Source organism: Rhincodon typus, chromosome 28, assembly GCF_021869965.1.
Source record: "Rhincodon typus isolate 14 chromosome 28, sRhiTyp1.1, whole genome shotgun sequence".
Taxonomy (NCBI): domain Eukaryota; kingdom Metazoa; phylum Chordata; class Chondrichthyes; order Orectolobiformes; family Rhincodontidae; genus Rhincodon; species Rhincodon typus.
In genome coordinates this window covers 20,428,449-20,500,537 of record NC_063359.1, presented here as the reverse complement: position 1 = coordinate 20,500,537, position 72,089 = coordinate 20,428,449, and the positions used below count along the sequence as shown (strand labels likewise).

Genomic DNA, 72,089 nt, shown 5'->3' with positions numbered 1-72,089 from the left:
CTGTCTTTTGCCTATATGACAATAATAGTTACGGGAACTGTGTGCGTTTCGATATGAGGCAGTTTTATGAACACATTAAATTAAATTAAGTTTTGCCCATTAACTTAGCAAATTATCTCATAATTCATTACTTTTAAGTTCAAATTTTCAGCTAATTGACACTAATTTTTCACTTTTCTGTGCTATTTTCTTTGCGTGGTTCAAATTATGTACAAGTCAAGTTTTCTTTACAACAAAAAAACTTCCAATTATCAGGAATCAAAGCACAAATGAAAAATGCATGAATATGATACTATGCATCTTACCACGTCAGTCTATTTGCTAAAAATAATCATTTCTCTTTACCCCTTCTTAGACAGTACTATTTTTTTTACCCAAACATAAACATTTCAATGATTTTATGCAGTTCTTTACCATCAGTCATTCTAATCTTAATATTCAGGACAAATTTTTTTCCAAAAAACCTTCCAGATGTCTTTGACAAAGGAAACACTTTTTTTAATCTGCAAAGGAGATTTATTGCTGCAAAGAATCATTCTATTAATACAATCTTACATGTCAGGCAGATATTGAAGCAAGTATAACAAAATGTTTCTAATGAAATGGTGCTTTGCTGTGGTTATTTTTCACTTGAATTGCCAGACTTGTTTCTATCCACTAGCCCATATACACACCCTTTCCTTTAGAAATTGTTCCCTTTCAGCTCAGACCTGCACACATGGGTTCTGGTCGACTTCTACAGAATAGTGATGTTTAGTGTCAGGTTTAGACAAGTAGCCGTCTGTTACCACTTTCTTTATGATGAACGCATTTAGACACTTCCCAAAATAAGGGCAAGGAGCAACCAGTTGGGGCAAAAGATATTCTGATTATTACCCAGTAATTAGAAACTTTGGAAATTAACTAAAGAATAGATGACTCAACAAAGTTCAGAGTGTATTTAATCTTGGAAGTTATAGAAGCACATAGGTAGTACATTTGCATTTGTATATCATCCTAGTTCTAATATACCCGGCAAGCTCAGAACAAAATGTCTCCTGGATGACACCAAGCCTCTTCTACAGTGTCTTGTTTTGTTTTAAACCTTCCAATGGCACAGTAAGGATCAATGTAATATAATGCATATTGGAACAGGAAGCAGCAAACATGTGTACATGATGAAAGAGGGTCTCTTTATGAAAGGATAAGAAAGGAAAGGATCTGGGTGTGATTATTGATCATTCACTGTGACTTCCAATTAATGTGAATCTGGTACCAACAAAGTTAATCAAGGACCAGACTACATCTTGATGACATTTGGTTAATTTAAAGCAAGTTATTCTAACCTTGTGCAAAACACTGGAGAGGTTATGCTCAGAATGCTTTTGGTTAATTTTGGGCACCCTATCATCAAAAAGATATTAATGCTGTGGATGGAATAAAGAGAAAAGCAAAATAAAAGGGGAGTGTGGCACTCTGGATTTTAATATATGATGATGGACTTGCAGGGAGGAACCTGCCAACAATTGCTGGAAAGGACACTGAAGAGAGAGACATTCGAGTTCTTTGAAATCCTTAGAAGCACAGGTTTTGTAGATAAGCTGGCAATTCACCTTGGATAGACTACAAAATAATTCACATGGGGTTAAAATGAACCAGGCCATGAAACAGACATGAGGAGGAAAAATGTGAGCAGATCTCTTCTCTTCCGATCATGTCAGTTTGGGTGAACTGCAGCTTTGTGGGAACTCAGGAGACAGGCATACATGAAAGTCTATCCTCCAAATTACCAATCATTTTAATTCTGAGTAAATTGGCAATTGTAAGTAAAATCCACACTCTTAAAAGAAAAAGTTGAGACCTTGATTTAATTTATATTATTGTTTTCCCCCTCCAGTTAGTTTAAATTCTTCAATTTAATTATTTTATACATTCCACTGAAATACAGTATAGTCGTTGCCAGTTATGGTTGAGATACTTTACCAAAGTGAAGTTAACTTGATTCCCATTCCATTGGGATTATGGTTTGAACTCATAATGTTACTTGTAATGATTTCTTACGCTGAGTACTGAATTGTCCATCTTAGAGTCTCCTCTCAGTGACAACTAAAATAATTCCATAATTTGCCAATGCATGAAGAACCTTTGCAAGGTACAAAGTTGTTTTTAATTTTTAAAATGAATGTGTGAATCTGGGGAAATATATACTTCGTAATAATAACGTTAATCTCTGCACCCTGGCCTGCAAGATTGTGGACAGCATCTTTTGAAAGGAAGTGAATGGTTAGACACTTAATGAAAAATGGTTATTTGATTTTGAGACCACAGAGACTGATGCATGCCACTTATCGTTCGTACCACAGGGTGGCATCTTGTATTATCCAACACGTCACTGTCAAATGCACAATTCATTGAGACAGTCAAATCCCTAAATATCCTCAGGTTACCAGTCTTCAACTAAATCAGATGTCAACATGAATTCAAAGTAAAACTAGTGTTCATTTTATCATCCCTTCAGCTGGTTGAGTTGGTCTCAATGTGTAATTTGTAACAAAAATATGAGAATGAAATTGTACATCTTAAATATCCCTGTCAGAAATATAAAGCACTTACTTAACCATTGCTAGGAATTTTATGCTGTTAAACTGCCACGCAAATATTTTGATATGTCATAAATTAGATTTATTTTAATCACAATGTGGAATACAGATGTTGATTTTTTTTATGAATAGACATTTCATTTGTAGGTTTAATCAGTAGCAGGGAGTGGAGGTACTTGTGTATTCCATAGTCCTTATAGTACTTTGATCACACATCTGAAAAGCAGAATCATTTAAATAATTCATCATTGGACTTGTTTAAGCCTGGAATTCATTGACACTTTAAATATTGCAAAACTATACCTAGATTTGAAAATTGACAGGAGGTTGGGAAATTTATTGCTCTCATTAGCGTTCAGGAGAAACATTGCCATTGGTGGAAAAATAGATTTATCTTCTTTTAACAGTGCTATTGTGAATAATGAAGCTCGAAATATAAAGTGGACTCCATGGCAAATTATTAATGTAGGAAATGGGGAAAATGTGTGCTCTGAGGCGGTAATTTAGCCTGTAATGATCATGTGAAGAGAGGTGAATTGTGTCTTCTATTTATAATGATCTCGATTGGCTGTGACAAAGATTTTTATTCTTTCTGGCATACAGCTATCACATAGTTGATTGGTCCAAAATTAAGGAAACAATTACAAGGTTTTCTTAAATAATGAAATCTATTACTTATTAACCCCAAGGAAAATTGTAAAATATTACATCAATGACACAAACACAAACAACAGATATGAACTTCTTCAAAAAAATTTAAAAATTAAAAAGTGGAGGTTATCTAATACAAAAAAGGACATGAAGAATATGCAGTTTTATAGTCCTTAGAGTTTTTCAGGAATTAGGCTTAACCTGAGACCACAGTTGTTTAACTGATGACTTGGATCCTCAGCAAGAACAAAATGTCTAGATAGCATTGCATTCTTGGTGATGGTTACTTCTCTGATTTGCTTTATCACAACATGCTTACCTTCAAGAGAGTCTGAGAAAAACAGGGAGGACGAGAAAGCCTTCTGGTTCTGCCAATTTGAATCCATCAGTCTTCTCTCTTAGCTATGCCTAAAAGCTGTAGTGCGAAATGCAGTTCCTCTGTGTATTCCCATGTCTGGCTTCTTTTTTGCCAACTGGAAAATCTGCAGATGACTTTTTTCCCAAAATGCACAGCTGAGAGAGAAGACATAGAATATAGAACATAGAACACTACAGCACAGTACAGGCCCTTCAGCCCACAATGTTATGCCGAACTTTTACACTAATCTTAAGGTCTATCTAACCTCCACCCCTACCTTATACTAGCATCCATATGCCTATCTAATAGCAGCTTAAATGCCCCTAGTGAGGCCAACTCCACTACCCTCTCTGGCAATGCATTCCATGCCCCGACCACTCTCTGAGTAAAGAACCTACCTCTGACGTCTTCCCTATATCTACCTCCACTCACTTTAAAACTATGCCCCCTCGTAATAGCTACCTCCACCCTAGGAAAAAGTCTCTGACTGTCCACTCTATCTATACCTCTGATCATTTTGTACACCATTATCAAGTCACCTCTCATCCTTCGTCGTCCTAAAGAGAAAAGCCCTAGCTCTCTCAACCTTTCCTCATAAGACCTTCCCTCCATTCCAGGCAACATCCTGGTAAATCTCCTCTGCACCTTTTCCAACACTTCCACATCTTTCCTGTAATGAGGCAACCAGAACTGGACACAATACTCCATATGTGGCTGAACCAGGCTTTTGTATAGCTGGAGCATAACTTCACGGCTCTTGAGCTCAATCCCTCTGTTAATGAAAGCTAACACACCACACACCTTCTTAACAACTCTATCCACCTGGGTGGCAGCTTTCAGGGAACTGTGGACATGAACCCCAAGATCCCTCTGCTCCTCCACACTGCCAAGAAAATCTTTCCATTAACCCTTTATTCTGCTTTCAAGTTTGTCCTTCCAAAATGAATCACCTCACACTTTTCAGGGGTTAAACTCCATCTGCCACTTCTCAGCTCAGCTCTGCATCTTATCAATGTCCCTTTGTAACCACAATTCGACCCACCTTTGTATCGTCCGCGAACTTACTAATCCACCCTTCCACTCCTTCATCCAAATCATCTACAAAAATCACAAATAGAAGAGGACCCAGAACAGATCATTGTGGTACACCACTTGTAACTGAGCACCATGTTGAATATTTTCCATCCACTACCACCCTTTGTCTTCAAAGGGTCAGCCAATTCTGAATCCAATCTGCCACATTTCCCCTATCCCATGTCTCCTTACCTTCTGCATGAGCCTAGCATGGGGAACCTTATCAAATGCCTTACTTAAATCCATGTATACCACATCCACTGCTCTACCTTCATCCACGTGTTTGGTCACCTCTTCAAAGAATTCAATAAGGTTTGTGAGGCATGATCTACCCCTCACAAATCCATGCTAACTATCACGAATCAAACTGTGTCTTTCCAAGTGATCATAAATCCTATCTCTCAGAGCTCTTTCCAATAATTTCCCCACCACTGACGTAAGACTAACTGGCCTGTAATTTCCAGGGTTATCCCTATTTCCTTTTTTGAACAAGGGAATGATGTTTGCCTCTCTCCAATCTTCCAGCACTATACCCGTGGACAGTGTGGACGAAAAGATCATCACCAAAGGCCCTGCGATCTCTTCCCTCGCTTCCCAGAGAATCCTTGGATAAATCCCATCAGGCCCAGGGGACTTATCTATCTTCAAGTTCCTCAAAATTCCTAGTACATCTTCCTTACTAACATTGACCTCCTCTAGCCTACCAGCCTGTTTCACACTGTCCTCTACAACTAGGTCCCTCTCAGTTATGAATAACAAAGAAAAGTATTCATTAAGGACCATTCATCTGCAGATTTTCCATTTGGCAAAAAAAGAAGCCAGACATGGGGATGCACAGAGAAACTGAATTGCACACTACTGCTTTTAGGCACAGCTGAGAGAAAGATGTAAATCAAACAAGAAATGCAAGGCCGAGTGAATATTTTCAGTCCTTTTGAAGATATGTGAATTTTGTTCCATCGCAGAGTTGTTTAATGATAGTTTCATATACTGGCTCAACCTGTAATCGCTGTGGCCATCTTAAGTTCAATGTTGTTCCCTTTTTCACAATCATTTTAGGCCATGAAAGGACCCATTAATTAAAATTCACATGATGGTAGTTATTCTATTTTTGTCACCATCATAACAAATTTCTGAAAACACAGACTTCAAGATTGTGGGCAGCATCCTTTGAAAGAAAATGAATAGCTTGTCACATGAAAGCACAAGAAGTACTGAAGATTTATTTGCATTGGATAGAAACACAATTCACAAAACTGTTCTTATTTGCATTGGATAGAAACACAATTCACAAAACTGTTCTTCAATGTTCGTATCATTTTAATCAATAGTCTTGGTTGGATTACAAATCCATTCAGAAACAGTCTGGGCATCAGATACATTAGAGCGGAAGGAGGTAATAAGCTGGTTAGGAAAAATAAAACTATCAGATGTTAAAACATCAGACATCAAAAAAGATGAAGCCTAGGCCCTTTCAATAGCGACAGGGAGTTTAGAGAACAAATATCTTTTCCCTCACCTGATTTTCAACGAAAGATCCAATTTTGTTTTTGTTGGCCTGATCAGAAAATCTTTAAGGCACTCGAATTTCTTAAATAATTGACAGGACATGCCATAATTTCCCATTTGTGAACTCTGCCCACGTTTCCAGTGCTTTATCAAACTGAGGAGAGAAAGGAGGTGAATGCGCATTGTGGGTTTTGTGGTCTATCAGAACTAAAGATGAGAAAACTGGTGTTTTAGTGGAATTTTGATCTAAAAGTCACATGAACACAGTGACATTAGTGCAATTGTGCGAGTCTACTTGATTGACATTCTTCCACACGAACCGGACAGAATGCAGCAGAACATGAGATCCGGGCCTTTTAAGGGGAAACCTTTTGGGAACCCAACTCTAACATGTGGGAAGTCTCGGCTGCTTGAAGAATTGTGAAATTTTCTGTGCCTATGATTTAGCTGTTATTCATATGGATGTATATAAATGTTGTGGGCAAGATAACTGGGACAGAATTTTACTATAAGAAACTGAATGCAGTGGGGAGGCCAGGAGCAGGTCAGGGACACATTAGTTATGTTAGTGTGCTTTGCTATAGCTCTTCATTAGGGTGTCAAAGGAAGCATTTCGAGGTCCTGGCTTTGGTTAGTATGGATAAAGCATACATTGATTCCTAAAATTCTGGAACTCCTGAAATGGGCGAGCCAGCTTCTCCCTGAGTTTCACAATCTTATCTGGAGATCCTGTTAGGGGGTGTGAGGGGCTGGGTGAAGTGATCATTCCAAGGGTTGTGAGGGTGTGGGCAGCTCCTCAAACTAAGTAGCTGTAGACGGAAGTGGCCAAGGAAGTAAGCAGCAGAAAGTGGGACCCCTTAACCTGGAGACTGTGCATGAAGAAGTTCAAGGACTTCAGGAAGGCAGAAAAAGATTGTCATCAGATCTTCAGGTACTCACACTCTGACTTTCCCACCATTCTCCTCCACAACATTCCTCAGAACAACACAGCTTGCTGTCTTGCTCATTCTTCCCTCGCCAGACCCCTCCCCATCTGAAAATACCAAGATTCTCACCCTCCCTCATCCTTGTGCCATCTTACACCTATTCTTCAAAATCAGCCACCTCAAATGTCCTTTCCTCTTCTCCTCACAATCCACTATTCACACTTGGAACTTTCTACTTTCTCTCCTTGCAGGAAGTGAAGGACAACAATGAGGATTGGAAGGGATCATGGGGAAAGGGAAACTTTTTAGTGACAACTACATTGATGATCACTGGTAATGCAGTCCCACCTAGCCTAGTGGGAAGAATGTCTTATGCCAGGAGGTTATAAATGTCAGCAGTGGCTTGCCATGAAATAATGAGTTCTGGAGGGACTTGTGCTCACACATACATAGGGAGTTAATCCTCTGCCTTGCCTTGTTTCCTACCAACTGGAGCTCTGTATTCGTTACTACTATCCTGTGGAGTGACATATCGTTGAGAAGAAAGTAGTTGGTATTGTTGGTGTTATTGTTCCTCTTGTTCCTTATCAGAGGTCCAAAGTAGAGCAGCATAAGCTCCTCCCGCTCTGTAGTGAAGACTTGAGAGCAGGGTTTGTGTATCAACTCCATGTGAACTCTAAGGTGGGGCTAGACTGACTTCCAAGAAGTCATAAATCACCTGTTAAGAACACACACTCGGAATAAGTACAGTGACCAATAACCTCCTACCTGGTCATGTATGGAACTCTTCAGTATCACTGTTTGTAACCTTCCCACCTTGTCAGTTTCACTAGATAAGTACTCCTCTCTGTGCTCTCATCTGATTGCCCCTGGTATGTTTCACATACATTGGAAGACCATCTGTTGAATTGCCAAAAACATGACGTTGGGTTAAATCCTGAGCTGATTGTCTCTTTGAATATTTTAATACAATTATGTGACAGCTTCACAGTGGGTTCCTCCCTCACCTGAAACTCACTTGGATTAAACACTGCAAGTGGAGTATTATTTATGGTGTATATTTTTAACCAGAAACCAATCTAATCACACCTCACCTTGGTAATTGAAATTTTGCCAATTCAGAAAAGTTATTTGTGAAAATTGTATTCTTTCAAGCTATTGCTATTCTCTGAGTTTCTGTGAGAATCTTTCCTTATGTCCAGCTCAATAAGTCTGATTAGTGAAGTTGTTTATCTCATGCAGTGAGTAAGGGGTTGTGCTTAAATCTATTTCTCCCAGTCAGATTTTATGTGCCTCACAAATTACTTGTGGGGTGTACAAAATGGATGTCTGTAATTAAAGCCTTTTACCATTTCTGTAATACAACTGAGTTGCTTGCTAGGCCATTTCAGAGAGCAACCACCTTACTGTGAATCTGGAATGACTTACAGGCCAGAAGAGGTGAAGATGACAGAGTTCCTTCCCTAGAGAACCAGATGCATGCTTAAAACAATCCTGTAGTTTTATGTAGTTTCATTACTCAAACTAGTTTTTTTTAATTCTGGGTTTTTAATTAATACATATCACCCTGACTTGGACATACATTACCATTCCTTTACTGCTGCCAGTTTGAAATCTTGGAACTCGCTCTCTACCAGCACTATATGGAAATACCTGCACTGCAAGGACAGCAGGAGGTCAAGTTTGGGAAGGTGCCTCAACACCACCTTCCAATGGGCATTATGGAGCAAGCGACAAATGTTGGCTTTGTTAACAATGCTCTCATCCCGTAAGTAAAAATAAATCATTTGTAACAAATGATTGAATGGTAAGCAATGAAATAAAACACTTACACAATTTGCTCATGGCTGGAAGGCATTGCAATAATCTGTATTATGGCATAACTTCCATTTTATAGCTTCATTGAGTAGCGTCCAGTTACTAGTCATTTTATTTTTTGAAAGATAACTAAAGAAGTCAATGCAAAGATTCACAGCCTGCCTCTGATTGTAAGCAGCAACTGCCAATAAACTAGCTTCAAGAGCAGGTGTTGCAAACAAAAATCAATAAAATTCACCATAAATGACGATTTATTCCTTTTCCATTGAAGCAAAATGTTATCAAATGTCTTTCTCCGTTACTCTCAGTGCACTTGTGTATTGTGTAATGTGGTAGGTGAACAGAAAACTTCACTTCTGCCCACAGCCTTTAATAGTCTGAGCTGCCTCTGAGCGTTTAAAGTCAAAGTTCCAGTTTCCATTTATTCATCTTGTCAGAGAGTCAGTTTGGCCAAGTTAAAACATTTGCTAAAGGGATGAAACCTTATTTTTGTTACTGGAAACAAAATAATAAATATTTATAACTGAAATGCAAATTAGAAAATGTATCTCACCATTCTTCCCGTCTCAAAGAAATACTGTATTTTTGTTCTAATGCTTTGTGTCTCTTTCGTTTGCCAAAATCTGCTTCCTGCAATCGTCAGCAATAATTGAGGGTGACCTCTACCTTCCTCTGTGAACCTCAAAGCACAGACTGCCACGAGCCCCTGCAGCCACACCTCAAGCTGACCACAATTCCCTGCTGTGTGCACATTGCCAGGGTCAGGCTTATCTGTCAGCAGCTTCCTAAACCAAAGACCACACCTGGAAAAATCACTATGGAAACCACTTATCTCCAGTGCAGTCAGTTTCAGCACTATGATTTTGTGTTGCCATTTATTGTCAGCAATTGTCAATGTGTTTTACACTCTTCCATGAAATTGTGAGTTTTCTAAAATACTTGCAGCCTGGAAACAAAATAACATGCTAACCTGAAACTTTTAATTTTCAGTTATGCTGGCTTGTTGTACAGCTAATTCCAATTAAATGGCATTCAATGGCAAAGGTTATTAAAGCAGTTTCCAGTGTAGAGATCTGTGGAATCACACAGGCAACTGTCGAGCACTTAGGAACACAGGAGCAGGAGGCCATTCGGCCCTCCAGCCTCCTCACTTAATGACTGAACTTCCAGGGCCCTCTGGGCTAAGAGTCCCAGAGACTGTGTGAGTAAAGGAGTTCCTACTCGTCTCAGTCTTAATGGCTTGCCTTGTTTTTCTGAGATTGTGTCCCCTGGCTTTTAATTCCACAGCCAGGGCAAAGATACTTTCTGCATCTACTCTGTCTATCCCTTCAAAAATGTTTCAATGAGATAACTTGTCAGTCTTCTAAGCTCCATGGAATACAGGCCCAGTTTCCTCAATTTCTCAACATTGGACAGTCTACCATTTCAAAATCACTCGGGTGTACTCTCTCAATGGCAAGGATATCCTTCATTTGGCATGGGGAACACAATTCTCCAAGTGCAATTTCACCAGTGTAATTGAAGCAAGACTTCTTTGCTCCTGAACTCAAATCCCCTTACAAGACAAGCTAACATACTGTTTGTCTTCCAAATTGCTCTTTGCACCTGTATGAGAGCTTTCGGTGATTTAGGAATAAGGACACCTAGGTCCATTCAGACAACAACACTTTTCAAACTCTCACCATTTAAGAAATACACTGCATCTTCCTTCCTCGAACTAAAATGGACAACCTCACACTGATCATCATTAAATTTCATCTGTCATATTCTTAATCACTCACTCATACCCCTTTGAAGCCTCTTTGCATTCTCCTCATAACTCAACCAAGTTTGGTGCAATCTGCAAATGTGGAAATACTACATTTGGCCCACATCCAACACATCCAATTTATTGATATAGATTGTGAACAAAGGGACCATAGCACTGAACTCCCACTGTGATTCCCCACTGGTTAAAGCCTGCCTACCTGAATATGGCTCTTTTACTCCGACTCTTTGCTTTCTGCCTGGTGACCAGTTCTCAATCCATGTTCTTGTATTACCCCAACACTGTCATTTCATGCACTTCAACTTTATTTACCAACTTCCTGCATGGGACCTTATCAAAAGCCTTTTGATAATCTAAATGTATCACATCCACTGATTCACCCTTATCCACTCTGCTTTAACATATTCAACAAAATCTATCAGATTTGCAAACATGATTTCTCCTTCATAAATCCATGTTTGCTCTGTTTAGGCAGATACTTGTTTTCTAAATATCCAGTAATTATATCTTTTATACTAGATTCTTATATTTTCCCTACTACTTAAAACAAGTTAACAGGTCTGTAGTTCCCTGTTTTCTCTGCTTGTCTTTTCTTAAATAATTCTGTTACATCTGCTTAAGTGACTTCGAACCAGATGTCTGGCACATGTTTTGACTAAATTACTCCAAGTCCACATGCACTTCCAGTTTTTAAAATCTCATTTCCTGTTGTTATCTTTTTGTCACCTTATAGTGTCAACTTTTTCCATTATAAATTATGTTTGTTATCATTGTTAATTGTTCTACACATCTATAATGGAACTTGCTGATGTAAACTTAGAAAGTGTATTTACACTTTTCTGCCAGTGGTGGTCCTGTAACACCATAGTTTTGGCACTGTCTCTTCCAGTTCCTCAAGCAAGCTACTATGCTTCACATCATCCTGAACCCAGTGACTTCAACTTACTGCTGCCTGAGAACAGCCTCCATGTTGGTCATCACCAGCCACATACACACCTCGTCCATGGGTAGTGGCATCTGAAAATTGCCAACAATTCCTCATGGCACCTCACCAATCCATGTACAGGATACTCGAGAAATACAGACTTGCACTTCAGATTGCATTGGCAACTACCATTGAGAAAGGCAGCTGTAAGGACAATTTGCACAGGCACCCAATTCACATATTGGACCAGGCTGTATCTCAGGGCTGACTGCTTGTCTCCCTTAGTGCTCACTCTCTTAGCATCTACCTGGATGTTCACAGCATTCCTGCCTTGTCTATGAACATAAAGACACAGCCTGGCAGCTTGCCTGTCGGTCAGCAGTCCTCAGGTTAAGGGGGTGCACGTCTTGCTAGATGCCAATCTCACATCTCCACCAAAGGCCAGCAGCTTACACATCAAACACACTGCATGTTCAGCAAGCAAGCAGCCATATCTCAAAGTGTTAGTAATCCTCAAAGAAGTCCATGGAGGCACCCATCTGTCAGGGGCTCCCAGGACAGTAAGTCAAGGCAGTCTCCGATGCTAGACGAGGCAATTGGCCACAGTCAGGCATCAGGGCGGGGTGATCTCACTCAGAGGGTCCATGCTTCTGCAGTCCTGGGAGTGGGTTATGTTCAGGCCCGTGGCTCCATAGCGTCCAGACCAGAGGTAGAGAGCAGGATCTCAACACAAACACCGATCCATGGTACGGATATGGATATGGCATTAGGCATCATCCTAGCACAGTTATATCTGGAACCAGACTCAATCAAAGAGACCTATGCAAAACCATTGACATTTTTTGCAAATGTGAGACTTTATATACATTGAACAGACATGCTTACCATCAATGTGCCCTTAAAAGGGCTTAGTTTTCTTTCTTGCACAATGTATAAGTGCTATCTCTGATTCCATAGCTTGGGTGGAGGAAACTTGCTCAGCAGTCTACTGACCTGAGAGGTTTGTCCATCTGACCCCAGTGCTGTTTGTGCCTGGATGGCCCACACATTCTTGTCAGAGGCAAGTGGACCCTCGCTGGCTTCAACCTCCAAGGGGAACAGGCAGGGTGGGTGGGTGGATGGCCCAGATGGAGTGAGTGCCAGGCTCCGTCTCCCCCTTCACTGTCTCTTTGGTCCTGGGGATCATGGCTAGATTGATGAAGTACAGGACTATGCACACATCCAGCAGTCCTTGAGGGGGCTGAATGTGGCTCTCTATGACATCTGTCAATCTATCCATGGAGGTGGCAGATGATCACATGCATCAGGTGGTTGGGTCTCCATGGCGTCTCTGCACACCTGCAGCCTCTGGGCTATGAGGGCCATTGCATCCCACCTAACACTCTGCTACTCCTGGTCATTTGGACAAAGTCCCTGGTTGACAATGCCACAGAATGCACTCCTACCTGGGGCTGAGCTAATCTCTGGCAGTGTTTCTTAGTCAGTTGCAGAGGTGGAGGGTGGGTGTGTGGAGAAGGAGCCAATCTTGTTGATGCTTCCTCTGAGTTGTCTGAACATTCTTCCTCAGAGATTGAGGAAGTACCTTCACACACAAATGCCCATTTCTCTGCAGGGTCTATGGCCACTCCACTGACACCTGTAAGACACTGGGGAGGGTAGATGTCACAGTCAGTGATTAGAATTTGTTTGCAATGAATGACACTGACAGTTGAGTTAATATGAGAGTTGCAGTGGAATGGAGAGTGGTAATTACACATTTGGCGGGACATAGATATCCCGGCATCCCCCCAGGAGTAGTCCAGGGAATTCTCCTGCAAGGGACAGGATCATATCCTCCTAGTGGGTGAGGAGTCTGATGTCATACTGATGTCCTGGCTCTTTCTGCCCAGTTATGGGCTGTTTTCTCCTGTAATGGGAAAGACGGAGGGATTAGTGAGATGAAAGTGGGTGGCACAAATGTTAGTCTTAGTGCATGTGGTTGAAACATGGTGAGGAGTCCCAAGCAAGTGAGTAGGCAGCACAGACGCCTTGGTGGGTTGGTGCTCTGGGGGTTTGGGGGAGATCGAGAATGAGGGATGATGTTGCACGAAATAATGACAGCATTGATGGGAGGTGAGTGCAGAAGCCGAGATTAACTGAAGGTGAGGTAGCTGAGAGAAGAATGTGGCACTTACCCTGGCACAGCTAAGAAGGTTATTGATTTCTTGCAGCATAGCAGGTCATTCCTCTGTACTCTAGATACTGCACTGACCCAGCTGGCAACCTTGGACCAGTCTGCCAGGGTCTGGTGGCATGACCTCTTCTCTTTGTCCTCCAGAAAGAGGATAGCTCTCCTTTGGACTACCCCTGTTAACTAGGACCTCCAGATCCCTGTCAGAAAATCGCAGACCATTTTCCCCTTCTCAGAAATCTTCGGAAAGACTGCCCTTCAATTAGCAGGACAGCCTTAGAATGCCAGTCCCCATCCGGGTGCAGAGTGGTATTTTAAAGCTGGCGTGGGCACCAGGCATGCTGATCTTTTGGCAGATATTTGGTGAATTCTTCTGGGAATGGCAGTTGGTAGAATGGGGCTAGTATTATGCAAAAGGAGATGATATAAAGGCAGGGTGGGTAGTTAATGAGGCCAGTTGGGTAAGAGATGAGATGAAAGATCTCGCTAGGCCTCACTGAGAGAAACCCTCCATGAAACTTGAAAAAACTGATTAGCCACTTAGATAGTTCAAACTGAGTTTCAAGAAAGCAATTCTTCCATTTTTCTTCTCCCAGAAACATGAACATACAGGGTTCTAAATAAAACATAAAAAGTTCATTTTGGGTAAATGTAACTATAAAATTGTCTTTCGGCACTTCATTAAAATTTTTACTGAGCACCCTCAGGCTCCTCCAAAAGCTCTTATCTTGGTGTTGATGTGTTTTCCAGAAAGGATCACTCTGTCTGTGAAGGCTGAAGCCTGTGCTATTGTTTCACAATGTCACGGTGTGCAGAACTTTCCAGAAGCCATTATGCTACAATGAGAATTCTTTTTGGCTTCTTTGTTCCTTTTCAAAAAAATTGAAAACAAGTTGATGAATGAATTTCAAAAACACAAATTCAGGTGTAGTATTTAAGCTACTATTGAATATTTAGTTTTTAACTTAAGAGAAATGGCCAAGCTCAGAGAATTAAAGACAGCAATTTAATGCCGATTGTTTATGCTTGAAATAATTTTTAAAATACTCATGATTATTACAGAATGTGTATTTTTCTTGGTACATATGTGAATGTGTCTCTTTAAGACTATGGTACGTTGTTTATTACCAATTAATTTCTAAACAGTCTGCAAAATTAATTTAAACCATATTTTTTGATAAAGAAGAGGTCAGATGAAAATTATCAGTTGTTTATTAATAACATCTTGAGGTTTCTTCAGTCTTTTATAACTATAATTATTTTTGTGTTACATTTTTAAATGTGAGCCATCAGTGACTTTGGCCCAGGGAAGACTTCATTTACCCAGATAGTCAGTATACACCCGGGAAGCAAATAGTGAAGTTTCTCAATTAAATACAATCACTTGTTGTATTTCAATGCCTTGTGTGATCTTTCTTGTCTTCAGACATTAGCATTAATAGGAAGAGAACAAGTGAATGGTAAACCACAAATTAGATTTTCACATGAGCCTTTGGCAGGTCCTCGAGTTGTACAAAATTGATCCAGTGCTAAACCATGGCATTCTCTTACACTGTAACTGTTCTATCCTTTATCTGGCCATCAGTGGGAGCTACATCTCTCTAAAGGTTTCAGGCTTACTCGCAAAATTGAAAAAAGTATACACTGGTGAATGCATTCAAAGAAACAGTACATACCTTTTCAATTCAAAAAACTTTAGGTCAACAGTTATGTGAACAAATTGTACGGTTTATACCCGAATGTAATGAATCTGACATTTGCCTTTAGATTAACTGTAATGAAATGAGCTGAAATAAATTTCTGTGAATAAAATTGCATTTCATTCCTTTTACTCTGGTACTTATAAGGACAGAAGTTGTGCTCACTTCTAATATGGCTGAATTTTGACACTTCTGTTTATGACAGTCTTGATTGTGTTTTATACCTGCAAGTTCATGCTCCATTACAATATGTTGCTGTTTTTGTTATGTGTTTCCATTAAGCATAACTGAAGAATTGTGTTCAGAGTACGTGATAAATACTGCTCCATGTAAATACAGATGTGGCTTCTGCAGCACCAGGTACGTTTAAACATTTTACTATATCTGATTATTTAACCATTTCCACTGCAGTACCTTATGACACTTCATCCTCAGCCCAAAGGTTTATCATCTCACCCAGCAAAGCATCAATACTCTGTTCCAATGTGTCAGTGGGGACCAAGATACTTTGAAATTTCTGGACTAACTAGTATGAGGTCCACATAAAAGACATATTTCTAACTTGCAAAAGCATCCTCCACATGCACCATTCCGGCTAGAGGGATACACTATCCTGAATTCAAGCTTATTTTATCTTCATTCTTTTCTGGGACGTGGGTGTCACTGGCAAGGCCAAGACTTCTAATTCATCCCTAAGTTCCCTTGAAATAAGTGACTATCTGAGACGTTAGTGCAGAGAAAATTTAAGGGTCAACAACACTCCTATGGGTCTGGAGTCATGTGAAGGACAGACCAGCTAAGAATGGCAGTTTTCCTCCCGTGAGTGACCAAGGTGGGATTTGTTATTTGAATTTAAGTTCCATTAGCTGCAGTGCAGGATTTGAACCCATGTTCCCAGAGTGTTAGCCTGAATTGCTTATCCAGTGAAATGACAACTACAACATCATCTCCCTCACAGATACCAAACTTTTTGGTGTGTCCACTGCACCTCTCTTTTCTGATCTCTTTCAGTTCCTCCCTCATGATTTGTTTGGATTTGCCATAACAGAATAAAAACTGATTCTCATATCTTATGGTGCAGACAATGAGTCCCTGAGTGACCAGACCTCCCACAACTTTCACGTACAATCAGTCCCAAGAGCCTCTATGTCTTTATTATGCCCAGGACCATCACAGTTGCTTACTTGCAAGATATCACACAGGACACCCTCTGACATTTCTTACCACCATAGAAAGATTAGGGTCCTCCTCGACACGGAATCTAACCATGACTTCATGCTTCACGTGGGCTGTACTATCTCTACTTCGATCTGACTTGTCTTCAGGGCCTTTGTCAGTCATTGAGCAGTACCAAGCCTTTCCCTCTTTAACCATATTTTCCATAATATTCCCATAATCCATATTGTCTATAATATTCCCATAATCCATACTGTTCTCAACATAGTCTTGAACACTGTATTTAATGGCCCTACTTACTTAACCCTGACTGCAAGTGATATACCAGCTAGCCTTCGTGACTACATCAACCTTTCTAGCTGGATCACCAGAATAAGCAGTCTGTCTATCCCGAGAACTCTGGCATAATATTGTTGCTGGCTTAGCCTGTAGTGTGCTTTCATCTCTGAGAGCTGTGGATCCACACCTATTTATGTGGATCTTCCCCATGCTGACTGGAAAATCTACCTGCCCATTTCATCACTAGCTAAACACTCAACTATGTCAATATAAGTTTGCATATCCTCACCGGCTTTTTCATTACTGTTTTCTTTTGGGCCATTCCTCTTAATCAAATGTCAACGGTGCACACTTCTGTGACCTGAACATCATTCTTTGTACTTGCAAGGGATAATCATTCAACAAGTTCCACAAATAGAGCAGTTAGTGGCCTGTGGCCCAATGTGACATGAAGAATATAAACTGATAGAGCCTTTCACAAGTAAGAATTGCAGTTCCTCCCTGATCTGTGCATATCTTGTCCCTGCATCAGTCAATGAATATGATGATTACACAATGCATTTGCAGCAGTCATCTTATGCTTCCACCAGCAGGACTCCTAAACCGGTCTATGATACAGGATTATAGACATTCAGAGCTAGTTAGAATGAACAATTTTTGTAATATATCTTCACAACTTTCTTTTTTTGAGTACATTTCAATTCAGCTACCTTTTCTAATAGATTTAGTAAGAGGTGATTTGTTAACCATATCAAGACATCTCCGAGTTTCTTTTCCTCTGTATGTGGCAGTGGCATGTGTTCAATAGCTGAAACCTGCATTTTTTTTTCAAATATAAAGACCTTTAATAACGATGATATTGTCAACAAATATCTGCTCATTGATTCCAAATCCATTTTTTTTTTAATTTTAGGATTTTATTCTTGCAACTTTGAGAAATTTCCAAAATTGGGCATTATATCCCTCTTTGGGTGAGTGCCGTATTATTATGTAATCAACCTTCAGTGCGAACATGGATTGTACAGATAGTTTTGTGATATACTTCCAGAACCAGTGAGAGAAAAAGCTTTAATGATTTATAATTCCTGTAAAATACATTAAATCTACATTACTTGCTATTTACTTTATCCAGTTTCAACTGCCAGAACCTGAGAACTGGTCAAACTTTCTCAAATATTCTATATTCAAAGTTTTTACTATAATTTCTATGAGCTAGAAATCTAAAATGCTCTTTTGTAATAGGGATGCTTAGATTTCTGAGAACCAAACAAACTTGCGACTTACCATTCCCTTTGTCAATAATGACAAAATAAATTAATCTCTTAGATCATTAATGCGTCATAACTTCTGAATTCATTTAGATTCCATGTTTAGTTATTCCCACACTGCAGGGTGATTTCTTTACACAGCGTATATTGAGGTAATGGTTTATCAATTCACATCTGATGTTCTCCTGAAACAAGTCCTTGCATCCCTGAATATCAAGATTGTACAAGACTAGGCTTTGTTGTAACTGCTGAACATGAACAGGGAAGCCAACAAGTGACAACTTATAATGACAGTAACAATTTGCCTTCCTGGTGCTGATGTGTCTATTCCCAGTTATCCTATCACTCTTTGTCTCCTGCAGTTTTGATCTATTCTCTAACATGGTTCAGATGTCACGTTCATCTGTATTTTTGTACTTTTTTTAGTATGATAACATTATTCAATATTTGTAATAGTATTGAATCCTTTGCTTAATTTACATCTTTGTAGACACAAAAGTCTATTAATGAATTTTTTCCTCACTGTTTGCATACAGGTGGCTTTTCTGTCAGACGTAGACCTATATATTTACAACATAGGAAGATGCCATTCAACCCATTGTGTCTGAGTCAGCACATTACCAGTTCAGTCTGAATCTTGCTTCAAAATGTCAGTACTCTTTTTCTTGGAAGTGGCACACAGGGCAATTTTGTTTATTTCCAACATTTTAAACCACACAAGTATAGGATTAGGCTGGATGTATAGTAATTCTTCTATTCTGTGTAATGAGTCTCTGAAATACATTGCTGGTGATGTGATTAGTGCTACCAAGAGGTAACTGGGTGGCTTTGGGTGGGGTAGAGATTGCATCATCTCAGTAGGAAAATACCCATACAACTCCATTCTCATTTAAAGTGAAGATATCACTGCACACAGACTGGGAATGTGTCTTCTTAAATAACACTTGGTCCATGTGACCTCCTGGACTAGTTTGATGGCTTGATCTATAATACAATGCTTAAAGATGATGCTTTGCTACATTTAATGTACTTCCAAAGACTGGCTAGGGCAGCATGGTGGCTCAAAGGTTAGCACTGCTGCCTTTTAGTACAAGGGACCTGGATTTGATTCCAGCTTCCAGTGACAGTCTGTGTGGAGTTTGCACATTCTCTGCCGTGTCTGTTTGGGTTTCCTCTGGGTGCTCCAGTTTCCTCCCACAGCCCAAAGATGTGCAGGTGAGGTGGATTGGCCATGCTAAATTGCCCACAGTGTGAAGGGATGTGGAGGCTACGTGGATTAGCCATGGGAAGTACAGGGTTACAGGGATGGGATGGGTCTGGATGGGATGCTCTTCAGTGTAGACTCAGTGGGCCGAATGGCCTGCTTCCACACTGTAGAGTTTCTATGATTCTATTCTATGGACTCCTCCTGATCTTTGCTGTGCTCAAGCCATCCATGCAATTTTTCTCTTTAATTTTGAGGACCATATTACATATCTCTCTAATGATTGTTTTAAACATATTTCTTGAAAATTATTTGCTACACAATTCTTTTCTTACACATTTTGAGTTTCAGTTGTCTCACAGCTGTACAAACTTTCACAGTGAATTTTCTAGTAGTCACCAAATTAATGTGTCATTCAATTAAAATGCAATCATTTACTATGAATTATGTTCCTACGGTGAGTTCTCATTCCATCATATGCAGATTAATGACCTCTCTTTGACGCTATAAAGGCGCTCCCCGAATTACCAACGTCCAATTTACCAACGTTCATACTTAGGAGCATAATCCCATACAGGGGTTTATTAATATTAATTTTAAAGATCCAAACGTTTCCTTACACTGATGAATGGCTATTTTATATTGTCCTGCATTGTGTGCCAACAGGCTTGTGAATGAACTCAAGAATGGAACCCATTCGCAACCCGGAGATTGCCTGTATATATGATTCTTTTGTGCTTTTTGTACACCATATAATGTCTACGTGAAGAGGGCATCTCATCATTGATCTTTCCCCAATTTCCTTCCTTCAAAATTGAAATTATTAATAGTATCTAATGTTTCACCCCTGCACCTCATCTTTTTCATTAATTCTTACAATTGCTAAGAAACTGTCATTTAAATCTTTCCTAATTTTCGGCAAGGTTTAGGTCACTGTTTTACATGCCTTTATAAGGAGAAGTTAAGAATAATATTATTTACTTTACTATACAGAACAAACAGCTGAATATTCCTTTAATTCATCAGATTGTAGGATTGTGAAATCAATGGAATAATTACCAAAAGCAAGTGAAGGTTAAAGTGAGTGAATTCAATGTCAAATCCAGCAAAGAAAACTAACAAGAAGGATAGAAAAAATAGATGAAGAAATATAGAAAAAGAGACATATTAAAGTATTTAAATAAACATTGTACAATCTTAAGATCTTTAACAACAATTAAAACCTGAAGGAATGAGCTCTCACATTAAATTAGCTAATATTCAGTGCCAGCAAGATTGCACAACAGTAAATAACATCTTTCATACTATTCAAGGAGTCCTTATTGTGAAATGGAAAAGATGTCTCTTCCTGTGGCATTTTTAATTTGAATCAATCAAACAAATACACAACTTCATGTTGTTCAATGATGTCCCAGGGAATGAAATATTGGGTTTTTTTGAGGTAATGGTGGAATGAGTAAGTTTTGAATTTATGTATTTAACCTTGTATCCGTCCTGCCTGCAGTCATTCCAGCTTTTGTGCAGAAATCACAGTGAGTATGATTAGCCTGATCATTGTTTTGACAGGAAGTTACAAACTTTTATAAAGATATGAGCTTGTTTTAGGCAAAATTCAAGGAAATGGGAGTAACATTACTGATGTTTAAATATATTTTATATCTACCACAGAATTTGTCAGCTTATCATTCGCTTATTTTATAGTCTCCATTGACAGCAATAATGTTTGTAAAGGGATTTGAACGTCCAGTTATTAACTAAACGAATAACCGAACAATATTTCACATTTTAAAACTGGCTGAAAAAAGACAATTGACTAAACATTTTTTTCTTTTTGTAGGCATCATATGCTTTAACCGTAAGTTACTTTCCCATCATACATTTACCATTCATTGCACTCTCCACAGAATTATGGTTCTAAAAGCAAACTGTCTATAGGTACTCCTTGATTCCACTGGGGTCCTATGTCCTCATTTTATTGAGTGATGACCTTTTGTGACTGTTTCCAAGTGCTCTCCTTAGATTTTGGTGATTTTCTTAAATCCACCTTCAGGAGTAAAGTCTCTACCAATTATTTTTCTTTTGCTACCAACACTCAGCATCACCTCCACACTCCCATCCCCCCTACCCCAGCACCCTCCCCGAACATGGTAGAATAAATCTCCCAAAATCTGTAGAAGGATGAAGGGTGCATCTTTCACTTAGAGGCTGTCTCCCTCCCACACCTGGCTGTGATTGTTTGCAAGATTAAAAAGTCTGCAGTCCATGAAGAACTTTCTGTCATAAAAACTAGGAGCAGGGGTCAATTGCAATATTCATCAATTTATAGGGAATCCGCAACCTAATCTCAAAAAAAGGTTTAACCTGCCATCTTTCCCATGGCAACATTAAACACTTGTATCCAGCTAAAAATGTTAATTGACTACTCATGACTTTAACTTCTCCAAATCTTAGATGTAAATGCATAGCCTATCACTGTTTATAACCCAAAATCTTGAACACCTTTCTGGAATGTTAGGAGATTCAGTGTCTACTCATTATAAACTCAAACTGCTGCCTTGACTCCAAGTGTAATTACCTTACACCTTCTAATTCAACCTAAGGTCTCCTATGATTACGATCAAGCTACCTGGGCTGACTGTCAGGCAGACTTCAGAACTAGTCACATGCCTCCTTTTATTCATCCTTGGTTTTAAAGTTACAGTCCCAAAATATATTCTTTTAAACCTTATAATTGCTGCATTTACATAGTTCAATCATCTGTCTGGTACAGTGTGAATGAATTGGCAGCTTAATTGTTTAAAGACAGTTTTGTTTCTCATGTTACAGGTTCATTATTTGACATCCTGGCACATTGTAAACTCATCGAAATGTGAATTTGAACTGCATGACGTGTCCTGAAAAGTATAATATTCCAACCTTTAGTAATTGGCCAACCAAAGATTTTTCTTTAAATTCCGAATAAGAACCAGTTGATTTTCCATTTCAAATATGTTTAAGATAATACACATCAAGAAACCCCTGAAACAAAAGGTTAAAACATTAAACTTTCTCCAGTCAGCTGCTTTTCAATGGATCATTCCCATATCTGAGTCATTCCCGTATTGGAGAGAAAAGCATGCTTGATCTGGAAAAATAGGATTGGGGCAATAGGAAAAGCTAATTGAACTGGATTTTAAGTTTCCGTTATTTTCTGTGTCAATCACAAATGCCTGCTCTATGATGCACACAGCAACCACAAAGTCACAAAGTTATCAAATTTTTCAACACCCTCACTGAACAATGCATTTTGGTGCTCATTAACAATATATCACACTTGTTTGGCAGTGTTCGTTTTTTTTGGTGTGTTTCCCATAATCTTTCATAACTAGCAAAGATTATCAAGAAAAAAAATACAGGTCAGTGTAAGTTTAAAGCATGCAGGGATCATTTTACTTACAATCTTGAATCAGGGGTTTGTTTCTGGAAGTATATTCTGTTTCCACTCACTTTTACAGCACAAATTAAGAGTATCTTATGGAAGAACTGATTCAGCTGACTGAAACTTACCACAACAACTCACTCCAAAAGAACGCTAAATAAAGAAAAATCAGATAATGTCAGTTAGGAAATGTTTCCTGTGTTCTGTAAGATCAAATAAATATTTGGTACACATATGTAAGGCAAAATCAGTGCCCCAAATTCTAAACCGGCTTCTTTCCAGGATAATTTTGTACTTTTGGCTATAAGCTACTGTATAAATAAAGCCACAGAGTATTGAATTCAGTCCATTATAGTAGGTCTGTTATGGTGATGTAATGCATCATCAACATCAATGGAGACTAACTTGGAAGTTTAAGTCACTCCAAGTGTTTGAACTCCGCTGAAACAGTCGGTTTGCAATCTAACTCCCGGTAACTAGCCACTTTTAATTACTCGGAATTAGATTATAATACAACCCAGGTATCCTGTCCTACATAAAAGATTTACTTCAGGGCAATAGCTTACGTGGCGAGCAGGGGAAAAAATGTAAAATATACCTCAGTTAAGAATCCACAGAACTCCACAACCAATGATACACAGTCCGGGTGTGTGTATAAGCGCTTTCTTCAAAAAAGGTATGGAGTAAATGTTTGAAAAATTGCGGATGTTGTGTGGAATGGTCTATGTAAGCGCTAACGAGAAAAGAGTAAGGCCGTCAGACAAGCGCACTGTTTTATGCTCGGTGACGAAGTCAAATTGCATTTTAATTACATTTTTGCTGGAGTGTTCAGGATCACGTTGCAGAAATCTAAGCATTAATAATTAGGCCCTGCGGTTTATGGAAACTGAATAAGTCAAATGTGTTTTTTTTTAAACATGGGAGTAGGGGATTTGGTAAACTCCAACTGTGTGCACATTTCCAAGAAGGCTACCAAAACCATGGCCTTGAGCATTGTATTTCAAGTATCAAGAATTTGGCCTTTACTGTTAAGTTGTCAAAGAATTAAATCCTAAATTTTAAAATATTTTATTCATAAGGCAGAACTTATCGCTGGAACAGTTACAAAGCATGAGCCAGCCAACTTATGTCATCCAGCTCTGAACACAATGTGAAGGTATAAGGATATTGTACAGTAATACGGAGTGATGTGTTCAAGGGTAATGTCTCTATCAAGAAACGATATGTTTAGCCCACAATGTTTGCAAAAGGTCTGATTTCTGGTTAAATTGTTGCGAAGCACGATTGCTAGAAGAAACAGCCTTTGTTGAAGGGCAATTTAGCAGCAAAGTGTGCGAAACATAAACGGGGGAATTACATTGGTGTGAAATTGTGAAAAAAATGGTAACATAACATAACTGAACCACCTCCAGTTTTTTTTTTACAAATTTAAACATTAAAATGTGCTCTCAATCTCAAGGATTTGTTCACCCACTTAACACGTAGCACTTTTCCTTTCTGCACGTCCTTTCTCATTTTTTATTAAGAAATATGAATGCATTTCAGAAAGAAACAAACTTCTGAAGAAGGGTTCCAACCCGAAACGTCAACTTTCCTGCTTTTCTGATGCTGCCTGGCCTGCTATGTTCCTCCAGCTCCACACTGTTGTCTCTGAGTCCAGCATCTGCAGCTCTTGCTACCTCACAATATGTGTGTTCCTCTTAATGAAAGTGCATGATTTAAATAGTCAGGTCCATGAAATAGTCTCCTGAAATATGCAGCACAAACCCACGGCCCATTATCTCTCTGGGACCACGCACGCCTTTAATCCGTTCCTTCTAGGCAGTATGCTTTTTCCTGCAACCGGATTTAGTCCAGACTAAATACTCTGTTTAAGCAGAAATGTGCACAGTTTAAAGTTGCGAGACAAGTTGCCTTAGGAGCAATTTTCACGTAGACAAATTTATGGAATGAAAGAAAAGAAATGGTACGACCAAAAGTACGAGTTAAAATGTGCGTGCAATGTGAGGCTGAAGAGTCATTGGGGAAAATGAACTTGTCCCAGTCAGCGGTCCCGTCCTTTAAATCCCGGGGCTGTTGACTACGGAGCTGCCTAACATTTCGCTGGTAGTAAAGAACTCCTTCTCACAGTCCACGTATACCAGAGTTGTTAACCTCTAACACAGGCATTTCACTAGGTTTCGCACAAGTGCACAATTAAAGGAACAACGTGCATGTAAGTAGCGCCTTTAACTTGGTAAACTATCTTTACAAGGAGCATGGTCAATGACAATGGCGTGGTCCTGGAATGACTACGTGATCTGAGTCCAACTGTGCAAAAGGCGAGTTTCGGACAAACAACCAGAACAGTTGATTTAAGGCGCATCATAAGAAGGAAATAGGGAGAGAGGTTATACAGTCACAGCACCGAAACAGACCCTTCAGTCCAACTCATCCATATCGACCAGATATCCTAAATAAATCTAGCTCCATTTGCCAGCTTTTGGCTCATATCCCTCTAACCCGTTCCGATTCTTATAACCATGCAGGTGCCTTTTAAATGTTGTAATTGTACCAGCCTCCACTACTTCCTCTGGCATCTCATTCCATACAAGCACCACCCTCTGCGTGAACAAGTTGCTCCTTAAGTCCCTTTTAAATCATTCTGCTCTCACCTTAAACCTATGCCCTCTAAGTTTTGGACGATTGGGAGGGAATTCCAGGTTTGGGACCTTTACAGTTAATGACAGGAGGGCTGGTAGTGGAGACTACAATCAGGGGAGCTCAGAACTCCAGAACCTGATGGGGGCCAGAGATGGTCACAGACGGAGGGAGGGACAAGCCATGCAGGGATTTGAAAACAAGTTTCAGAGGGTAATGTTGTAAGGATGAGGAGCCACAGTGAACCAGTCAGCACAGGGACCATGAGTGATCGGGGAAACTGCAGACTTTTGAAGAAAATAATCCCAACAAAGTAGAGTCTTCCTGCCTATAAGAATAACCAGCGAGAAGGAACAGTCCAGACCTAGGGGCTTCCGGTCTCAAATGTAAGGAGTAGACCATTTAAACCAGAAGAAGAGAATTTTCCCTTAGAGTCGGGACAGTATTTGGATCGTGATGAGGAAGCAGAATCTTTGACTATTTTAATGGAGGGAGTAGATCCATTCTTGATGAGCATTGAGGTGGGACGGGGTCTAGGTTGAAAGGTTATAGGGTAGGCAGGAATTTGGACTACAAAGATCAGCCATGACCTGGTTGAATAGTGGAGCACACTCGAGGGGCCGGACGCCGTACGCCTGCTGTAAATACGCCTGAGAAAGCACACTACCACGTCCGAATTCATCCGCAAACTGGCGAACGGAAGCCGCTCGCAGGCAGAAGATCCACCCAAGTTTGACTGAAAGCTGTGTTTTCTTCTGTTTGTGGGGTAGGTTCTGGGTTGTGCCTTTAGGGGAACTCCTCTCGTCAGGCGGAGTCTTGCATTCCTTCTCCCAGCAGCCAACTTGCCAGTAAGATAAAAACCGAAAGACCTGCGGATGCTGGGAGTCAGAAAACAAAAATAGAAATTACTGGAAAAAAAAACTCAGCAGGTTTGTCAGCATCTTTGGAGAGAAATCGAAGTTAACGTTTCGGGTCGAGTAACCCTTCTTTGGTTCTGACAGACCTGCTGAGCTTTTCCAGTAACTTCTGTTTTTGTTGCCATTAAGATATCCTCTGAGAGACATTACACTCTGCTCTGTCTTTTACGTATCTATAATCCTTCCAATCATTTCACACAAAGCGGGCAAAAAGTTGAACACGGAACATGCATTGGTTCTAGGGGCTGTTAATCACAATCTCAGGTAAAATGAAAAGGTCCAAAACCTGCATGAACATTGCGCCAGAACCACTTTCACAGAAATCTTTGCTAAAAAGGTAGGGCAACACACATTTGAACATCCCTAGAAAAAGGGGGCTTTAATCACACTTGATACATCTTGTATATTTTGCTGTCGCCAACGAACCTGAGCGAAGTGTTTCGGGAGGGGAAAGACAACGAGATTGTTAGAAAGGTAGGATCCATTTGGCCACTGTAGATACTGAAATATTACATTGTACAATAAAGATATCCTGCTTTTACAGAAGGGCATGGCTAATCAGCAATCTTAAACAGGACATCAGACGTGACTTACAGTCTGAAAGTTATGCGATCCATGGCTTTAATCATTATTAATAAACAAACTTCAGAGACACGATTGGCATCCAGTGTTTGCACCCTTGTGATAATGGAAGTGTCAGAATGATTTACAGTAAGTGTAAATATATTTCTGTTCGACTGCCAGCATTCCGGGCAAACTGTAATGTTGCTTGGTAAGTGCATTTTATTAAAGCTGTTAAAATATTCCCAGGAAATCCAAACCAGCTGCTTGTTTTCTATTGTCTGCTGAGGAACTGCAGGATACACTTCCAATGGCGTTTTCTGGTCATTTGAGCACAGGTGGGCCACCATGTGCACTGACCCCGGGCTGCCCTGTCAATTTAATACCAACTTCTCCAGAGGGCATCATCACAAAAAGCATTTCCCAATCAAGACCATTCACTGCTTACACTCACATATCTTATACAATATAGGCTGCTGTACAGCCTACAGATCTCCTCTCTGTTCCACGGGGAGAGCTCCGTTACAATGTTTTACCTCATGATTGTGCTCGGGTTATGGTCCGTTTTACCAATTGGACGTTTCCAGAGACATTTCATACAACAGTCATTCGGCACGGACCCTTCGGCCGATCTCGTCCATGCCTACCAGGTTTCAAAAACTGAACTGGTCCCAAATGCCTCCGTTCCATGCCCTTTCAGCTATAAGATGCTGTCTAGGCAATTGTTTCATCACACCACTCAGTTTTCACACATGCTTCTATCAGGAAAAGTCACCTAGATCCCCAGAGGACCGTAGAGTGACTCCCTCATCAGAGAGAGAGAGACGGCTAGGGGTGACTTAACCGGAGAGCGTGAACCTCATGAGAGGTTGGGTCCATCGTGGATACGTAAATTGAATTGGCATCACTCTACATCGCAAACTAGCCGCCCGACCAACTGAGCTATCCTGGGATAGAAAAGGGAATGAATTGTACGAAAGGGCGAGCAAGTCAGCTCGGCTGTATCGTTGGCCGATAACGGGTGCGAGTATTGCTTTCCCCCAGTAATGTGGGATGTTGGCTGTTCGACACTTTCCTAATACTGGGCAGCATTTAGATATTTTTAAGCAACCCGTTCGGAGACATTATGGCACACGTCTGTAGCACTGCCACAAGAGCCGTCCACTGTTTTAACTTGTCAGCCCCCTTAGTACCTTGTAGCAATTCTGGTTGAGGTGCATTCTCAGAGTGAAATGTCTCAGAAACCAGGCGATGTCACTGCATGAATTAGCAGAAGGTTGGATTTCTGCTGTGTATTTGGCACGGCCGGATGGAGGGTCTTCAGCCCCCACCAACCTCATCATTAACTTCGAAAATTCATATTGTGGAAATAAAAATAAACTGCATTTATAGCTGCAGACGTATTTTAATTGTGTTAATGATTGTACAGTTTTACCCTCTCTATAGGATAGAAACGCACATAATAATGTTTATGTTCACCTGATGTAATACGATGTCTGAATTGCCTGTAAATCATCCGCTAACCGTAGCAGAAGTACAATTAATAATTATTACCATTCAGTGGCTTAAACGACCTTAATTGATATTATTTACTGGTTTTGCAGTTTTTGAAGTCACGTGCCCGTACAAATCTGTAAAACTGTTACAAATTGAACAAGAAACACTGAAGTCCGAAAATGTAGCAGAAAGACGACGTGTAAACATATTGAAATCGATAGGTATAGAGCTCACACAACAGAATCGATAGGTATAGAGCCCAGTTGCTTGGACGATTCGCCTGTGGTGCACAATAATACCAACGGGCCTGGGTTCAATCCCTGTAGCGGCCATGCAAGTTCTCGGAGGCCTGCATACTCACTATCCCACGCTGGTGGAGTGCTTCTGTTTAAGCGATACAATTGTCTGTCCAGACACTGAAGTCTTTTGTGGACTATGGCTCTTACCTTATATGAATGCCCATATATGTGATGTAGCTTCCATTCCCACTACTGAAGGTAGTTTGTTAACTTGTGCAGTTTCATGGCCAGGTCATTCATTTCCTCTTGCGCCCCCGCCCCCTACACCCAAATGTTGCCACTCCAGGCGACTATCTGGTTGCATTTGGTTTTCTTACTCAAAGGGTCACACGAGAGTAATAGAAGTGGGGGCCTAATATTCAAAATGGACAGAGATAGGGTTGTTTGGAAACCTAGTGTACTATCAATTTTAAAATAGAACACTTGAGGCATAAGAAGTATCATTTTCTAATTTTGATTACCTAGCTAGAAAATTATATTTGATAAATTCTACTGAACTTTAAATAATCACGTCAGTTCACTGCTGATTATATATACTTCAAATTTTAAACTATATTTTCTTCTAAACTTTTTGTTGAACTTTATTGAATAAAGTCAGTATCAGGAAATCTCCCAAAGATAGTAATGAGTACTTCAGTGCATTGCAAAATATGGATTAGGATAATTCCCATTAAACTGTCCAGGTGCCTTACCTAAAAACTCTATTGAGAATTGTCAATTTCCTGCATTCATATCAATGAATTAAGAATGAAGAGCAGCTTTATACTGGATCCATTAAAGAACCAAAATCAATTTATTTCCCTTAGTACATGGTTGGGATAATGCTCTTGAGGCACAAGCTCCAAGTTTGAATCTCATGCACCTTCCATAGTAAACAAGTCCTGGTACTTGTAAAGTTGCCAAAAGTCAATTATCAGTCTGTACATTTTTCTGATTCACTCAGACAGGATGACAGGCAGCAAGAACAGGAGTCTCCTGCAGATAGCAATGGCAAACCGCTTCTGCACTTTGCCCATAAGTATCACCCAATCCATGGCTCAAGCCTCAAAAATTATGTGAGAAAAGATAGACCACAGTAGAAAGAAATCCTTTGATAGTCACAAGCCTAGGATGTGCCACTTAAACACAGTAACTATCCACCTCTGGGAGCTCAAGAGTTTTTCTGAATATTGAGACCAACACAGCTTAGATAGTACAGGAAGCTAAGATGCAATAAACCTCTTGATGTCTACAGGAAAAACATCCACCTAAAAGAATGCCACTAGCTGTTGGCTAACAATGTATTCCCATTGACAAAGGACCGCAGGACACACACTCATCCGAGATCTCCTAGCCCCTACTGGCACACACTCCACAACATACAAACTGACAGCCCCATGTCTTAGCATTCAACCAGCGGGTATGCTGTTAACATCAATCACAACCTGGCAACTGACCCAAATGGTGATGTGCCAGGTTTCAATCTTGAACAGGAAATGCATACAGCCTTAATTGCTTGAGAACAGGCCAGTGAAGATGTGGCCATTTCCTCCAATATTGAGCAGCTCAAATAATGACTGCGGTCATCCAATTCATCACCACAAACCCAAATCCAGTCCTGAGATATATAAATGAATTACAACAGTGATATCACAAACATTTATATCGCACTAGCTGAAGGCGCTAAATGGACCGCTGGTGTCAACATTAAACTATAATTGCTCCCTCAGCTGTATGAATACTTTTAAAATTCCGTCAGAAGAGAAAACAGTTGGAATAGGGCTAGGTCAGCATGGCTTTGTCGAGGGGAGGTCACACCTGACAAATCTGTTAGAATTCTTTGAGGAAGTAACAAGCAAATTAGGCAACGGAGAGCCAGTGGTTTTTAATCTATTTGTCAAAGGCCATCTGGAAATTCAAAGTATCACACAGGAGGCTGCTAAGACGACAAAAGCCTATGGTGTTGGGACAACGTACTGGCATTGGTAGAGGACTGGCTGACTGACAGAATAGAGATGAAAAGTCTTTTTCAGGAGAGCAGCCAGTGACTAGCGGAGCTCCATAGAGGTCAATGTTATGACCACAACTATTTCTGTTATACATTAATGATCTGGACAAAGGAACCGAGGGCATTGTTGCTAAGTTTGCAGATGACACTAAGATAGTCGGAGGGACAGGTAGTGTTGTGAAAGCAGAGAGGCTGCGAAGGACTTAGACATGCTAGTCAAATAGGCAAAGAGTGGCAGTTGGAATACAACGTGGCAAATGTTGATGGAAGAAGAGGTGCAGACTGTTTTCTAATTAGGGAAAAGCTTCAGAATCTGAAGAAAAAAATGGACCTGGGATGCGTAGTTCAGAATTCTCTTAAGATGCAGGTTCTGTTGGTGGTTAGGAAGACCAATGTAACGTTGGCATTCATTTCAAGAGGACTAGAAAACAAGAGCAGAGGTGTATGCTGAGGCTGTTTATTTTGGAATATTGTGAACAGTTCTGAAACCCCATATCTAAGGAAAGATGTACTGGTGTTGGAGGGCTTCCAGAGGAGGTTTACAAGAATGATCGTGAGAATGAAGGACTTATCACATGAGGAGCAGTTGGTGACTTTGGGTCTGCACTCGGTGGAGCTTAGAAGGATGAGGGGGAATCTGATTGAAACATGCAGGATACTGAGAGACCTGGATAGAGTGGACATGGAGAAGATGTTTCCACTAGTAGGAGAGACTAGGATCTAAGGGCACAGACTCAGGGTGATAGGATGACCCTTTAGAACGGAGACAAGGAGGAATTTCTTCAGCTAGAGGGTGGTGAATCTGTGGAAGGCAATTCATTGAATACATTAAAGACAGAAATAGATAAGTTTTTGACTGGGAAGAGGATCAAGGGTTACAAGGAGAAGGCAGGAGAACAGAGTTGAGATCAAACAGCAAAACAGACTCGATGGCCTAATTCTGCTCCTGTATGTTATGGAAATTCAGTCTACTGTTGTACAAGTCTAGGAAAGGAAAAAGTATTTTATACAAAATAAACAAAGTCCCTATTTGTCAATTAATATAGTACTTCTGATCAATGCAAAATTTAATAGGCAAGCTAATATGATAATTACATTTAAATTTATTATTTTGCAGAATGAAGCATTTGCTGACAACACAAGTATTTATTGTCATGCATAGTTGCTAATGATATGGCAGTGGTGATTCCTGCAACAAAGTGTGGGGTGACAGTACTCTTGTGCTACTGGATACACAGCTTTAAGATTTTGACTCAATGACAATGAACAAAGACAATGTATTTGTCAAGATGACGCAAAGTTTAAAGGAGAATTGATAGTTCTCCTGTGCATCTGCTGCCCTCGTCTCTGGGGCGATGGAAATCTCAGGTTTGTTCAAATTTAAATCTACAACCCATCATACAGAACATTCTTGATATGTTTGCCAATAAATCAGATTTTTAGATGTTCCATTGGGTAAACATGAAACCAAAGAGACATGAGCAAAACTGGGTTTTACTCAAAGGCTGGGAAAAACAGCACACTAAATTGTAATTGTCTTTAAACCGAGTTAATTAATATTTTGTTACAACGTGAGCTGTTAAAGTGAATATAATGGGCTATTGTGACAATAATCTGTTGAAGTTTCTAATCCCCGAAATGCAGAAATTCTTAATATTTTGCAGCACAGTGGATATACCACAATATACTCATGTCATGCTTGGGTCAATCCAATCAACAATCTGCAATAAGATGATCCAAAAATCAGCATTTCAAGTATAGCACACATTCAGAAACATGAATCTTTATGTGTCCTTTTCTGAACGTTGTGCATAATTGTTACAATTCACAAGTCTGTAGGTTTTCTTGGTCATGAATCTGACAAGAACAGAATATTGAGTTGCATAAATATTAGTGGTTGAACAAAATTAAATTTTCCCAAGGTTACATCACCAGCTGGACTAGAGCCCAATTTATGAAAAGGACATTATATCTACAGATTGCATAGATCCAGCAGGATAGTCCCAACGATAGTTAGTTACCTATCAATCAGAGGCTGAAATATTGTGATCAGTTCCACTGCAGCACATACTTCAGGAAAGCTTTTTATAACTGAATTTCAGTAAGAATTAATAGCTAAAGCAGTCTTCCATCTGATTGGGGAACCAATGATGAAAGTTGTAACAAGAGGATTAGTTAGCACATAGCGTTCCATAATTCAGCAACTGCGCTACATGGAACAAGTGAAGTGAACACCAATTTGCTTTTAGGGGAAATATGAAAGTATTGGAAGCAATCGTTGTTACAGGTCTATTGGTTAAAGACAGAAAACAGGATTAGATTCAGATTGCTCTATAAAAAGATAGTGGGCTGAATGCTTATTTTATACTGTAAACTTGCATGTCTTTAAATTGTTAATCATTACATTGTTCAGGAAACAAGAACCATCTGCTATTTACACCAAATTAATCGCATGCACATTGTGACTGATGTACACGTTAGGTAACATATGCTTGTCTGAAAAACGAGTAATTGTGTTTGGACCTTTGTAGATATAAATGTTGATCAAATCTTCCGAATTTTAGTGTATTATTCATTTTTGTGACAGCCAAATCTTTACAAATACTAATGAACTCTTCTGAAAAGCCAAGTTTAAAAAAAAGATTCAAACTGGTATCCTGCACCTGAATGTTTTTCCTACTTAAGTCCTTGTTTTACAAGTTTCTCAAATGCAAATCCAAAAGTTATTGTTCATCACTAGTTGTCATGTTTTGCACTTATCTGTAAAACCCATCTATTCAATATACAGCATTCTGAAATTATTGAATCCAGAAAGCAGACTATGGCAAGAATAATTGTTAATCTTCATGTGACTATTTCACAAGGTTACAATACCAAATCAGGACTCTCCTGGCTAAATACTAAGGAGTCTCCAGCTCAGGACCAAAAAGGCCTGGGCTCAAGTACCACCTGTTCCAAACGTGTACAATAACAACATTTCTGAACAGATTGATTATACACACACACACACACACACACACACAAAGTCCCCAGTTATTTCTGAAGGAATTCTCTGAACAATTTTAATCTGTTCTATAATTGATTTGAACATTTGGCTGTATAGACAAATATAAAAGATAGGAGCAGGAGGAGGCCATTTGGATCTTCGAGCCCACTCTGCCATTCATCACTATCACGGCTGATCATCCAACTCAATAGCCTTATCCTGCTTTCTCTCCATAACCTTCGATTCCATTCACCCCAAGTGCTATATCTAACCACCTCTTGAATACATTCAATGTTTTGGCATCAACTACTTCCTGTGGTGAGCCTGTGGAATTTATTACCACTCTTTGGATGAAGAAATGTCTCCTCATGTCTGTCCTAAATGATCTACCCCAAATCCTCATATTGTGACCCCTGATTCTGGGCACACCCACCATCAGGAACATCCTCTCTGCATCTACCCTGTCTGGTCCCATTAGGATTTTATAAGCCTCTATGAGATACCCCCACCTCATTTATCTGAACTCCAGCGAAAACAATCGTAACCTGATCAATCTCTCCTCATACGCCAGTCCCACCGTCCCAGGAAATCAGCTTGGTAAACCTTCGCTGCACTCCCTCAACAGCAAAAGCATCCTTCCTCAGAAAAAGGGACCAAAACCGCACACAATATTCTAGGTTTGGCATCACCACTTTCTTAAATTTATATATGTTGATGATCAGAGGATTAGATAGGGTGGACAGTGGGAGCCTTTTTCCTCGGATGGTGATGGCTAGCACGAGGGGACATAGCTTTAAACTGAGGGGCGATAGATATAGGACAGATGTCAGAGGTAGGTTCTTTGCTCAGAGTAGTAAGGGCGTGGAATGCCCTGCCTGCAAAAGTAGTAGACTCGCCAACTTTAAAGGGCATTTAAATGGTCATTGGATAAACATATGGATGATAATGGAATAGTGTAGGTTAGATGGGCTTCAGATTGGTTTCACAGGTCGGCGCAACATCGAGGGCCGAAGGGCCTGTACTGCGCTGTAATGTTCTATGTTTGTGATAGCTCTACAACTGAAATGCTTACAATATTTAGGCATATCAAAACAAATCTATAGCTATGGTACTGCACTTAGTCTGTACACGTAATTAGTACAGATCAATGCTTTTACAACTTCACTGCCCGCACAAGCATGGTTTTCATGACTCCAACCACCACTGCACACCACCACCACCCCCGCCCCCAACAATACCCATCTGTTATTTTCTCCTACCCTGGTCTCTTAAACCCCAACTTTAAATAATTGACAACCATGCCTTCTACTGGCGAGACCTTAAACTCTGGAATTCTTTCAAACCTCTGCCCCCATCACCAAGCTTTTGGCCACCTGCTCAAATATCCCTGTATGGCTCCATCAGGGTTAAATTTTATTTGATAATATTCCCATGACCTATGGAGGGGTTATTTGACTAGGTTAGAAGGTGCTATATAAATGCAGAATTTTTATTGATCCTGTGCATGTGAGGGAAGTTGAAAGAGAACATTATTGTAACTTCAAGAGCATGGCTAAATTATATTTTTATTTCTCTCAACATTATTTGTATACACCAATGATAAGGATGTCTGTGGTACAACTGGCCCCAGGTATCATTAAACACCTACTTGGCTTCGTACAATCACACACAAATTATTTAAATTCCTCAGTCTCTCTGGATGTGTAGTATTACTTTGTCCTTCACCAGTTCCAGAAGAAAAGCCTGCTGCCATGTTTGGCGGGTTGTAACTCTCCCTCAATGACTGGATTAGGCTCTGGCCTTGGCCTGGAACGATAGACATTCTCAGGGATTGGTCGGTCTGTCTGCACTTTGGTAACCTGTGGAATAAAATGGAAACAATGAATTGACCCAGAGAAGTGCTCTTCACAAAGCCAAACACCCACAGTTCATATGGAAGTATATCTACGTCACATCACATGTGCTATGCTCTTTTTCTGAGTATAATACACATTAGGAACTCAACCAAGCATTAACCAATTTGCAAAAAAAATTTCAGTGAAGCTCAAAAGGTGAAACCAAGCTACAAAAATAACTTCCTTTACTGCAATATTTTACTCACAGATTAAATTTTAATTAAGATTATTGCTAATCACAGCCAAAATTCCAAGCCACACAAGCTAATCAAATCTATATAGAGAAGATCACTACTGAAAGACATCTACAAGCACAAGTGTGTTATTTGATGATTCTTGACCAAAATTTAAGGCAGCAACCAAGGAATGGTCACATTCACTCTTTTGCTAAAGATTATCTGCGTACTTTAAAAAAATAAAGTACTACCTACACTTTAAACAAAAATAAAAATCGGAGATGAGGCTGTTGAATACGTTAGCTCAGCTCTCTTCTCTTCAGTGACAAATGGTTTATTAAAATCATTAAAGTGTATACCACATTCCCAGCAAAAGCAGTTTGTAATTTAGTTATTGTAATTTGGACCTACAAGTTCAACTTTAGAACCATGTGAATAATACACAATCCACAACACAATTTGAGGTTGTAATGCTCAGTAACAAGTACAATATTATAAACTGAAAATACACCATAATCCAAGTCAACGTTGTTTGTTCAGAAAGCTGACCCAGTCTTACACTGGAACATGTTAAATCTAGTCATCTGGCACAATATTATTTTCCTGTGGTGCATGAACTGATTGATTTACAACCAAATGTACAACAGAGGTCATCATATCTTTCATATAACAGACCCAATTTACATCAATACTATTCATTCAATTGTATAATGTCTTTTATGAGAACTCTTGCATAGCTTTATAAAGTGCTATCGTGGATACATGCCAAGTATAGAAAGAACTTCTGAAACAACACCCCTCCTTTTGAGAAAGATGAAATAACAAAATTACTGTATAATAGACTTTGCATATTTACAAGAGCTGTTGTGAAAAAAAAAATCAGCAATTCACCCAGGTGTGTAGATCTTAGGGAAACTATCAATTCAATTTTGAGTTTTTTGTGAGGATACTGCTGATGCGTACTTCTAAAACAGTGTGGAATTGTATAATGCATCATAGCTTGGCTCAACCATATGACTTAAATAAGTTTGCATGCTGAAGGTTCAAACATGTCTTGTGTGTGGTCAGAATGTGCAAAGACATTGAATTTTAGTACAAAAGAATCTAGTATCAACATTTAAACAAATTATCAGTCAGACATCAAAATATTAAAAGTTTTAAAAAGTTAAAATTACCTAAGAGTTACATTGCCACTGTAACTGCCATGTAGAATATACAGCACAGAATCATGCTTTTACCCCGACTCATCCATACCAGGGCTTACACTTAATCAGCAGCTTCCAATTCTTCATCTAACTCTCAGTATAAAGTTTATTCCTTTTCTCTCATATGTGGCTCCAGCTTCTCCTTAAATGCACCTAGACAATTTGCCACAAGCACTGTATGTAAAGTAGGTTTAATCTGAATTTCCTGTTTGATTTATTGATGGCTACCCAACATTGAGAGGCTCTTCGTTTGGCATCTCCCCAAAAGCAGGCACCACTCTCTCCCTTTGTGTACTCTTCAAACTTTATATAAATTAAAATTTCTAGTTAATCCTTACATAAATTTATTAAGCAACGCTTCAGCTTTATATTTTCAACAGCAAAATGACAGCCTGCTCATTCTTTTCCTATAGGTATAACTCCAGAGTTCTGGTATCATGCTTATAATGCTACTTCCATGAATTTTGTAATGTCAGCCATTGAAATACAATGGGCCACTTGATTCCTTGAAAGTTGCGCCTGGCAAGCACAAATATCTTCATCCCAATTCAGTTGTCATTTTCTACCTACTAAGTACCTGCATGTAATTTGCTACTGATTGTGAGAAAAGCATAGGTAATTTACTAACACTGAATTTATTTTTTGTGGGAAAGACAGCTCAGGTACAGAGTTACTTCAGAGTAAAATAATAATGTCACTATTACTAACAAAAGAGCATGAATTACAAAATGTTGAACCTCAGTGTAGGCCTTAGAATTCAAATCGTATGCACACTGTTAAATTACATTATTTTTATGTTTATCTATAATCAAAATATGAAATATACAAATAGTAAAGCCTAGTGACAAGAAGTGAAACAAAATCTTGGTTTGATGCCCATTGTTGGTACAGAATTGTTTTTCTCACAACTATTAACATTGAGTTCAGTTCTCCGAGGAGGATACTGGCAAATAGTTCCTCAAAATTCTGCAAAATATTTATAGCTGGATGACAGCCAAGCCACAAGCTAGCTGAGGAACTCCGAAGTAGGATGTGCATGAAGTCTGCATGCACGATGCCATGGTACAAACTAATTTAAAAGAGAATAACTGAAAAGAAGAGACATTCCTAATACACACCTCAAAAGAGCTAAGAATCTTTAGTTGTGCCATACAATTTAAAGCACAGAAGTTCCACTTCATTTTGGGAGGGAAGGTGGGAAAGAGATGAGGCAGCCATAATCTCAGTTCAAGGAAATATATGTTTTACTAATTTTTCATTGCAAGTAAAACAAATTGTGGCTTCCTCCTGTTGGGCAATTCAGGTGAAAAGATCAATATCTATTGCAAATCTCTACTTGGTGATTATATAATATCAGATATTAAAAACTTTGCAGTAACCCAATGGCAGGCCTTATTGACAGTATTAAGCACAATACATTTTTTTATTTTCATAAAACATAAGTTAGCAAAAATTGAAGTACTTCAAATCAACTTATAATGGTACAAAATGTTTTATATACAGGAGGTCCCTGATTTGTGAACATCCAATTTAAGAACAAAATCCCACATTAAAGATTCGATATGCAAATGTTTGCTTGTCCTTGCGAACAACTAATTTATACTATATTGTATTTGTTCCTACTTGCATACAAATCTACTTTTGTAGAAACTGAGGAACAGAACCTGTTCGTAACCCAGGGACTGCCTGTATACTATATTTAACATTCCCACAACTGAATGAACAAATCCTTGTCAGTACATCAAATACTGTAAACATTAACTCATATGCTAAAATAAATTGAATCTCCAACATTGTTTTAAGTTGTGCTTAATCAAGCATTTTTCTCATCACTGTAGGCAGAGGAAGTACTGATCAGATATTTAACTCCCTTAAATAATCATGCACAAACTACAGGTTAATGGCAGTTAAAATTAACACTGAAAAATACTTCAGCAAGTGCACAGCAGAATTCAACCCCTAACAACTAAACTCTGTTCAACGGTGAACAAATTAGCACTACAGCTACAGGTCATTCTGGAGGGTAAAGGTTAACATTTAGCGGCCATGGTACACACTGTTTGTACCAATGTCGGTTAAAAAAGGAGGGCCTAAAAGCAAAACATAAGGAGTTAGAAAGTAAATTATAAAATAAGACTTCAAAAAGGTAGCGTTCAGGATTACTACCAGCATCACATGCTAGTCAGAGTAGAAATGGCAAGATACATCAGATGAATATGTGGCTGAAAAGGTAGTGGAAGAGGAAGGATTTCAGATTCCTGATGCTTTGGAACTGGTTCTTGGGACGTGGGAGCAGTACAAACAGAGCAAGTTACATTTCGGCCAGGACCAGGACTGATGTCCTCGATAGAGTATTAGCTAAAGTAGTTGAAGAGGCTTTAAGTAAAATAGTAGGATGATGGGTAACTATGCAAGGAGTCAGAGGAAAGGGAATCAGGGACAAGAACAAAAGACAGAAAAGGGGAATAAGAAGTGATAGGCAGAGAAATCGAGGGCCAGGATCAAACAGGGACACAGTGAAAAATAATGGGAACAGGACAAGGTACGTTAAAGAGACAAACCCTTTGGTTTTGTGCCTTAATGTGTGCAGCATTTGCAAGAACATGATGAATTAATCGTGCAAATAGACAAAAACTGGTATGATATAGTTTGGATTGCAGATTAATGGCTGTAGTGTGGCCAGAGAGGGAACTGACTATTGAGGCACATTCAGTATTTAGGAAAGCAGCATCATTGCATTAAAAGGAAATTAATGTAATAGCAAAGAAGGATATAAGCTCTGACAACGTGGAATCTATATGGGCAGAGCTGGGAAAGACAAGGAACAAAAGTTGTTAGTGGTGACTATACACAATCCCCTGAACTGTAGGGGTGATGTCAGGAATGCAATTCAACAGGAAATTAAACATGGATGCACAAACGGAACATCTGTAATTATGGCTGACTTTAGTCTGCATACGGATTGGGCAAATCAAATTAGTGAGAATACTGTAGAGGAAAAATTCCTGGATTGTATATGGCGGGGGGGGGGGGGGGGGGGAGAGTTTTCTGGACCAGTATATTGAGGAACCAATGAGAGGTCATCCTATATTGGGTATTGTGCTAATTATTCTTTTCTAGTTGAGGTTCTTTTGAGATGAGTGACCATAAAGAGATAGAATTCCTCATCAAGATGGAGATCACTGATGACATAGTTGATTCTGAGAGTCGTGTTCTGAATCAAAATATATTCTAATAGATCTAACTAGGATGGTATGAGGCATTAGTTGGCTATGATAGACTGGGGGGTGTTAATTAAAGTGATGGTGGTGAAAAAGCAATGGCAAACATTCAAAGAGCACATGGATGAACTAAAACAACTTTTTATTCCTGTCTGGTACAAAAGTAGCCAAACCCATGGTTAACAAAGGAAATTAAAGATAATATTAGATCCAAGAGGCATACAAATGGGCCAAAAAGACCGAGGAATAGGAGTGGTTTAGAATTCAAAGAACGACAAAGGGATTGATCTTAAAAACAGAAACTAGATTGCGAGAGTAAGCTTGTGGGGAACATATAGAAACTTTTATTGTCAGTTTATAGTATGTGAAGAGAAAAAGATTGGTGAAGACAAGTGTGGGTCAGAAATGTTGGGGTATTTAAGATAGGAAAGCAAAGAAATGTCTGACTGACTCAATTCATACTTTGGTTCTGTCTTCACAAAGGAGGACAGAAATAACATACCAAAAATGCTGAGGAACACAGGGAGGAGCTAAAAAAGAAAGTTAGTACTATTAGAGAAATGGTGTTGGGGAAATTGGTGGGATTGAAGGCTAATAAACCCTAGGCCTGATAATCTACATTCGTTAAGGAAGGATCCCTAGAAAGAATGGATGCATTTGTTGTTATCTTTCAAGAACAATTCCTAGACTGGAAGGTAGCTAACGTAACAGGCTAACGAACATTCCCCACATTCTTATTTTGCTGCTGGGTGGACCTCAAGAGGTCCCTGCACGGCAGCGGTTTCCAGAAATGGAAACCATTCATTAGCTGGCTGGTCAACGTGCATGGAGCTTCCCAGCAGCCATGAAGTTTAGAGGGAAAAATCAGATACGACATTATTAGTTAAAACTCTAAATTCCTTCTAAAACCCACCCAACACAGACAGAAAAATAAGAATCACTTTTATGGATGGAGGAGAAAATAGTGGGAATACAGTTAAATGGCACCAGTCATTGGAGATGTTCCATTTGATTGCAAAAACCTTTAAGCTCTTCCTTTGGCATCTTACAGTTCTTTGCAGGAGACTCAGAGTAACTAGTTATCAAATTATAGAGTCTCTGACTTATTAATTAAAAGCAACAGCTCACAGCAGCTGGTGAATAAAACTGGCTATTTTTTTTTAAAAAAGCTTCAAGCAATTTAGCTGAGACAGATACACACACCACCTCCCCTTCCAGAGAAAGGGTTTCTCAACGTATCATTCACACTCAAGCCGTTCAGCTACCCAAACACTAGAGGCAGCACAGTACGAAGCCAGAGGAACACAGCATGCCAGGCAGCATCAAAGGAGCAGGAAAGTTGACATTTCAGGTCAGATACTAGACAGCTGTCAGTGGGCTGATGACCTTTGGCATCCACAATAGTCACAGCTGCACAAACCAAATCAGCTGCTTACTGCTTTCCCAGTGCCATGCCATCCCATCTAGTTACATCTTCCAACACTTTTGCTGCGCAAGCAGTGTAAAGACCTGCAACTAGGTTCAAATGCCTTTCTTTTTAATAGTACAGCAATTTCTTCTTCAGTCCTTTGTTGCAAGTCTTTTTCCTAATACAGTCCACAATCAAAATCAAAGTAACCAAGAGATGCATCTTTACAAGTAGATTCCATGAAAATATTAATACTAACAGTGATGAACAGTGGGAAAAATAACACATGCAAATACAAATTGAGTGGAACAGAAGTAGTGAAAACCTTTTACCAAAGCTAACAAAATATTGGGGATGCACAACCTACTTTGACATTTTATCATGTTTTGGCTATGTCAGGGCTCCACATCATACTGCAAATGCTTGCTTGGTAGTACAGAACTCAAGTACTGAAAAAATACACATTTTATTAAAGTTTTTCATCTTGCAAAATTAAAGTGTACCTCTTAACCAATACTTAAATACTGCACTTCTGTCTTGAACATTCATGAGGAATTTAGTACAAAAAGACTGCACAAACATTGAAAAGTGCAAGGAAGAGGACATTGTCCATACCATATATACTTATCTCATTTAAGATTTACTGTACCTATAAACTGGTGAAAAATAAATAGAACACAGGAAATGTATTCACATCAAGAATAAATGTGCAGGATAATCTGTCAAACTAAGAGGCATGTAGACACTAAGGTATTCAAAACAATTGGAAGGCACAACTGGGAGAGTGTGCATAATAGATAGGTCCAATAGCCCTGAGTATTTAAGAAACAGAATCAATTCATGTCAGGAGATTATCAGAGGTACAATGCACAACTTTAGGAGATCAATTAGTGAAAAAGGCTATTTGATGGAATATTTTGCTATGATCCTGAGTAAAAACCTTAGTGTAATTTGGATCACTGGCAACGCTAGTTTTTAAAAGTATACTGCCAAGGACAGCTCTTTCATTTCTATAGTAATGAAATATTGCATTAGCAAAGGTGCTATCTTTCACAAGAGATTAAACCAATGCCTGCTCAGGTACAGTTAAAAAGTCCAGAAGATTATTTGAACAAGAGTGAGGCTGCTCCTGTATCAAGTGAACACTTGCATCTCAAGAACATCTTCAAAAGATGAACTAGTTGTGATACCTAGCTGCTGCCTTTGTCTACATAACACTTCAACTGTAAAAGTTCTGGAGACATCCTGATGTCAAATACACTTTAAAATACAACTCCATGGACTTCAAACATATTCTAACTGTATTAAACTCTCAGCATTTGGGAAAGGTTAAATAACCAGCTTTACCTTTGAGAGTTCTCCTAGGTCTGGTCGAACCCAACCTAGTTTGTCTAGCACACAGTTATCAAAAGCATCTTGTTGTTTGCGGCATCGACGGAACTCCTGCAGATTGCTATAATCAAGGCATGTCCAGTACTCTGTGAAGGGCTCACTGCAGTGAGTTTTTATCTTCCTAGGAGAAAAATATTTCCAAGCATCAATTCTGTTCCTGATGAAAACAAGACATCAAGACACTTCTACAAAATCCTTCAATAATAGAAAAATAACAGTAAACATGTTGCAATGGACAGAGAAAAAAAAAAGACAGTGGGAAGTCGGCCAAATGCAAAATTTATCATAATGGTCCAAACAATTTTCACATGCCTTATAAAGTTTGTCACTTAGTCTTGTAGCATGCCGTGCAATTATCTTCACTTACCGTCCTGTGCACTATGTATTTTTAAATTGCATTGTAATCAACTACAATTTGATATAAATAAATAGCATAAAATGGTAACAAAAGGGGTCTCTTATTGTGCAGAGGTAGTGTCCAAACCACTAAGCCTGAAGACCCAAGTTTAAGCCCTATCTGCTCTGGAAGTAAACAGTTTGGTGAGAACATTTTTTCCAGAATGGTAATAAAATTAAACAAATATCACTACAGAACGAGTATTACTTTAAAAAAAAGGAAAACAATATTTAATGCTGTTATGGATGAAGTCGGTGTTAATTCATTGGCAAGTGGATTTGAATGGTAGAGACGTTGCCATAGAGAACAGTTAGATGATGACTGCTAGTTCTGCTTTATTTAAATTTTAAGCCAGGCACATTAGCTCAGGCATGGCCTTGATGCTGCAAAATTGATTCTCACCGAGCACCAACCTAATTCTTTGCACACTCAGGATTAACGAGCAAATGTTGTCCAAACCAATATCACACTAGCACAGAAATTCATATACCACATTACTGATTTAGGATCATCAGTCCGACTCACTGCATAGCACAACTGCGCATTCAGGAAGTTATGTATCCGGACACAGGTTGATAGTTAACTGTCAGTCACTATTTACTGCATAATCAGTCTATCAATAAAACAGGACTTAATATCATGTCAGACATAGTTCAATGCTGTGCATGGTCAAGCTGGATGTACTAAACTTGTTCAATTTTTTTTTAAATTAAGAGATGATTTAAACTCAACATAACTCATTCTATCATGATAAAAACCTAGACTCCAACTACAGTAACAAAAGTGAGGAAAACATAAACCTCAGGAAAAACAACAAAAAAATTTTCACTACGGAGAACTCAGCCGAGTAGTTAGTCTTTCACATTTGGGACCAGGTCTGAATTCAGTCCTGGCTGAACAAAAGTTCTTGTCTTCTAGTTCTATAGGCTGTCCCTGAAATTAGTTTAACTAAACTCAGTCCATGCTGTTTAATGTAGATTTGCAGCACAAAAGTGCTAACCTCACTCACGGAACAGACGATGATTGGACAGATGCCGAAAATATAAAAATGTCACTATTGTAGCTAATTCCGTTCTCCTGAGGGGCTGTGTCTAAAACATAACAGGATCATAAGCCGCCTTTTCCATCAGTTCCAGAGGGATGCCATGACTAGACACATATTCCCTTTCTTTGTCAGCACTCTGCTATGCTCATTCCCTCTGGGAAACCTTGGTCCACTCATCCACCAGAACCAACACATCACACGCCGAAATGGCACTTTCCCATGCACTTCCAGAAGATGCAATGCTTGTCCAGTTATCTCCTCCCTCCTCATTAACCAAGGCCCAAGACTCCATTATCCAAATGAATCACCGATTTAGCTGCACTTCATTCAATCTAACCTACTGAATACGCTGTTCACATTATGGTCTCTTCTACCTGGAGAGAGGAAATGTGGACTGGGTGACCAGTTTGCAGACACCTACATTAAGCCTGTAAAAATGACAGAGTTTTGCATTGGTGCCACTTCAATACACCAGCATGTTCCCACGCCAACATTCCTGTTGGTGATCTGTAGTGTTGCAGCAAGCATCTGCATAAACTTGAAGAACAGCATCTCATTTTCAGTTTGGAGACCATGCGGTTTCAAGGACTGAACACTCAGTTCAATAACGTTAGAGCCTAAGACCATTCTTCCATGTTTGTTACCAATCCCCACACCCCGCTCCTGTCATGACGAGGGTTGCTTTCAGCATAGCCTACACATTCTCTCCTAATCTCGGCTCTCATTATAATCTATTCAGCTTCTCTCCTGTCCTGGCCTACTATCAATAATCCCCTCATTTGCCTACCCATTTTTTAGAATCATAGAATCCCTACAGTGTGGAAGCAGGCCATTCGGCCGATCGAATCCTCCGAGGAGCCTTCAGTATCTCTCATAAGTTTCCTATTTTTTTTCCCTTATCCAATCCTGTACATTCCTTGATATCCAGGGTTCTCTGGCATTTTGGTCCCACGCTACATCTTTCCAGGAAGCTGTTGACCCTGCAATTTCACTTTTTCCTTTTGAAAGATTCCAACTGCTCTGATGTAGATTTTCCTTCCAGCAGCTACTCCCAATCCATTTTTGTCAGTCCTGTCTTATTATATTAAGTTCAGTTATCCTCAATTCAAATTTTTTATTTCAGGTCCATCTCTGTCCTTTCCCACAACTACCTGAAGTCTAACTGAGTATTGGTCTCTATCACCAAAATACTTGGCCACTGACAGTTCTACCACTTGCCTGGCTTTGTTTACCCAAATCTGATCCAACATAGACTGTTCCTTATAGGATTTTCTACATGCTGGCTTTTAAAAATTCTCCTGGATACACCAAAAATTCCACCCCAACTAAACCTTTCACACTTTGCATAGCCCAGCCAACACTGGGGAAGTTGAAATCAATTCTTTTTACACTTTGATATTTGCCTACATATCTATTCTTCTCTCTCTCTTCCTGATTGTTTTGGGGGGTGGATAGAACTGTTGCAACATTAGGGCTGCTCCCTTTTTGTTTAAGTTCTACCCATCTGGCCTCAACTGAGAAACCCAAGATAGCATCCCACCTTATTGCAATAATTGACTCCCTCATCAATACTGCGACACTACGTCCTCTTTTACACTCCTTCCCATCTCACCTAAAGATTCTACACTTGGAATATGGAGCCGCTATTCCTGTCCATCCCTCAAACCTATCTCTGTGAAAGTAATGCCATCATAACTATGTTAATCAGTACCCTCAATTTATTCACAAGACATTGCATGAAAATAAATACCATCCAATTTTGCCAAATTCACTTGTGTCCCAACTGGATTACATATCCTCATCTTGCCAGACTGACTTGACTTTTTGACATTTTTCAGTGCATCACACATTGTTCTATCTCGGTTCTGTATCCCATTCACCTGCCCAACTAGTTTACACAGGGTTCTGAAGGAGGATCATTGGACCCAAAATGTTAACCCTGATTTCTCGCCACAGATGCTGCCAGACTGCTAACTTTTTTCAGCAATTTCTGTTTTTGTTAATTATCTCTAAATGTTTACCCTCTCACTTTAGATTACCCTACAGCTGTTAGAAACATCCTTGATCCTGGCCCCAATGAACACCACCCTGGAGTCATGACTGCAATCGCAGAGAGATTTGTCTGTAGTCCTCACCATCGAGTCTACTATCACTAAAACCCTTGCCCTGTCAGGTCTTCTCTTAAGCAGCTGAGCTCTGATTGCGTGCCTTAAAGGAACCATCACACTCACTGTTTTCGAACAGAACTGTTCTTGACTGAGACAGACTCTAGGGCTTTCCTAACTGCTCCCTCCGTTGTTAACTGATGGTCATCCATTCCTTCCCTGACTACACCACCTTAAGCTGTGGAGTGACCATGTCTAAAAAAAGGGTGTCATTGTGAACAAACTGCCAAGGTGCTGGAATTTGATCCGTTAGCACAAAAACTTCGTTTGCTTTGTATCTTTTATTAATATTTCCTAGTGAAAGCCAACTTTCGACTGACAACATCCAAATATCTCAACGATGGTCAGACAATTTGGCTTCGAGACCAAACAGTGCTGTATTTGCAATGCCACTTTGACGGACAGTGAAGGCGGCAAGAAATCCAGCCCGTGGATGAAGGCCGTGATGGAAAGCAGCGGGAGCCGGTCAGCTCCCAGCTCGGTGTGGCTACTGTACCTGAAGAAATCCAGCGCGCACTCGTTGACCTTCTTCCCTTCCTGCAGACATTTCCGGGGGTCCTTCTCTTCCCAGCGGCACAGCATGAACTCCTTATTGGGCTTATCGCACTGCGAGCCATAATGGTGAGCGGCCGCCTTCAGCACCGCCGACGACACGTTCACTTCCTGCACATTGAGCTCCTGCAAGGACGGCAGCTCGACCGTGGCCATTTCCCCACTGCCCGGCCTGCCTATCACATCCAACGGGGACGAGGAACAGGACGCAGCGTCGCCCTAGGCCCAAACCGCCGGCAGAAGGTCACAGCACCACGCATGTGCCATACCTGCACAACCGAACGTGATCGTTGCGTTTAGCCGCGCCTACAACCCATGTGATTGGTCGGTACTGACAGGCATGTGCAATAACCTTGCAGGTAATTGGACAACCGGGTTGCCAATCAATGGCGGCCAGCAAGTTTGGTTAAACCATAACCGGGCTAACTTTTAAATGACAAATTTGTTTAAACTTCCACCTTTAGCTTTCACCATATTTATTTGTGCACATATTAAAATATTAATTGTTCTGAGCTGTGTAAAAAAGTTATCAGGAATTGATTTCCCATTTTGGTTTTTATTGAAGGGGATGGTCAGGTCAAAGGGCGTTGCCATGATGCTGCGTTGTACCCTGAAGCCATGGAGTACACAGGCAGTAGCTACATCGGAGACTATCACAATGGCAGGTATGGAAGGAGCCGACTGAAATGTCAGCTTCTCGATGATCAAGGTGACGCCATGGCTTTGCTTTAGTTTCCCCTGGGATGATGGGGGTGGGAAGAGATCCATCATTTGCAGTCAGCAGCCTGTTTCTTCAGCACAAATTTCACCGCAGACCGACCTACACCCGAAATAAACAGAGGAAGAGAAATTGGTGGAGAAATTGAGCAGGTATAGCAGTATCCGTGGAGAGAAAACAGACTTGAAGTTTCGAGTGCAGCGATCCTTGTTCAGAACCTGTGGAGAGAGAACAGAGTGGTCACTGGACTCGAAACATTTACTCTGTTTCTTTCTTCACCGACCTGCTGAATTTCCCCAGTCACTTTAAATTTTTGTTTCAGGTTTCCAGAATCCGTCGTTCTTTGTTTCATTTGTATTAAGAAGGTGAAGTGCTGGAGAAATTCAGCACGTCTGGCAGTATAAAAACCGAAAGAACTGCGATGCTGTAAATCAGGAACAAAAACAGAAGTTGCTGGAAAAGCTCAGCAGATCTGGCAGCATCTGTGAAGAAAAGATCAGAGTTAATATTTCCGTTCTGGTGACCATTCCTCAGAACCCAGGTCTGGCAGTATTTTTGGAGAGCAAAACAGAGTTAATGTTTCAAGCCCAGTATGTCATAAACTCATAAAGAAGTACAGCACAGAAACAGACCTTTTGGTTCAACTCAACTAGATATCCTCAATTAATCTAGTACCATTTGCCAGCATTTGGCCTATATCCCTCTAAACCCTTCCTATTCATTGTACCCGTCCAGATGCGTTTTAAATCTAATTGTACTAGTCTCCACCACTTCCTCTGGCAGCTCATTCCATACAGGTTCTTCCCACGCATGAGAAAGCTGCACCCTATATCTCTTTTAATTCTTTCCCCTCTCACCTTAAACCTTTGCTGTCTAGTTTTGTACTCCCCACCCTGGGGAAAAGACCTTGTCTATTTGCCCTATCCATACCCTTCATGATTTATAAGGTCACCCCTCAGCCTCCGCGCTCCAGGGAAAATAGCCCCAGCCTATTCAGCCTCACGCAATAGCTCCGGCCCTCCAACCCTGGCAACATCTTTGTAAATATTTTCTGAACCCTTTCAAGTATGTCTTCTTCAGAAGTTCTGAAACCAGATTAACACTTCAGCTGGAAAACAAAAACCTTCACCTGTTGTCTTTCCCGTCGAGTTGGATGCTCAGTGGCTTGCCCAGTCTTTCCAGGGTTTTCCATTTTTCTGGTGTCAATAAAAAAGCACTCTCACTTCTTGAGTCAGAAGGTTATCAAAAGGTCCATAATTCCTCTGCAGTGACTTGAACACAAAAATGCTAGTCTGACCCTCCAGTGCAGTGCCGGGATTGTGCCATTGTCACAATGTTTTTTAATGTTTTTAAATGAGACATTAGACTGAGACTACAACATCCTGTGACACTATTTATTCAAAGAGCAATTTGTTATGTTTCAGTTAGTATTGATCTCTTAATCAAAAACACCAAAATTGGTTTTTGGCCCTCACTATATTGCATGGGAGCTTATTATGTTTAACTTGGTTGCTGCATTTCCTGTTGTGCAATAGTTACTGTGATTTTTAAAAAGTAGTTCATCAGCTGTGTAGCATTTTGGGATTCCCAAATCAATAAAGGTGTTATATGAATGAAGTTTTTCATTCCACGCTTATTTTCAGTTTTTCTGTTCATTTTCATAATCTGATAGGTTCTTGATATTTTTTACATTCGTTGCATAACAAACAAACAAGTAGTTATGGTATATTTTTAGGAGGCTTCTGATAAGTTCCCGCTCAGGAAGTTAGTAAATAAAGTTAGAGTGCACAGGATTGGGGGAATATACTAGTATGAATTGAGAATTGGTTAATAGTCAAAAGCCAGACAGCAGGAATGAGTGGATAATTCTCAAGTTGGCAGCCTGTTACTGTTGGGTTACTGCTAGGATCAGTACTAGCTCCACTACTTTTCACAATCTACATAAATGATTAATAGGTGTGGTGTGTATTGTAATATTTCCAAATTTGCTGATGATGCCAAACTGGGTAGGAACATAAGTCATGAGGAGGGTGCAAGGAGTTTTCAAAAGAATTGACAAGCTAAGTGAATGGGCTGGAAGTTGGAATATAATGTAAATAAGTGTGAAGATATTCACTTTGGTTTAAAAAAAACACAAAGCAGAATATTTCTTAAATGGCGAGAGATCGGGAAAGCAGTTGTTTAAAGCGACCTGGTATGCCTGTCTATCAATCACAATAGCTGGCATTCAGATGCAGCAAGCAATCGAGAAGGCACGTGGCATGTTGGCATTCAATGTAAATGAAGATGCTTAAAGAGTCTGTATTCTCTAGAGTTTTGAAAAATGAGGGGTGATCTCATTGAAACTTACAAAATTCTTACAGGGCACAACAGGGTGAATAGAAATAGGATGTTTCCCCTAACTGGTGACTGTAGAATCAGGGAACATAGTCTCAAGATGGGAGGAGCAGGCCATTTAAGACTGAATGTGGTGACACTTTGTAATTCTTTAGCCCACAGAGCTGTAGAAGATCAATCATTCAGCAAGTCAAGACATAAATCAATAAGGTTCTTGAGACTAATGACATCAAGGGATTTGGAAACTGTGTGGAAAAGTAGCATTGAGGAGATGATTAGCCATGATCTAGAATGGTGGGATGGGCTCTTTAAGCTGATTGGCCTAAACCTATTCATATGGGCGGAATTTTCCCAGCCCTAAATGAGGTAGGCATTGTGAGTCAGTTTGGAAATATGGCAAATTTGGAAAAGTTAGTTTCTTGGTTGAGAAACCAGGTTTTGAATGGCAAGTCAAGAATCTCACTAGTGATCAGCAAGGGATACTGATGCAGTATGCATTTATACCTCATTAGCAGCTAATCTCAACTCATTGAAATGCAGTATTCTACTCTTCCTTGCTCTGGGTAGAAACTAGGAAGTGGTAACATCGACATGAAAATCACAGCACATTGCTGGTGCCTCCACGTTGTCCCTTGATCCTCTGTGGCTCCATCTTGGATTTCAGGATATATTACCTGCACGCCCTATTCATGGAGGTGGCATTGACATGCACCAACCAACCATATCGTCATGGACATTTCTGACTCACCTAGAATACACTTCTCCAAATCAGTGCTGCATTTCAGAGCACATTGGCAACTTTCATTTTAATGCAGCTATCAGGGCACTTTGAATGCTGGAACAAGTACCCATCTCAGGTATTGGACGAGGTGCACCTGAGGGCTTCCTACTTGGATGCTCACAGCATCTCTGCCTTGCCTTTTTGCACTTTACACTCTTGTTCAGAATTTAAAGGCTCACGGTACTTCTGTCTTACCTTGACGTACACTGCACACACAGGGTTTGGTACATTGTCATTGTTGTCAGCAGTAATTAATCAAAGGGATGCATGGACCATACTTCATCAATGTCATACCTACAGCACATCCAGAAGCTAACACGAAAAACACACTGAATGTACTTCAACCAAATGACCATGTGTCCAAATCTAAAGTAGTATTTGGTGACATCAAGGGGGACTGTCATCAGTCAAGGAACCCCATCACAGTCAATCAAAGGCAACATCTGTCCTCAGTCAGCTGAGTCAGCTGCTTGGAATAGTCTGTGTTGGGATTCCATCTCACTGCAGTCCATGGAGTGGGGCCACGACAATTCTGCAGGTCCAGTGTAACCAGTACAGCTATTCATGGTACATCAATTGTGGAGCTGCACAGAGATCAGTCAGGGGTTTGATCATTCATTATGGCTGCCTATCCAAGGTCGCAATGAGACCTGGAGATCAGCTCAGGAAGGTCAAGGGGACACCACTGTTGAGTCAGAAGCTAGGCAAGTCAATCGTTGGGATTGGAGGCGGCATGCTGGATGCTGAGGTGACAGTAATTGTGACGGGACAAACTCAACAACGTATAAAGTTGGGAGACAGTAGTGCACTGGAGGACCTGGGTACTGGGTGAGGGGGGGTCATTAATGATTACAAACAACCAGCCTGGCTTTGATGGGCATACAGTGCAGCAGCATGTTTGACACAACGAAGTTGTACGGCCAGTGCTCAAAGGTAATGTTGGGAGAAGAAATAGTTAATGAAAGAAATGGGTGGAAATAAGTGGTATGTCAGTACTGAAATGGGGAGTGCAAGGAAGAAAGAACCATGTCAGTTCAGGGGAGCCCCTTCATTACCCAGCGGAGTCTGTGACTCAGTCTGCCATCATGACCATGCCTTCCATCTTCATGCAAATCAGAAATGTGCAATGCAAATTGAAAATGGCTATGACCACACCATGAGTGGGCAGAGTAAGTAGCTTATCCTGATCCAAGCAATTGGGATCTACTTGTTATTGATGTGAGGCCTTTCAAGGGACAATTACATTAATCAGCACTTACACAGTACAGGTTGAAGACATCTGTAATCATAATACCCTGCATGTGAAATGCATGCAGTATTCAACATAGGTACAAGCAATCTTGATCATGTCATTGGTCATTGCATATTGATCATAGTCATCTTTGTGAAGCAGCAGTCAGCACAGGTGACTTTAATTGGGTCATAGTTTGCTAAGATAACCCAAGGCTGTACATGGGCACAGAATTGATTTCCTCTCACCTTATATTGTATGTATTCGCCAAAATGCTCTTATATGTAATTTTTAGCCGATGAGTGGGTTGGAGGGGGGGGATCCAGATTTCCTTATTCATACAGCACTTAAAATATCTACTTTTTTGCATGGCATGGCTAATGCTGCATTCATAGGAATAAGGTCCCTGTGCCAAATGTAGAGGTATTTCATGATCCCCTTTATCAGAGTCTTCATGACCCACTATATGAAGAATTATGCTAAACTGCCATTTGTGAGTGTTGAGAATGCTGACTGCTTACTTTACTAAGAATCTGTTCCATTTCTGATACTCCCCATGTAAGCTTATTGGAACTGTGACCAATGGATCCAGCCACAATCGGAGTTATGGTGCCTGTAGCCATAGTGCTGTGATGACACAGAGAAAAGTAGGAGGAACATATGCATCAACAAGCCAAAGACCAGCAGCAACTTCCAGTTGCAGCCAAACAGCTTCCACATGAAGGGGTTGCTGCTAGAGTTCCCCTCAGAAAGTGGAGGAGGACAGGAGGCCCAGAGTCTGTCATCATCAATGCTATTTCCTCCAGATGATTGAGACACATTGCCATTGAATACTGAACATGTCACAGAACTGTACCAACTGCTGGAATAAGACCTGTTACCTGAAGGGGGACGTGGCCATCCTATCCCAGTTTCCTTATGGTGACAGCTGTGCAAAACTTTTATGCTGGCGTTTAATCTGGCTGCTTCCAAGGATCCACTTGGGGACCTCAGAATTTTCAACCCATAAATATATCAGGGTTGTTTATATTGCAATTTGTGCCAGATTACACCACTTCATCTCATTCTCCTGCGACAGTGTCAGTGCTACAGCCCGGCAGAAGGCTTTGCCAACAAAGCTGGTTTCCCCCAGCCACAAGGACCTATAGATAGTACAGACATCACATTGAGAACACCGTGTAATTATGCAGCAGATTTCATCATCAGAACCGGGTTCCGTTCTATCAATGTACAATTCATCTGTGATCATTTTTACCACATCATAGAAATGTGTGCAAGATACTTTGTGAGCCGTCACAAATTCCATTTCCTTGAGAACTCTCACGTTTATGTTTGTTTCAAAGGGTGATACTTTCCAAGAGGTTACTGAGAGACAAGGGCTATCCTCTGGAACTATAGCTAATGAGCCTTTTACGCAACACCTGACTGAAGCTAAGTGTAGCCCATTCTTGGCCAGGGCCTCCGTTGATGAGGTTCACTGATGAGGCTCTCATGTTTGGATTATTCTGGATGAGGAGTACTGCAGTGTGGTGAAGACATAGACTACCATAAAATCTGAGCATGCTGTGCTCTGCACAACTGGAGCAGGCAAATAGGGGAATTGAAGGACGTTAAAGAGCTTACACAGCAATAGCAGTCTTATGAGGAGAAAAATTGTGCAACTGGAACATTACCATCAGCATAACAAAGCGTGGCAGTGTTAGGCACAACACTTAATTGAGACTCGGTTCCAAAAGATGTGAGCTGGGTGCCGTGATCATTCATTGACTGTGAATTTGTTTTTTTCTCAAAAGGCAAACAGCCCCTATTTAGTCCAGAAGCAATGCAACTTTTTTAAGACTTTTTTTCTTCACTTTTGGTGTTGTTCAATAAAACTGAAAATTTTCAACCATTTCAAGTCTTTCAGCATGTGATGGTCAAACATTAAACAATGAAAAGATGTTATGCTACATTGGGCATTAGGGAAAAATTAGCAATCCCTTAAAACAGTGTTCTAAGTTGGTATGGCACCAAGGCTGGGTAGACTCTATTGCTTCATTTTTCTAGCTACAGTTACAATCAGAGTCGATCATATGGTTCATGATGTAAAATGACAACATATTTATTAATGTGAACTTGAATTTGAATTAAAGTGTCACCTGCACTGCCTGTATACCCTCAGTAGGTTTTCTTTTTCATTCTCCTCCCAGTATATCCACTGTGAAGATCAACTCCTGCCTTGCAATGCTTAACCTCATACATGGTTGAACTTTAAATATGGTGCCAGCTCTGGAAAGCCCGGAATGCTCTGGTTGTGTTGAGTAATTATGTCATTGCAGAGTTAAAATAATGTGAGCATGGCACCATAGAGGCATGGTTCATAGCTATTGAGGTGTCATGCAGAAAATAACATGAGGAAAACATTAGCTAAAGTTCACACTAAGATGAAACTCCTAGAAATTAACCCTAAGCAATTTTTGGTAAAATTCAGCCCTGTAATTTCCTTACTCCATACTCACATAAATAATGTGACAAAGGTATTCTGCACTGATGGCAGATATTCCAATATCCTCTTACCAACTTCAATTCAGCAACATAATTTGTCAATTTTTTGATCTGTAAGTTGTGTCAATTAGTTTAGATAATTTCTTTTTTTTACTTCTTGGGAGGTGGGCATCACTGGCTAGACCATCATTTAATGCCCAGCCCTAGTTGCTGTTGAGAGGTGGTGGTGAGCTGCCTCTTGAACTACTGCTTTTCATTTGGTGTAGGTAGACCTACAATGCTGTTAGGGAGGGATCTCCAGGATTTTGATTCAGCAACACTGATATAATGGTGATATATTTCCGAGTCAGGATGGTGATGGCGGCTCAGTGGTTACCACTGCTGCCTCACAGTGCCAGGGACCCGGGTTCAATTCCACCCCTGGGCGACTGTCTGTGTGGAGTTTGCACATTCTCCCCGTGTCTGCGCGGGTTTCCTCTGGGTGCTCTGGTTTCCTCCCACACTCCAAAGATGTGCAGGCTAGGTGGATTGGCCATGCTAAATCGTCCATAGTGTCCAGGGATGTTTAGGCTGGGGGTGATGGGTCTGGATGGGATGCTCTGAGGGTCAGTGTGGACTTGTTGGGCCGAAGGGCCTGTTTCCACACTGTAGGGATTCTATGATCTATGATAAATTATTCAAAATGTTGCTATGTCAAAACTCTCTGTAATTTTACAAATGTAAAACTTAATTGCCCTAACCTATATAAGCATTCTCGTTAAAGTACTCACACCTGGTTAAAAAAAAATCCTCACACAGGATTTATTCACAGAGCAACCTTTTCTCTTGACATTGGAGCTGAAGTGAATTTATTTCTTTACTTTTTTTTTGTTCCTAAGAACTTTGTCATAATTATCTGTACTTAGCTACCTTTGTACCTAAGATGACATTGTAATATGGCAACTGTAAACTTTTCACTAGTCATTTGAGTACGTGACAATAAAGCTAATTCAATTCAATTCAATTTAATTCAATTCAAGTGTAAATTCATCAAGCAACTTGCTGTGTATAGTATTTATCTGATTTCTATTCCTGTATGAACGTAAGGCCTCTGCACAGTCACAACACCCCAGTCGAAAGCAAAAGGCTAGTCCTCCTGTGCATAATTCAATATATATGTAATTACAATATCACTTCTCCATCCACTAGTTTGAAGTAAATGGCCTAAAGCCTTTCCTAAACTGGTTAATGCCTTTGTGAAGTGTTGGATGGCATATGATTGTACTAAGTATTGATATGCAAGTAATCTTTTGACTAATACTTTCTAAACTTGTAAATGAATGCATAGTATGCTCATACTATTGCTGAAACATTGGCCCCAAATCAATGTTCTGCCAAGAATAATTTTACTTAAATTTAGAAGGTTTCATGGAACATATTCTGTAGACTTAAAACTCTGAACAATATAATTTTTAAAAAGAGAATTAAATTGAGTTGTCTTGAATCACTGTTTTCAAAGAGTAACTGAACTGTTGCTCAGCCCACTACAACAAATAAGAGATCATCTCACAGCTGAGAATGAGTTCAAAGGCTGAATCTTACCTTTTCTTTGGCTGAGGCTGAGTTGCCTCGGGTCTTTTTGGAGGGTACGTCGATGCGAGACCTAATGAGTTCTTTCACTGTATTTTACCAAACTGTCTCATTAATTATCCACCATGTTTACTGGCACCATTCATGTCCAATTTCCACCTCAGCCTACGGCATGGTGTTTCCAGAACAACTCACCACTCAGCAGATACCTGCTTAAAGACTGGCATCCTTTGCACCTGTGCCATCTTTGAAAGCCCTTGGTACAGCAAGACAAGCACTGTCAGTCTGAAACTGCCTTGCATGGTTCCTGATAGTTGTCCCGACATGGCAGATAGGGAATACAGCACTGCACTTTGTGGGCAGGGTCCTGGAAGGTCCTGATGAATGGGGTGGTGCTGATGCAGGATTTCCTCCTCCCTCAGGACCACACACTAGAACGTGCCAGCCTTCTCCAAGGTTGCTAAATTAGTTTAACTGACTTGAGGAATGCCCAGCACTACAGGAAGATCAATGTCTTTCTCCACTCTGCAGAGTAAATGTCACCATCTACTCTCAGAATACCTCACGCTCACTCTATCGTTGCTACAGTGTCCACTTCCAACCAATGCTCATGCTGTACCACTCTTACTAATTTCTGGCCATCTTCCTTCACTCAATCTCTCTCAAGAACCTCAACCACTAGCTCTGCATGCCCTCTGCACTGCCAAATCACTCGCTTGGGATATCTCCCCACCTGCACCACAGTAATAACACTGGCGCTCACTTCCATCTCCATTAATATCTGTGTCTGCCTCATTCCATAATGAAAACAGAATAGGACAGAAAGACTCAAGATGTGTGGTGTGCTGCCCATTATTCGGCTCCTCATCCAGCATGAGGAGAAGTTCCTGACTCTGTCTGCCTTGAACAGGGAAAGCTGCCCTTGACATGCTGTGCTGGGCACCCCTGAACTTAGGCTGCCCCATTTGACTTGACTGAGGCCTGCTAATAACTGTGACAAGCTTCCTGACTTTGTGTTTGCGCCAAATGACACAGCAAGACAGCAGTAATATCAGCCTGGTATCTCTGGTGAGAGGGTGAAATGCAAAAAGGCAAGGCAATGCAAGTTAGGGATGCTGTGATTATCCATGTCGGTTCAGAGTGAGAAAACGCTATTACATAGAGTGAACCAGACATGTACCATGAGGCTTCTTAGAGGTTGAAGGAAGTTGGATGCCAATATCTGTGGACATGTGAAGCATGTGTCCTGTACCTGTGAAGAATGGCCTGGTGTTCCGTTTCTAATGTCAAGGTCGTTTGGAGCAATCAACAAGCTAAATTGGCTAGGATCTCACTCTGGTTTTTTTTGTCAAGTTTTCCTAACATTAAGCTTCTTTGGTAAGTTTGGTAAGATAGAAAGGTGAATATTAACTTGGTAAGTTGAGCTGTTACCAAGGCATATAAAAGCAATAATCACTACAGGCAACTCACTGCTGCCAAGTGAGAATCTCACCACTTGTTAAAAGCATAATGGATAATGCAAGTTATTCCCACCATCAAAATGGGCTTCACTGCACTTGCTGCCAAGTTCTTCCACACATGTTGCCATAACCCATGTTGCTTAGACCCCTATAAGATTACATCTCCAGCATAAAGCATTTGAGAAAATAAATTGAAAGATCTGCGGATGCTGCAAATCAGGAACAAAAACAGAAGTTACTGGAAAAGCTCAGCAGGTCTGGCAGCATCTGTGAAGAAAAAATCAGAGTTAATGTTTCGGGTCCAGTGACCCTTCCTCCAAACTGGGGAAGGGTCACCGAACCTGAAACGTTAACTCTGATTTTTTTTTCTTCACATATAGCATTTTAGGTTCACATTAAATCATAAACCGCAAACATAAATCAATTTATATAGTCACTTAGAGTTTGGTACAGACCTGAACACATCCACAATGTTTTTATGAATATTTCTTCACATTTTCAAATTAATTGTTGCAATTGAAGTTTGTGTCTTGTTTGATGATGCTGGCACTCTTCAACAATTAAGGTCACACAAATTAAAAATGATTGATGCAGTACCAATTTTCTACCAATAGGGGCCTGAAATTCCTACTAATGAAAACCTGGAAAGAATGCTTGTTTTTGGCCAAGGTTAATGGTTAACAAAGTTGCAACGTGTGGAGCTTTGAAGTGTGATTTTTCAGATTACAGTTTTGTTGGCAGTTTGTTAATCACCAAGAGTAACAAATGTATTTTTATGTTTTGATAAAGAATGTCATTAGCTTTATTTAAAAGTTCTCTTCGTAAATTACTATTTCTCAATTGCACCAAAGACATCTACTGATGAATGCTACTAAGCCTGCACCAAACTTTCATCGCTGTATAAAATTAGGGACATTAACAAACCTTGTGTCATGCTTGTGTGCCTTTCAACCCTTTTTCTCTTTTTACTATGTTTATGATTTGGCAAATATCGGAAACACCAAACGATTATTTGAACCCGTGGCTGGCCTTTCTTGGTTGATCCAAAACCTGCTTTTCTATAGAATCTCACAGGCCCTTCTTCCTGAGGAATAGACTCAATTGTCTGTGGAATCAATTTCCAATTTTCTTCAAAGAGTTTCCTGGCAACTGACCACAACTATACAAACAGAAAGTATTGTGAATGCTGGGAATGTAGTATAAGAAGAGAAAGTAATAAAAATATTCAGGTCAAGGCAGTATTTAACATTTCAGCTCAATGTCCTCTCATCAGAACTGTGAAATGTTAGAGATGTAATAGATTTTAAGTAAATGAAGGGGGAGGAGTGATTAAATGGACTAAGGGGAAGATCTATGTTAGGGTGGATGTCAGAGAGATTAAATGATAAAAGTGTCAGTAGTGCATGGCCAAAATGAGTGATAACAGGATAAATCTTTTTTGTTTACATATTTCATTATCACTTCTATTGACAATTGATTCAATTTGAAAGATCTAAGACAAATCATATTACACTAGAAGGATACTCTATTATCCTGTCTAATTCATTATTGCTACAACAATGGATAGCCAACCAATAATTATGCAACTTTCCAAAGAAGTCATATTACACGCAGAACAATAACTCTGTTTTCGTCTCCACAGATTCTGCCAGATCTGCGAGTTTCTCCAGCACTTTCAGTTTTTCTTTCAGATCTCCAGCCTCTGTGGTGTTTTGCTTTTGCTGTAACGATGCAACCTTTCTTTTTTCTGCATCCTATTTTTATCTCCATTTTTCTCAGGATGGAGGGCAAAGGGGTGTATACCCTGCCAACAGAAACAAGATATGAGGGAGGAATGAAAGATGGCATGTTTCATGGCTACGGAACCCTTTACTTTCCAAATGGAGGCAAATATGTCGCCACCTGGGACAGAGGTGCCGTAATACAGGTTTGACTTGAATATTTTTGAACATTACCAGAATTTTGCTATTTGTTAGGAGTGACAATCATAAATTGATTTACAAATATTTTAATATTTATTACTCATAAAAATAGCATCTTTGCACATTAAGTACGTTTACATGCCATCACTCTTTCTGAAAGCTGTGGTGTCATGCTTATAACCTGTAGTTGAGTCAATACAATGTGGAGCTGGAGGAACACAGCAGGTCAGGCAGCATCAGAGGAGCAGGAAAGTTGATGTTTCGGGTTTACACCCTTGATACTTCTTGATTAACTTCACTTGCCCCTTAGGGTAACTATATATTTGCAGATGGATTGGAATATGAAGGAGACGACTGGATGTATTGTGATCACTATGACAGACGCTTTTACACTGAAATATGTCATGGATTGAAACCAGCAGGTGTGTTATCAGAGTCTTTGGATTTTTCACAAAGAAAAGAGTAAATAATAAGTATGTTTGTGGATAAGATGTTACTATATAAGAGTTTAGTTCTTGATGTATGACCAGAATTACTGGTATTCTATATTACATGATATAGCTTTTATCTTTTCAGTGCATCGTGTCATTTCACAGTCAGGATTTTCAAGGACATTCAGAATGTCAACTCAAATAAAAACTGTTGTAGGGTTAATTTAGCTTGGGAAATAAATTAAAATCCACTCAAGCTTTGCTGCCATATTTTATAGTGTACCAGTGTAAAATTTAAGTGCACTAATGCTGAATCCACTGGTGTACACCCATATCCTATACATAAGATTTGCGTATTAAGTGGATGTTGTTGTAAACTTTTGATATTTCTGCATTTGGCTAAGGTCGATCTCAACTCACAAATCTGGATCCACCTAGGACAATTCCAGAAGGACATTATGATTGTGGTGATGGCTTTTATAATCCATTAACCAGAGTAATCACCGGTTATGATGGTGAATTTCTTCGTAATGCTGGTACGTTTGTTAAGTTTCACCAGTGTACTCTGAAGATTTGAATTATGAACTGGTAGTTTTATCCTTTTCACAGTGAAATTCAAGTTACCTTTAATTTTTAATATTTGTTAACACCGGAATTTAAATCCCTTAATCCTCCATAATTCTGTTTTTCTCTCTCTGTCTGCAGATGCTGCCTGCCTGAGCTGAGTATTTTCAGAATTTTCTGTTTTCATTTCTAATTTCCAGTGTCTCCTTTTCTTTTGTGCTAATCTTTAATCTATTATTTGACAGGCATCAGTCATGTAACTCCCCATGCTATTTCTTTGTTTCTTCACTCAGAGAGTGGTGAGCCTGTGGAATTCTCTGCCACAGCAAACTGTTTAGGTCAAAACATTGAATGTTTTCAAGTAGGACATACGTATAATTCTTAGAGCTAAAGGGATAAAAGGGTATTTGACCAAAGCAGAAACAGTGTACCATGTTGGAAGATCAACCATTAGTATATTGAATGGCAGAGCAGACTGAAAGGGCTGAACGGTCTACACCTGTTCCTATTTTCTATGTTTCAATGCACAGGCGCCTCTATGTCTCCATGTTTCTTGCAGTAATAATTAACTTTGAACAATGTGCCAGAATACTTCAAGTTTGGTGCCATTTTGGCTGTTTGACATGAAATAATGCTGAAGTATATTGAAAATGTTAAAGTTTATGTAATAATCCTCTGAATTAAAATAATTTCATTTGTCTAATGAATGCCATTGTTTATGTGGAGAATTTAAAAAAACTTACTGTGAGTTCAGTTGGAATTAACAATCTATGTACTTCAAGAATGAATACTTTTTGGAAATAATAAAATGCATGTTTTTTCTGCTGTGATATTTCTGACTGTTCATGAACAGAAGTATCTGCTGCTGCTTCATAAACAATTCTGCTTTATCTGCACAAAAATTGATTTCATGTATATCAAACTGCCTTGAGTTTATTCTCAAATTATAAAAGTCAAACCGATTATGACGGGTGTGTTACAAAAGATATATGCCAACAGCCTTCCTTCAAGAGAAAAAACAACAATTGGGAAGCAGTTGGTATCCAATATGCAGAGGAACTGGGTTCCCTTGAGATAGATAGTGTGGGCCAGAAGGCCAGGGCTGTAGAGGAAGAGTAAATGAACAGCTGCAGACGGGAGGAACTGAGGAAGAAGGCTGGGATAAAAGGGACATATCAAGAGCTACTTTTGTGTAGACATTGCAGGAAGGGACAGGAAACACCAAGGCTTCTGGCCAGGACTTGAAGCTAGCAAAAGCAGATGGTAGGAAACATTCAGGAAGCTGTATACTCGACTCCAAAGACCAGACAGGTTAGCAAAAAGTGCTGCTGTCTCTCTCTTAGGTCTGGGAGTGGTTTTAAAGGATGCACAGGTTCCTCGGCCTTTAACCCACGTGCTTGAAAGTTCTCTGTAGAGACTGATGTTTTGTTCGCTGATAAACAGGGTGTAAAACAGTCCCTCCTTTGGCAGTCCTATGTTTAATTTGTTCTTGACAAGGAAAGAGTGGAGTTTTCTGACATTTAGCAACCTCATCAAAATAGAGGTTTTTTTTACATTTATTTCAAATGTAGGATATTAATTCAAGAATGAGTCTACCTTTAAGTACAAGTGAAAGTCTGAGGAATATTCCCAATCTAAGTTTTACGGCTAATAGAAATACATGTTCTGGAATAAACATATTAACACAGAATTTTCTGAAAAAGTATGATGACATGTGAATGATGTGTTCTATTAGGAATGTGCAAATTGGCTGGGGACTTGTAATGAGGGAGGGATGTAAATTGCAAAATGTGACAAATAGCTAGACAATTTGCCTTGCTGTGTATTTAATTTCAAGAATCATCATCTTGCTTTTAAACTCCATGTAGGCTTCATGGATCTGTTGCATTTGTACTTTAAAATTGCAATGGAAAATGAAGGTTACTAATTATTAGCATAAGTACCTTTTTCACAACCTGATGATTGTTTGCCAGCCAATCAACTTCTAATGCTCAGAAAATGAACTATATGAAATGTGGAATCTCATTCCTTCAATTAGTGAACTGTTCTTTTTTTCGTTTTGCTTTTGTTTTCTATCCCTTAATCCAAGTTTTGTTCGCCTGTCTTACTTTCTTTGAGAATGATTTATCATGAACTCATTCACTTTGATTCGCCATCCTTTTCAGATTATCCTGTTTACCTCTCAATCTTAAATCCCATTGGTTAAAGAAATACACTGTTGATTCCATCTTTTATTGTTCAAAATGTCCTATAGCCCGTGACATACAGTTATCAGCTTGTATGTACTTCCAACAACCTGACAAACAAATCTGAATGTGTAGGAACAAGTCTAGCTAATAGGGATTGTTGTGAGAAGCTTCATTCTGGAAAATTCTGGGTCATTATCCACAAATAAATTCATAGTACCTGTAAATTCTTGTTAAAATACTGGAAGTTCCTAAAAGCTTTATGTGGCAAATAGACTAGCACTCAAAAGCCATTCTGAGTGTTTGACATCATTTAGAGGAGTTTGTATGCCAAAATGTCGAAGGTAATCCCAGACTTCAAGGAGTAAGTAATGTGTTCCTTAAACGTTTTTCACTTGATCTTTTATCTCTACATTGCTGTTGCTCACAATGTATTTTCTGAATGAGCAGATGATAACCATAAGACTATAAGTTATAGGAGCAGAATTAGGCCATTCGGCCCATCGAGTCTTCTCCGCCATTCAATCATCGCTGATATGTTTCACAACCTCGCTCTCCGGCCTTGACCCCATAACTCTTGATCCCCTTACTAATCAAGAACCTATTTATTGAAGATAGCAAGAACTTCAGCTGCTGGAATCAGAGACAACACAGTGTGGAGCTGGAGGAACATGGCAGGTAGGCAGCATCAGAGGACTTTCCTACTCCTCTGATGTTGCCTGACATGTTGTGTTCCTCAAGAATGTATTTATCTCTGTCTTAAGTAGACCCAATGACTTGCCCTCCACGGCCCTCTGTAGCAATCAGTTCCACAGATTCACCACCCTCTGACTGAAGAAATTCATGGTTTCTGCTAATGCCATCATGTTAAATGGTAATAATAGGCACCATTCAGATGCAATCAACTGTATAATATAAGTTTTCCACTTATTTCCCTATGAAACTCTAAGTACAAATCCGTGTTCAGACAAAGTTTAGTGGTCTAAAATTATGAAACTCAAACTGTGAAACTTCATATTATAGACTGAAGTAAATTGCTCAAAGTACCAGGCCACCTTAGCAGCATACTTTTTTTTGTTCCAGGAAAGATCCATTTTTGTAAGGGTCTAGTTTTTGATCTTCATTATGTCTCTGTGCTTTAACATTGTTTGTTTTTTGCACCAGATACTTGTTTTCTCTAAATGAATCAAGTGATAACAACTACATCTGAGCACATAAATTACAAATTGGAGGGGAGTCCAGGATTGATTTTTGAGAAAATTCAGATGTCATGGTGCAAGAGTAGAAATTCAGACCTGCTAGCAAAAGTTGTATCATAATCTAATACATAGCACCAAACACTGAAAACATATTATATTTTGCAGTAGATATGAATCACTGTTTTACCATACTGATAATATTAGAGAGAAGGTAGATATAAATGTAAAGGGGCAATGCCATTTTACACTCCTAACTATTTCAGCACTAAAACTAAGTAAAAACTAAAACTAAATCATTAAAATTAGAAAGTAAACCTTTAAATTCTAATATTGGCATATAGTACGATAATGTTTTCTGCCACTTGTTAAATCATAAGATGATTTGAACAGAATGTTACATTGGAAAGTAAAAGCCTGTTTTATGCTAATCCTACTTCTTAACAGTGTATTAGGAGAAGAACAATATGTTATGAACTATGTGCTTTGTAATATTAAATTTTATTACTTTAACGAGGAAATCATACAAAATGATTATATTCAAAGTCTTGCTATATCAGAGCATATATATTTGACACATTACCCAAATGATTGAAAAATAAATTAAAATATTGAATGTTGTATTCCTTTACAAAAATAAAACAGGAGAACTGAAATTCTGCCAATGATCAAATATCAGCCAAATAACAATTTCCAGTTGATTATAGAGTTGTGTTATGTTGAAAGGAGAAAATGTAGCTGCAGTCTCAAAGAATAAATTATATAAAAGGTGAGAATATGCAGGCAATTGTATTTAAGCTTTAATTACCAAATGCAAACAATTGCAGTTAAGCTAAATGGTAATTATAGTTAGCTGGTAGCTGGTACGAATGAAACCACAAGGATTAATTGTGCTTTAAAAAGTGATAAAATCTGTTTCTTGAGTTTGACCCAGTGTCACAGGACGAGGGAGAATAAGAGAAAGTAGTTAGTTTCCAAGCAGCTGGCAGGAATCAGCCTGGGCATCTGGGATTTAATTTGGTGGCCACACAGCCAGGTAGAGTGTGAAAAGGCTAGTCAAGTGGCTGTTAAGGCCATCGTCACCAATTATGAACAATCAGGGAAGGATTTAAGCCTTGTTCATGACAATAGGCTAGTTCATCTTGTTTCATGGGTTACCACTGAAGAGGTTGCAGCTGCACTGATTCAAATTAGCCATAAAATCCACTGCAATTATCCTACAGGGTTCTGTTGAAGCTGGAATATGTTTATCATCCACTATTATAAGACAGAACATGGCCACCCTGAGCAGAATAGTGTATCCAACAAAAAGTGCAAGTTAGCAGATGTAATTGATGTAACAAGGAGGCGGTGGTCTGACATGATGCCCATCATAAGTCATAAAATAACAAAGAGTGCATTATTGGAACCTTCCCTGATTGAACATGCAAAAAATACAAATGTTTGGGTCTGAGCGATTGAGTCAATTTAAATGTAATTGCAGCTTGCTGCAGTCTGAACTTTACTGGCAAAGTTCCATTTTCATCTGACAAATTACAAGGAAATGTCTGTCTGTACTTTCAGATGATGATGAGCATGAATGGATAGTCCGGACCTGTCGGAAGGGTTGGGATCAGATAACGGGATACAGGCCTGAACTGCACCAGCAACAGCTACCCAGATACCCTTCATGATTGGGGTTGAACATATGGTACCCATGATAATGCCTCACTGTATCCTCATTCCTTTGGTGTTATACAACAAAAACTAAAGATGTTGCTTAATTTAAGTGCTTCTCACACGCTATCTTTTATTTTAAAATGATAAATTCATTCAACAATTAGCTTTATAAAAGTATGTTTCATTTCATTGGAGACTCTAATAAAATATTAACTGCAGTCTTTCGTGAGTATTTATGTTTATCATAAATTTCATAAAATTTCAATTTAACATTTTTTCTGTTCTGATAACTATTAAACACAGTTTTGATTTGATATATTCAAGAAGTAAATTGAACAGTGTTTATGCTGATATGTATATAGGTGCACTTGATATTTGTTATATAAATCTGTTCTGCTAAAGTTGTAGTTGATCCCCAATCTGGTTAGCCTAAAATAGATTATCACTACTGTACTGATTTACAGGATTACCAACTTAAGCCAAATTCAAACCCCAGTTGAGATCCTCTGAGATTCATGATTATTGACTGTAACTTTGGTTTGCATTATTTTCTTTGAATGCTGTTAATGTTTTCCTGGCAATACTTGAGGATAGCCACTCCATTTTATATATATGATTGTGAGGTGGAAATATTGTGCTTCAGGGGTCACATACGCCTACACAACTGTGCACCAGTAAAAAGTAATTAAATGCAATTGTGGTGGAATTGAAATGACATATTACTTTGTAAAAATGAACGTTATAACCTCTATATAAAGTGGATAAATTTATATTTTGCTATACTTGCTCAACTAATTAATTAATCAATTTTAACTAACATAACACCTTTGACAAATCAAAACTGATAATCTTTCACGACTGTTTATTGGGTACATGAGCCTTTTCTCGGTCATGTGTTCCAACAAAACGTTATCAAACTACTTGTCCAAGAAACATAATAACTCGTATTACATCCTTTGTCAGTCCCGAATTTAGTAGATGAGTGCAGTTGTACTAAATTATTTATATTATAAACCTGTTACTGCTTTATGTCTGTAACAAAATTGGAAGGACATTCATAAGTTGATTCTGAGGGCAGGAAGTTAATTCTAGTTCATTTCAATTTGGAAATAAAAATATTAAATGTTTCTAATGCACTAGTGTCAGTGCATGAATATAGTATCTCATTCTGTGGTTGGGGAGGAGGTGAAAATCAGCCACATCCTATGTTGTACTGGCCAACAGTGTATGGAGCTGTAGCAGAGGAGCTGATCCCAGAGGATCATGCATAGGGACTGACAGTAGAACAGTGCAATCTCGTGTACCAGGATGAGCAGAATTGTTCCTCTTGGACCTGAGAAAATGAAAGGGAAAAATATTCAACTGCTTTAAAGACTACTGATTGGGCTATTTCATGCCAAAGGGCACGGAGTGCAACAAGTGTGGTGCTGGCCTTCCCACTGATCTGCCCACACGATATTGGGATCTGAGAATAAGCCTGGAAGCCCCACTTAATTTTTTAAAAGTGTTGGCCAATCATTTTATTTTTCAGTGTGAATGACAATAGACAATATGCCTCTGTGAGCTGGAATAGCAGTTCTGGAATACAACTGGCCACAGGGCCTTTGAGCTATGGCAGGCAGTTGCAGAAAGGAAGAAACTTCACCAAGTTTCTTGCTAACCATTGACCACTTCTGGAAAACCTGTGTGTTTTCATAATGTGTAACCACAGTACTTGGAAAAGTACGAGGTCTACCACAGCTGCAGTCTAATCATTATGCAGACTAACACATGGAGAATGTCCAAAAAAGCAAGGTGTCAGAAGCGGACATTATTTTAAACTTCTAGTTTCGATCCACAGTAATTAATGACTTGGAATTTCAGTATCTTTTCCTGCTCCCCATAAGAATGAAACTTCATACACTAGAAAGGGCTTCTAGTAAAAAATTTAGTGCTGTGAGACAAATGCGAACATTTAGGGACTACATAACAAGTTTCATTCACAAGTTGTGTCTCAAAAATACAGAGAAAAGTTATTGATCTAAGACAGTTACACTCCTGAAACTCTTCATGGTTTGGTGTAAAAGAAAACATTTTCAGAGAGATGAGTCATTGTAAATCTGACAATAAAGCAGTTTTCATTAGGACCAATAACATTTATCAAAATGGTGGTAAGGAACATACAGTTCAGTGCAATACTGTACCAATTTAAATTACCTCCTCAAATAATTTTATGAACAAGACTGTGTTGTTAGAGGATTTATGATGTTAGTAATTGTACATTGTGTAAACAAAACAAAGGGTACTGTTTGTTCCAATGGTGAAATTGCTTCCTGTAATAGAGTAGAGCTTTAAATCACAGTCCCAGCAATGAGTTCGTCAGGTTTGAAGTCTCTTAATTCCTTTATATTCTGAAGAGTAGAAGAAGAATAAGTTCTATACAGGCTCTTTTTAAGTACTCTGAGGCTATGTCAATCACGTTGATGATTTGGATCTGAATAATCTTAGCGCAAGCTCTCCTAAGGTTTCTAAGTCCAGTTGCCTTTGTATAGTTCATACACTGCATGGCGTTAAATTCTCAGCCCGACATGTGTAGAGCATTTTTCCCTTCAATTACACAAAGCATAAGAAGATTACCATTATTCAGTTGTAGCAGTCTGATGCCAAATCTGCAATCAGCCAGACCAATTCCATTCATATAAAGAGGTGTGGGTTTTAATGAAACCGTTAGTGACTGCAAATAAATATAAAATGCTGGAAATATACAAATTAGCCAAAGAAGTGGGCGTGAAGTGAAGGCAATGGAAGAAAATCATGTATTGAACAGGTGTATGGTGACAAAGCTGAATTGTTTCTTATGAAAAATATAGTTCAGGGTCAGCGAGTAGAAAGGCAGAGGATATCTTCATACATTGCAAGGGTAAGATGGTAAGAAGGAGTGGGGTCAAAGGAAGGGAGAAGAGGATTTTCAAGTATTTATCTAATGATACAAGAGCGGGAATAGCAGCAAAAGTAACATTACAACAGGAAATAAGAGTAATACACGCTCCAGACCAAGAAAAGAATATAGAAGTTATAAAAAAAAAAAAAAAAACTTTCAAACCTGAAGCAGGAGCAATAAAAATAATGACATTAACTTCTGTCTTCAAATTCAGAGTGGTTACCCAGCAAGTGAAACTCACTGCTTCCCTGGGCCTCCATGTTGATGGTCATTCCCCAGCATCTAATGGCACATTCCATGGGCATTAAAGAGACAAATTTAGTGAGGTGAAAGTGACTGAAGGAGCTGTAAAGGTTTAATGTTTTAACAAAGATCTGAAGCTCGGGTTGCGATTGGAGTTGTTGGTTGGTTCGCCGAGCTGACTGGTTTTCATGCAAATGTTTTGTCTCCCTTCTAGGTGACATCGTCAGTGCTGTGTAACCTCTGCTGAAGTGCTGTTGTTCTGTCCCGCTCTGAATTTATATTCGTCTTCAGTGGCCAGGTAAATGAACAAATTAATGGAATGCCATGGGTTCACCCATTCGGAGCTTACAGCAGAAGCTGTTATGCAAAGACTGGAATGCACAGCCCTCCCCCAGATCCAGCGTAGACTATGGGTTAGATATTGGACGATACCGTCATGATCATTAAACTAGCAAAGTTAGAAGAAACACACCACCTTATTAACAGCATACTCAGCGGGACCAAGTTCAGTAGGAACGACAAGGACAACAATCAACTCCTGTTTCTGGACATAATGGTGGAATAAACAAACGACAGTGAATTCCTTACCAGCGTGTACAGAAAGACTACACACACAGACCAAATCCAGAATTACAAACAGAGCTGTTTAAATGAGTGATAGCTCACTGCAACACCCAGAGTTGCGCAAAAACGAACAGGAACACGTAAACAGAGTCTGTGCAAACAATGGTTATCCTAACAGCTTCGTCCACCGATGCCTGGCAAACAAACAATACCAAGAAGACACTGTACGCCCCAACACACAGGCCGCCCTACCTATATTAGAAACACATCAGAACTGACTACAAGATTCCTACGATCTCTTGGAATAAGGATAGCATAGAAACCAACAGCCACACTTTGCCACATACTCTCAAAGACTAAAGACCCCAAACCCACAATGAGCAGGACAAATGCAACATACAAAATACCACGCAGCAACTACGAGAAACACTACATAGGACAGGCAGGCAGGAAACTCACCACCAGTATACATGAACGTCAACTCGCAGCAAAACGGCACAACCTTGTTTCAATACACTCTGACATAGAAGGACATCAATTTAACTGGGACAAAGTTACAGTGCCAGGACAAGCAAGTCAAAGACAAGCATGAGAATTCCTGGAGGCCTAGTTTTCAACCACCAGTGCAATTAACAAACATGTTGAAATAGACCCAATCTACAAGACTGCCCACCAAGACAAACCACAGCATGTAAATTCAGAGCTGGACAGAACAACAGCACTTCAGTGGAGGCTACACAGCACTGACGATGTCACCTGGAAGGGAGATAAAATGTTTGCATGAAAACCAGTCAGCTCGGTGAACCAACCAATAACTTCGAGCTGTAATGGTGGCTCAGGAACAGGACAGGTGGTGAGATGTGCTGACTGAGTGAGTCGGAAATGCAGAGGGCAGAAATGTCATTTAGAGTGGTAATAAAAACAAAGGTAAATAAAATAGACAAATCTCTAGGATCTGATGTAATGCCCAAAGGTGGAAAGGAACATGCATGTGGAGAGATTAATCCCAACTTTCCAAAATCCTCTAGATTCAGGCAAATTTAAAATGTCACTTTATTATTTAAAACAGGGAGGGAGAGACCAAGAAAATACAAAGTTTAATGTCAGTTGTGGGAAATTTACTGGAAATCAATTTAAGAGCAAAATGACTGAGCATTTGCAGAAGTATGGGTTGATCAAAGAGTGTGTATTTGTGAAGGATAGGTCGTATCTGACCAATGTAGTTGAATATTTTGTGTTTACTGACAGAGTAGACAGAGGAGTCTTCATGGGTATCTTCTTTATGGACTTCACAAAATCATTTGAGGAAGTTACACACAGCTACTATTTTAAATAGCATTTGTTAGATAGCAAAATGTGCTATGGAGTTTCATAAGACATTATTAGTAAAACTTCCAGTGCATGGAACTGGAGGTAACTTGTGGCTAGTAATTGGTTTGAAAATAAGGCAAAGAGATGTGACAATTGTGTTCCACCACTTACGAGGCACAAATCAGGAGTATGAGAATACTCAAGAGATAGCAAGAACTGCCAATGCTGGAGTCAGAGATAAGAGAGTGTGGAGCTGGAGGAACATTGGACAAGTGCAACTCCAACAACTCAAGAAACTTGACACCATCCAATACAATGCAGCCTACTCGACTGGCACCACATCCACAAGCATCCACTCCCTCCACCACCAACATTAGGTAGCAGCAGTGCGTACCATCTACAAAATGCACTGCAGAAAGTTGCGCAGGATCTTTAGATAGAAATAGTCTTGGTTTGGAAGGTGCTATCTCGAAGGACAAGGGCAGCAGATACATGGAAACACCAACACCTGCAAGTCCCTTCCAAGCCACTCACCATCCTGACTTGGAATTTTTTGGCATTCCTTAACTGTCGTTGGGTCAACATCCTGGAATTTCATCCCTAATGGCATTGTGGGTCTACCTACACCACATGAACTGCAGCAGTTCAAGAAGGCAGCTCACCAACACCTCCTCAATAGCAACTAGGAATGGATAATAAATGCTGGCCAGTCAGCAATGGCCACGTCCAGGAGAATAAAAAAAAATTACCATGGCATTATCATTGCATCATACACAAATACAGAAGAAATCTACTTTATAATCCATACATTTTTCTCCTCTTCTTTGTATATTACTCACTGCAATGTTTGTAGTTAAACGAATTGCATATTTTTTACCCAGCTCTGGATGTGCTTTTTATACCAAGGTTTTTTTTTTCAGGTTGCTCCTGAGCCTGTGACACCACTAAGCAGCCAAGCACTAAAGGTGCACAATATCTTTTACTGAAGTTGTGAAATCTGTCTTGTAATATCACTTAACTGAATTTCACAGCACTGAAACCACCAATTACAGAGAATCTTTCATAAAGCAGTTCTGTTTTTTAAAAAAAAATGCATAAAATGCATATAGCCTTTTGTTTGATTCTTTTTCATGCAGTTACCAACAGTGATTGTGCTATTGTGACTGTACCTTTATCTACACAGTTACTCACATCACCATCATTGGAGCGCTACGTGTTAGTGGCCCTGCTGACATCATCAACATTTTTCTTGTTTTCCTTGTTGGTAGGAGTTTACAGAACGAGCGCATGGTGCAAAACTTCACAATTACTCAGCTAAATCGATAATCAAAAGGACTCCAATTCAGT

General features: G+C 39.6%; 2 protein-coding genes across 2 annotated transcripts; one reads left to right on the top strand and one right to left on the bottom strand.

The window, feature by feature from the left end:
- Nucleotides 1–35,257: 35,257 nt before the first annotated feature.
- ndufa8 (NADH:ubiquinone oxidoreductase subunit A8) lies at nt 35,258–47,326 on the bottom strand. Its single transcript, XM_020510561.2, has 3 exons — nt 47,111–47,326; nt 42,963–43,128; nt 35,258–35,569 (listed from the first exon to the last, which is right to left on the bottom strand). The coding sequence occupies exons 1-3, from the start codon at nt 47,320–47,322 to the stop codon at nt 35,432–35,434; spliced, it is 516 nt and encodes a 171-aa protein (XP_020366150.1). The 5' UTR covers nt 47,323–47,326; the 3' UTR covers nt 35,258–35,431.
- A 93-nt stretch (nt 47,327–47,419) lies between these two features.
- On the top strand, nt 47,420–66,410 carry morn5 (MORN repeat containing 5). The gene is made up of 6 exons (XM_020510563.2): nt 47,420–47,525; nt 47,732–47,831; nt 59,526–59,673; nt 59,979–60,090; nt 60,504–60,635; nt 65,609–66,410. The coding sequence occupies exons 1-6, from the start codon at nt 47,507–47,509 to the stop codon at nt 65,716–65,718; spliced, it is 621 nt and encodes a 206-aa protein (XP_020366152.2). The 5' UTR covers nt 47,420–47,506; the 3' UTR covers nt 65,719–66,410.
- Nucleotides 66,411–72,089: the final 5,679 nt, after the last annotated feature.

Bases quoted from the DNA above. Each gene is read 5' to 3' on its own strand.
- morn5 (XM_020510563.2), top strand. The intron at 59,674-59,978 runs GTTTGACTTGAA...CTTGCCCCTTAG, and splicing joins ACAGAGGTGCCGTAATACAG to GGTAACTATATATTTGCAGA. The intron at 60,636-65,608 runs GTACGTTTGTTA...CTGTACTTTCAG, and splicing joins TGAATTTCTTCGTAATGCTG to ATGATGATGAGCATGAATGG.
- ndufa8 (XM_020510561.2), bottom strand. From the start codon at position 47,322: ATGGCCACGGTCGAGCTGCCGTCCTTGCAGGAGCTCAATGTGCAGGAA. The intron at 43,129-47,110 runs GTACAGTAGCCA...TTTTTCTCCTAG, and splicing joins TGCGCGCTGGATTTCTTCAG to GAAGATAAAAACTCACTGCA. The intron at 35,570-42,962 runs GTAAAGCTGGTT...TTTATTCCACAG, and splicing joins ACCTAGGAGAACTCTCAAAG to GTTACCAAAGTGCAGACAGA.